Source organism: Phodopus roborovskii, unplaced genomic scaffold (genome assembly GCF_943737965.1).
Source record: "Phodopus roborovskii unplaced genomic scaffold, PHOROB, whole genome shotgun sequence".
Classification (NCBI taxonomy): domain Eukaryota; kingdom Metazoa; phylum Chordata; class Mammalia; order Rodentia; family Cricetidae; genus Phodopus; species Phodopus roborovskii.
This window is the reverse complement of record NW_026126560.1, coordinates 484,119-556,207: the sequence shown is the minus strand read 5'-3', so window position 1 is coordinate 556,207 and position 72,089 is coordinate 484,119. Positions and strand designations below refer to the sequence as shown.

The 72,089-nt window shown below is 43.2% G+C and overlaps 2 protein-coding genes across 3 annotated transcripts; both read right to left on the bottom strand.

Moving 5' to 3' along the window:
• Nucleotides 1–6,762: 6,762 nt before the first annotated feature.
• Cfap20 (cilia and flagella associated protein 20) lies at nt 6,763–20,282 on the bottom strand. The gene is made up of 6 exons (XM_051201903.1): nt 19,946–20,282; nt 10,366–10,445; nt 9,215–9,326; nt 8,486–8,674; nt 7,612–7,722; nt 6,763–7,193 (listed from the first exon to the last, which is right to left on the bottom strand). Exons 1-6 carry the CDS (start codon nt 20,027–20,029, stop codon nt 7,188–7,190), a joined length of 582 nt encoding a protein of 193 aa, XP_051057860.1. The 5' UTR covers nt 20,030–20,282; the 3' UTR covers nt 6,763–7,187.
• An 8,932-nt stretch (nt 20,283–29,214) lies between these two features.
• Csnk2a2 (casein kinase 2 alpha 2) lies at nt 29,215–66,732 on the bottom strand. 2 transcript variants are annotated; one of them, XM_051201933.1, is made up of 12 exons: nt 66,531–66,730; nt 65,752–65,863; nt 56,467–56,568; nt 53,072–53,122; nt 45,087–45,146; nt 40,670–40,753; nt 39,854–39,964; nt 39,233–39,334; nt 38,679–38,779; nt 37,120–37,268; nt 35,000–35,093; nt 29,215–29,658 (listed from the first exon to the last, which is right to left on the bottom strand). In XM_051201933.1, exons 1-11 carry the CDS (start codon nt 66,632–66,634, stop codon nt 35,017–35,019), a joined length of 1,053 nt encoding a protein of 350 aa, XP_051057890.1. In that variant the 5' UTR covers nt 66,635–66,730; the 3' UTR covers nt 29,215–29,658; nt 35,000–35,016. The 2 variants fall into 2 exon arrangements, with proteins under 2 accessions (XP_051057890.1, XP_051057891.1); XM_051201934.1 differs by lacking the exon at nt 53,072–53,122 and having other exon boundaries at nt 66,531–66,732.
• Between the last annotated feature and the right edge of the window lie 5,357 nt (nt 66,733–72,089).

Sequence of the window (72,089 nt, the reverse complement as noted above, 5' to 3'; positions counted from 1 at the left end):
GGAAGATGGAGCCCATCTTAAGCTCTGTCTTGTCCTGTTCCTCCCACCGACCCTGCCATCAGTTCAGACTGTCCTGGGAACTCCAGACCCTCTTCTGAAACCCTCTTCTTGTCTGCTTCCTGCATGGCTCCACTCTTTCCTCCACAGCCTGGACCACCTCTGCTGAACCTGGCTCCGGCCCGTTTGCCTGCTCCATTGCCAGTCCTTGACTCAGTCAGTCATATTTCCAGATTGGAAGCCAGTGGCCCACTCAAAATAACTAGTCTCTTTCCCTGGGGGCAGAGAGCAGCTGCAAGGAATTAGGGTAGGGACCGGAACAAGAAAACCCCCACCCACAGAGCTGCAGCAGGTGGCAGGGGCCTGTGGTAAGGAGGCTGCCCTCTCCCTGAGTCCGGAAGAGCCTTGTTCACCAAACAAGGCCCTCTCCTACTGGGGTAGAGAAGACAGAAGGAGACTATGAAGGCTGGCCTCCTACTCCCAGCACTCAGGATTGCCCACCTGTGACTCCAACTGGGCCGCTTCATGCCTGGGGCTGCAGCTCAGAAATCTGATATCAAGGAATAGTCTGTTTTTGCCAGACGAAGATGTCTCTGCACTCTTGGTCTCTTTGCTCTTGCTGTCCCATCTACCATCTCCACAGCCCGGGTTTGCATTGCCTAGGTCCTCAGAGGCCTCCTTCACAAAGCCTTCCTCCTTCCTGTAACCTTTGGCCTAACACACGCCATCTCTAGCCATAGTTTGTGAGGAAGCAAACGGTCCTGCTGTCTCAGCTGCATCCCTGAATCCTTTCCCTCCGCACCACAAGAACTCACAGGCACCCCACACTGATTTGAGGCAAGCAGCACGTCCACACAGACCTGCAAACAGCTGGGGACCTAGCCTTCCTGCCTTTCTTGAGCTTTTTCCCTCCCTCCCTTTTTGCTCCTTGAAGATACTCTTCCATCATGTGTTTTAGCTAAGCTACCTCATATCCTTTTTGGGACTGAGATGGGCTACCTGCTAATATGTAAACATTTCAGGCTTTCTCCTAACCAGGATCTCTGATGCTGGCATGATCTGGGAACTTACAGGAAAACGCAGACTCTAGTTTTTGAGCCAGTGACTTGCATTTTAACAAAATCCCTAGGTGGTTTATGTACATGCACAGTGAGACTCATGCCAGGTCAGCTTACTAAACACACGATTATACAGTAGTGGACATTTTTTTGGTGGTGACAAAGTTTTATTTTGTTCTGTGAAAGCATTTATAGTAGCTTCACTGTCCTATGGAAAGTTCAGTATGGCTGCTGTGAGCCACTCTAGGGAGACCGGGCAGGCCATTTTGCATGCTGAAAGCTGAACATGGTAGCTAAGAGTTGTGCAAAAGTGCATTTATTCATTTATTTGTGAGAGAGCCCTGTGTGCAAACGGAGAGCTGTCTAGATCCCACCGCCCAGGACAGCTGCTTTGTGGAAATGTGACTGGAGTTTACAAGGCAGCAGTCGATGGTCTGCGTGTACACAATCAAGCTTTCCCAGACGCCATCACAACTCACAGGTCAAAGGTATTGTCTGTTCTCTAAGACATTTTTAAATTTAATTGTTTATTTAATTTTTGAGACAGGGTCTCACTGGGTAGACTAGGCTGGCCTTGAACTCACAGAGATCTGCATGCTTCTGACTTCTAACTAATGGGATTAAAGGTATGTACCATCACACTTAGTTTATTTTTTAAAAAAATTGCTGGGTGGTGGTGTACGTCTTTAATCCCAGCACTAGAGAGGCCAGCCTGGTCTGCAAAATGAGTTCCAGGACAGTCAGGGCTGTTACATAGAAGCCTTGTCTCAAAAAACAAAATGAAACCAAAGAGAAAGTGCTTGCTACACAAACCATGAGGACATGAGTTCAAATTTCCATTATCCAAGTTTTCAAAAATGAGCCTGACCATGCTCTATAATCCCATAAGCCTAGATTCCAGTCATTGTAGAGGGTGGAGACAAGAGGGTTACTGGTGTTTCTGGCCACCAGCCCAGTTCCAGGTTCAATGAGAGACCCCTGACTCAAAGGAATGAGGCCGAGAATGATAGAGCAGTACGGCCAACATCCTCTGGCCTGTATTTTCACAGGCAGGTGCCTCTGCATATATGTGTGCATACATACATATACTCACAAATATCAAATTCCTTGGCCCTAGCTTATAAAATACAGACTTTCTGGGGCCCAGCTTGTTCAAATGAAGATTAACTGCCCTATCTCAAGAGATACATATTTAGATTTTCTTTCTCTCTCCTTCTCTCCCTCCCTCTGTCCCTTCCTTTCTCCCCCACTCCCTTCTCTGGTGTCGAGGGTTCTGTCCTATGTCTGATCCAGCCTGGAAGAAGCCAGTTGATGTGGTTCTTGGGAATGTAGAGGAAGAAGCAGAGGTCACTCAGAAAACAGAGGAGTGCAGAGCTTTTGCTCCCAGGCCCCGTAAGTTCCCTTCACATCTAGCTTACTCCACTGTGCATCTTCTATGACCTGGAGGCACAGGGCATTGGGAAGCAGCCAGCTCGTGCCTCTGAGCTGTGATGGAGGCTCAAAATTATAAATCCATTAGGCACTGAACATCTGGACGGAACATGAGCTGTGGAAAAACCATGCCTGTTGGTATCCATGGTGTCTGAAGTTAAGCAAAACAGTGCAAGGGGTAGGATATGGAACAGATGAACAGAATCCCTTATAAAATGTCACATTGTCTCACTGCGTGAGTTAGCTATGTTTGAAAGCACCTTCTAGGTCCCCCATCATCCAGGGTTTCTCCACTCTTGCTTCCACAAACTGAAGCTATAGACTCACTCCAAGAGGGGGTAAGCCCCGTCTGTGCTCAAAAAGCTTGAGGAGGATTGTGAGTTGGAGACCAACCTGGGCTACACAGTGAGACCTCATCTCAAGAGACAGAAGACAATCCATAAAAACAATAGCCTTCGGGTTCCAAGGCTCACTCCACAGTCCTCTAAAGCTACCCTGTGTTCACTTGAACCAAAGTATCCTATGAGCCAGGGACATTTTTTCTTACAGTTAGAAGCCTCCCGGAGCCTCTGGCCCTACACAAGGGAAAGTTGGAGTCCTTCTTCAAAAATTGATAAGCACCATGCTACATTAGAAGTTAAAATTCCCTGATGGATGTGCGAACAGCTGTCACCAAAGCCCCAAGCAGGTCCCCTTGTTACTCCTGGGGTACTTCTGTGGCAGATCTGGGCTGTGGGTGCCAAGGATCCAAGGGAGAAAGCAGGTTAAGTGGAAACCTAATGGGGTAGTCTTCAGGTCCTACAGCAGAGACATCCCAAATTGTCTAGTATAGCAATGGCCCTGGAATGAATGTGACTACGATTCAGTCTATTCATGTTCCTGAAGGAAAGAAACAGGTACTTTCTACTGTGGTTCCCCTATGTCTATTCTAGACACTGTGAGCAGGTACCTGAAGTGGTTTATGGTATAGTCTCGTCTTCCAGCAGGAAGCCTACAGCCTTACTTCTGCCCTAGCCAGGAAGTCACACAGCCTTGCCATCAAGGCTTCTATATAGGTCTGTGGATTGGGGTAGTCCCAACCTTTGTCCTTTCAGACAGTCCTGAAGGTGCCTCACAAAGAGCTATGAAAATACGTTACAGTGGGGGCTGGAGAGAGAGCTTCGCAGTTAAGTGCATGGGCAGCTCTCCATCCCAGTACTCGTGACAGTTCACAACCATCTGCAACTGCGGTTAGTTCCAGGCGATGTAATGCCTTTAGACACATGCACAGGGAAAACACCTAACAAGTCAAATAGATAAAACTTTTAAAGCTATGCTGAGGTGGAAGGCTGTGCCCAATGTACTGTGCTATTTATGCTGCTTTGGGATGGGGGTTTGTCGCATCCTAGGTGAGCCTCAATTGTGCTTCACAGCTGAGTGTGACCTGGGGTGTCTAGTCCTCGGGCCTCCACCTCTAGAGGGCTGGGATGAGTAGGCATTCACCACGTGGCTTGGCTTTATGAGGTGCTGTGGGTCAAACTCAAGGCTTCATGCGAGTTAGCCAGACTCTACCAACTGAGCTGTATATTCCCAGCCCTTGTTCTTAGAAATGCCCCAGCTCCAGGCCTCCCAGACTCTAGGGAGAAGGAATGACAGTGGGAATCTGAGCAGACTGTTGAGGCTGTCAGGCCAGGTGTGGAGTGGGCATCTACCTTATGTGTCTGAATACAAGAATCGGGACCCAGTCTGCATGGTACTGTACTTCTGGTTTGAGCTTGCCATGGCATATACTCTCTTTATGATCCATCTGTGAAACACAGATCTCTATGCCTCAGCTTTCTACCTTCAGCCTCAGAGAGTTCAGGTAGTATGCAGCCATGTGGTAACTGACAAGAGCCGTCACTGCCAAGGCCAAGTCTAGTACTTGAGGCAGGGGGATGCCAACACAAGACCAAGAGTGGCACAGGACTTCCATTAAGTGAACTGGGTCCTCACACCTCTCTGTCACTATCAGAATGGCTTCAATGTCTTCATCGGTACAACTGGAGTGTAGCTCTTTTTTTCTGTGACATCAAGAGTTTTTGGCTAAAGCTGCTGCATAGTTGGGAAACTGTTCGAATCCCTGGAAGTGCTTCAGGAAGTCTGGTCTTGTGCCAGCCAGCTTGTAAGCTGGTTACAAATGAAGCAGTCATTGAGCTAGTGGCTAATGAGGGCCATGATAGATCTCCAGTTCCCAGAATGAGCCACTGGGACAGCTGCATGACAATAAATGGACTGTCATTTAGAAAGCCGCCTCTATTAAAACATGATTTCCTAGGAGCTCCACAATGCAGCCCTGCCTACCCTGGTGACCCCAGACTTTATCCCCAAGGTCTGCCCTTCCCCCAGCTTCTCAATTAGTAATTGCCTGTCTGTCATCTTCCTTCTGAGTTGAAAATCAAAGCCAAGGGCTATGTTGTGGCTGATGCCACTGTTCCGCTGGCCTGGCTCCAGCCTAGATAATATCTGTCTTCCTCAGCACCCCGTCACTTCCTCTCAGATGGGTATGCAGAGCATCAGAGAAGTCAGCAGCTGCCACCAACCACCCTTTAGAGGCTGGTGAGGTAATCCCCAATGCAGGCTGACAAGAGCCTCAGGGTGAAAGGGGCTCTGTGTGGAGGAGAGAGTGTGACTGTGTCTCCACGAGAGCTTCACCGGACTTCCTTGCCTCCACAAAAGCATCATTCACTCTACAGCAGACACAGACTGCAGCGAAGATTTCAGCACAGTGGCGGGCAGGAAGCCCTGTTGAGGTCACTGACCATCCCACTCCCACCTTATTTCAGGGATTCCTTTTATAGAGGGGCCAGGCACATGGGGGAAAAATCCCCCAAAATATGAATGCTGGCTATCTCAGCTTATACCTAGGCTTAGGGTTGCTAGATGCTCAACTGCCAGGAGTCTCAGGACAGGGTAACAACTATGGAAAGTGGCTCTGGTTGGCTCAGTGGTGCAAAGAGGAAGGTCTGAGAGTCAGGTGAATGCATCTGCACCTGACAACTGTTAGGAGAAAAGGACAGGGATGGCCATTGTACCCTTGTTCCCTGCCCCCCTCAGAGACTTGGTAGTACTTGCTCAGAGCATTTGAGGCCAATGTTGAAGAAGGGTGTTCCCTAATGTTTAATTTCTCAGAAAGCAGAAACTTTCTGAGGTATCTCAGAATCTGTTTTCATCTTCAACCAAAATCAAAATGACTCTATGAATGAAACCAAACCTATAGGAGTGGAGAACAGTGTCTAGGGTGGCTCTTTGACCTTTTTAGAGGCAAGTAACTCTGCCCCCCATCATCCAGGAGGTCGCCAACACACGTCTGCACATTGATGTCCCAGTAGGTGACAGCTCAGCACAAGCCCTACAACCTGAGTTCCATCCCCAGGACTCATGGTGGAAGGAAAACCAACTCCCCAAATGGTCCCGAGGTCCACATGCATGCTATGCCATACACACACATCACATGCAACAATACTAATTTTTTTTTTTTTTTTAAGTACAGGTTCTAGGAGATGGTTCAGCAGTAGACACTTGCTACCAGGCCAAACTATATGAATTCAGTCTCCAAAACCCACACTGAGGAAGGGAAAATTGACTCCTGAAAGTTATTCTCAGACTTCCATATGTAGACACCCTCCCATAAATAATAAATGTAATTTTTTTGGGGGGAGTAGTGGGACAGGCCTTTAATCCTAGTACTGGGGAGACAGAAGGATTTCTGAGAGTTCCATGGTAGCCAGGGCTATACAAGGAGACCTTTTTCTCAAAAAAAAAAAAAAAAAAAAAAAAAAAAAAGTCTTTTGCAAACTTAACAAATGAAAACGATGTGACCTCAGGGCCACTACACTGGTTGTAGGAATGCAGAAGTGATCTGTAAGTCCTTATCTGGTGACCTGCTCCAGTGCAGGACAACCCAACTGAGAACTGCTAAGGGCTGTACGGGGACCTTCAAAGGTGACTCTCCCTGTGACATCCTGGCTGTAACTCTATTAGCTCATCTAGGAGTTGCTCCAGTCAGTACATACAGGCCTGTCTTACACTGCATGCAAATAGTTCTATTGTCATAGCAAAATGGAAAGAGAAAGCCAGGCATTGGTGGTACACACTTTTAATCCCAGCACTCGGGAGGCAGAGGCAGGTAGATTTATAAGAGCTAGTTCCAGGACAGCCTCCAAAGCCACAGAGAAATCCTGTCTCGAAAAACCAAATAAATACATAAAAGAAAGAAGGAAAGAGAAACATAACCATAAAAGAAGCAGAAAACAACTTTACAAACCAAGAATATAGCATTTTATTCATTTCCAGATTATGTGTATTACACAACATATACATATATTTAGATAATATATAAAAGAAAGAATAAATTGTAGAAAGAAATATTGGTCTGAATCTGCCTTGTAGGACATCTTTAAATCCGTGCATTTGTTGTGCGTGTGTCTCTCACATGCCAGGGCAGGCAGCACAGGAAACCCCAGCAGTTGTGTGTCACTCAAAGCTCTGCTTTCCCCACTGAACTTAGAATGCAAGTAACAGAACTGTGGCATGGTCACCAGTGTCCATGACAAAGACATGAAGTAGTAAATGAGCCACAGCACAGTGGATTATAGAAATGTTTTTGCAATGTCTCTATGTAGTTTTTTTTTTTAAACTAAGAGTCATGTCCAGAGTCTGTCCTCCTTAGATGCCATCCAGTTATTGCTGAAGGAGAAAAACAGAAAAGAGCAATCAGTTTCAGCTATTAGAAAACTGAAGTTTAATGCCACCAATCCCCTTATTTCTGGTGATAACCGAGTGGACACTGGGCCATGGGGACACAAGTGAAGCTGCAATAGGAATGCATGCAAAGTGTTCACAATTGTACACTGCTTGCTCTTTGAGGCTGACAAAGAATCAGCTGGACCCGTGAACAGGAAACAGAAAGGACGAGAGGGGAAGGAGAGATGCACTGTGGTGGGAGGAAGCAACAGAACAGGCCACAGTTCATCCTCAGCTCGGTGCTACTATGCCAGAAGGAGAACTAAGAGGTGCCGGGAAGCCTCCAGTGCCAACTCAGTCAAGGAATGTCCTAGGCCATGGCTCCCCATCCCCCTGGCTTCCTTAAGGAAGGTTGTCTTACTTTGGCCTTGTTCTGAACTGGGAGATACAGTTTGAACTCTGCTGGGAGCTCATCTTCTGAGTAGAGTCTGTCTGAGAAGTAAACCCTTCGGATACGACAATTTGCATGGATCTGTAGAAACAAGACTCATTGTGACAGGCTACATACAACTGCTTGCTCTGTGCCCGATTCTCCCAGAAGTCCTCTCATGGTACTCCCAAAAATTCATCTCTATTAGCAAATTGGCTTTGCTTTGGGGTAGACTTCAACAAGAGGGGGACTCAGGAGCTGGAGAGATGGTTCACTGGTTAAGATAACTTACTGTTCTTGCAGAAAGAAGACCTGGGTTCAATTCCCAGTACCCATACCATGGCTCACATCTATCTGTAACTCCAGTTCTAGAGGATCTGATACTCTCTTCTGACCTCCTCAGACAAACATGTAGTGCACATACATGCAGGCAAAATATTCATATACATAAAACAATCTAAAAAAAATTCAAGGGGGTTAGAGAGTTGGCTCAATGGTAACACTTGTTGCTCTTGCAAGGCACCCAAGATTCAGTTCCTAGCACCCACAAAACATAGCTCACAACCATCCCTACCTCTAGTTTATGAAACCCAATAACCTCTTCTGGCCTTCTAGGGCACCAAGCATGGACATGGTACACAGATGTACTTGCAGGCAAAGCACACATACACATAAATGTAAAAATTTTTAGAAAAAAAAAAAAGGATTTTGATTGTTGAATTTATCTTATTTGAGTAGACCTCAGTGCCTTTGGGAACTTTCGTTAGAAGCCCAACATTGCTCTACCACAAGTGTCATAAGCCAGCCAGCCAGAGTGTGTCCTAAAACCCCTAGTGTGAAACGGCATGTGTGGAAGGTGAAGTACCTGCACTCTCAGGGTCTCGATGTAGTTTGTGCCATACGCCCGCCGGGTGAAATCAGACAAGTTGAACTGAATCTGGTTCCAGCCATCATCCAGCCGCATGGGCATGGTACAGATGAAAGGTTTGACACGGGTGGTGCTCTGGTAGTTACTTGCTCGAAACCGCCGACGAACATTTTTGTCATCTAGTACCTGCGGCACCCAGAGGAGGCCCACACTAGTTCCATGTTCTCAGGCTCAGACAAGCATTAAGACAAGAATCTGAGCCTCCACAGTCTGGTTCCCAAGGCCAAACCCCAGGGAGAATAAACAGGCCAGAGACAGGCCACAACTGGTCACAGATGGCCTGCAAGTAGTAAGTTTATCTTATTTGTTGTCAAGACAACAGCAGCTATGATGACATATGACACAGTTAGCAAGCTCTGAGACCATAGGATGATTTCATATTTCTTCCCTCTAAAAGCTCAAAAATATTAAAACAGAAACAGTAACTCAATATTAAATATTTACTCCCTGAATGGACATGTTAATCTTTAAGCTTTGAACTCTTGTAGCCATTGATTAGACTTTCTGGGTACTGCTTCTTTTGAAACCTCACATTAAAACTTTGGTTTGGAACACCAAATTTACAGCCTCATGAAAGCTGCACTGAGCTTTAGCAGAGAGAGGCAGGGAAGAGCACAGACCAAAGGATAATAAGCATTCCGCTGCCTGGTTCTCCTGCACACTTACCTGTACTTCAAATGTAAAATACTTCTTCAGGTTTTTGATGATCATGACGAGGAAAGGCAGTTTGATTCCCAGCGTCTTCTTGGGGTCTGCAGGGCATGTGATGTATGTGGTGCTGTCAGCAGAAACACAAGGGAATGGGTTACTCTTTCTTTCCTTTGTGGTGCATGTAATACCACATGATCCAAAAGTAAAAATCAGAAACAGGATCTAAAGGTTTGTCACCTAATGAACCCTTCAACAGTTCAGTTAGTGAACATTTTTTAAAATGCCAGGACTGGCAAGACACACCAGTGGGTAAAGGCACTTGTGGTCAAACCTGATGACTAGTTTGATTCCTGGGACCCACATGGTAGAAGGAGAAAACTCTGACCCCCAAATGAACACCATGGCATGAGCACCATCCTCCCTTCCCTATATACACATACAAAATAAGCAAAATAAAATGTTAAATGTCAAGTGTAGTTATCTGCAACACTGTTGGAGGCCAGAAGACCAAGGCCAGTTTGGGAAACATAAAAAGACCGTATCTTTAAAAACCAACCCCAGCCAGGTGGTGGTAATGCACACCTTTAATCCCAGCAATTGGCAGGCAGATCTCTGTGAGTTTGAGGCCAGCCTGGACTACATAGTGAGTTCCAGGATAGCCAGGGCTACATAGTGAGACCCTGACTTGAAACTTCCATGCAGGGAAAAACAAACAAATCAGAACAAAACAAACAAAAGACCTGACTCAAACAACTTGAGACCAACAATAAAAGTATCTGAAAAACAAAGTCTGGAAAGTTCTTCCAGTAAAAAAAGACTTCAATTCTAAGGTAACTATGAAATGATAGGAAATTTAAAAACTGGGGTATTGAAAACCTTAAGAGCTGCAGGGTGATCGGAGCATTCTTCCATAATCTGGGTGAACAGTAATAACAGCTAACTGATCTCTGTGCTAGGCATGGGTCTGAGTGTCGTAGTTAATCTTCATACTAACCCTACAGGAAAACACCCCCCATTTTGCAGATGAGGAAACTAAAGCTGAGATCAAGCAAATAGCCTGAGATAAGCTGTAAGCAGTGCAGGGGATCCACAGACAGCAGGTCCTGTTGGCACTGAAGCACAATGCCCTCCTGATGCAGCACTTGAGGACAGAGCTGGCAACCTACCTGACATTTGTCCCTTCAATCTCTAGCACCAGGGACTGGATGTCATTGTCAGTGATTCTTTTGATATGGCCATTCCGTACCTATAAAGGAGGAAATTTGTCAGCGTTGCAGTGTTTGACAACAGCCTTATAAAAATTTTGAAGGTTAAATGAGCCCATCAGAGGAAAAGTGGCCCAAGACACATGATACACAAGTTGGCAACAGCATGTCAAAGCCTATGTACAAAGCGGTGTGATATTCCCTCTACATACCATTTGGAATAAATTCCTTTCTGATTCAGACTCAGCTAACATTTATTTACTCTTTACTCTGTAACAGCAAAGTTCATGTATATTCTTATTCAACTCCTACAGAAGCAATAAAAACTAAGTTAAAGTGATAAGAGTCCCATTCTCAGACATGAATGTAGCATCCAAGGACTGTAAATAGGAGGTCCTAAGTAGGAGACCAGGTTTCCTAGACCTTCCCCTAACCATAGCTTCTTCGTCCACAAAGATTAATAAACTACTGTCAGCCAAGCATGGTGGTGCACCTCTTTAATCCCAGCACTTCAGACACAGAGACAGGTAGATCTCTGTGAGTTCAGGACAGCCTGGTCTAGATAGTAAATTCCAAGACAGCCAGAGCTATGTAAAGAGTCTCTGTCTTAAAAACAACAAAAAGGTCACTAAGAAGGAAGGTAGCAGGTGAAGAGAGAGTGAAAGCAGTATTTCCAGCTTTGCTTGCTCATACACACCTCAAATCTAACTACTAAAAAGCTAAGGCAGGCAATTATGCTGAATTACAGGCCAGCCTGGGCTACATCGAGACCTTGTCTCAAAGAAAATGTGTGTTTATGTGTGTGTGTGTCCCTTGAGCTTACTCCTATTTTTCCTTTACCTTCTTTTATATAATTTTATACTTTTCTCAAGTATGAGTTCAGATCCTTTCAATACCATGTACAGAAATCTTCATGTTCAGTCAAGTGATCTCTCTTTTCTGATTTTCTTTCCTGGCTCATGTTATCTAGATGACAAAATTTAGCAGTATACATACATACATACATACATACATACATACATACATACATACGTATTCATACTACATATTACACAGACTATGAGGAACCCATATTAAATATTAATTTCTCTTCTCAAAATAATTAGGAACAAGCATTTCTGGGCACCTAACCCAGAAGCAGCTAATATGCACAGGAGACATAGAGCTCAACATTCTAACATGGAAAAGATCAATAGGTGTAGAAGAAGCTATAGGAAAAAGAAAAACGTTTCTTCTGGTTATGACAAAAATGACTTCATAATCAATGACTCAATCTCACTGAATATCTCCTTGTCCATTAATCAGCATGCCGATGACAATTTTACTTCCCATTATATTTGCACATAGGGAGAAAGCATCATGGGTCTTTTGGGATATTTGTACACTGTGTGAAGATATACTGCTATGATTGATTTAATAAAGAACTGAACAGCCAATAGCTACGCAGGAAGTATAGGTGGGACTTCAGGCAGAGAAAGGAAGTAGAAGATAACTGAGGCAGAGAGTAGTCACCAGAGAGGGTGGTGCAGGTATGGACAAACAAAATAAAAGAGAAGTAAAAAGCTACAAGGTAAAACATAGATTAATATAAATGGGTTAATTTAAGTTATAAGAGCTAGCTAAGGGGGCCTAAGCTAAGGGGGCCAAGCCTAAGCTAAGGCCGAGCTTTCATAATTAAGTCTCCATGTCAATTTTTATGAGCTGGCAGTGGACAACAAAGCTTTTCCACAATACTCTTCTACACAGCTCTGCTTCCCCATCAGTTTTTGTGTGCTGTGTCACGGAGTTTGATCTGTTCTCATTGTATGTGGTGTTCCCCAGGTGACGTCCAGAACCACCACCCACCTTGTTCTACAACTGCAGTGGACCTGTCTGTGAAGTTCAGCCAAGAGTAGGATCAAATACCATGCAGCCTTAGGATCTGATCTTCATCGCTCAGTTCTGTGTGAGATATAAGCTAAGCATCAAATATGTGCTGACTCTGGAATCTGTCACCCTAAGAGTTGGCACATCTGAATAGGTTCAAGGAGGGCTTTAAACATTCCTGGATAACGTATCGACCATGGACTATTATAGGAAACTGGAAATCACGGGAGTGTCACACACAAAGCACGTGAAGCTAGTGGTGTGAAGAATGTCTCTTACAAAACACCCTTTGGTGCCATTTTCAGGCACAGAATGCTGGGCTAGATGGGTCTCTCAGCTCTGCCAATGGAACAGTTCTTGGGTTGTCAAGACACAAATGTCACATTGAAAAGCTTCTCAAACAAAGCTGGCCACATTCAATGCCCTCCTGCTTTGAATTCTGGGCCACTTTCCAACACAGATTAAGAACACAAAGGCTCAAGTCTGTGTAGAGCATGCCAGCACTGCCCACCTCCTTCACCAATGCTCCCAACAAAAGTAGCAATATTTCTCCTCTATGTTTTGTGGAAAATTAGGCAATTTCTTGAAGGAACAACCTGTCAAGAAATTATTTACAAATAATGTGCTATAGCTTTACTGTTAGAACTGGGAGCATTCCAATAAGATGCCATATTAGTTTTACAACATAACACTAGTTATTCTCAATAACATAAACACATAAACATTCCTTCTTTAAAAGGTAGGTAACACAAGGGCAGGGGACTTCAAGAGACTAGTATGTAATTAGGGACTCAAGTCTACTACTATTGCTAAAAGGCAACATGTTGCTATTTATCCAACATTGTTTCAAATCATGGAGTTAATCTTCACATTTCCGAAAAGTTCTCAGTCCAGAGTCAACAAGAAGTCTCCCCTGGCTCAGAAAGCAGCCAGATCTCACAGGGAGGAACTGTGAGGAAATTGGCCTTCTGCCCTTCTCCAAGTTTACAGTTTGCAGACCCACTCAAGTCCTTAGAAAGGGAACAATGCCTTCTAAAGCATGCAGAGGGCAACAGAGGAGCTAGAATGGACTCTAGAATCCCTGGGCTTCTCCTCAACCAGAGGCAACTCAACCTAATTTGTTAGTAAAGCATAATTTCCCCCCTTATAAGGGCCCTTTCAAAGGGCTGCAAATACAAACTCCCTGGAAAAAAAAGAGTGGCGTGCCAATGATTGGGGATATGAGAGTTCAAGGACAGGAGACTGCAAAGTCCCTTCCCTAAGGCTCTTAAACAAGGGAGAGGTTCTTAGAGCAAGGTTTCCACCCTCTGCCCTCTAGAAATGACTACATTAAATTACAGGCTAAGCTGGGGTGTGGTAATGCAATGCCTGTAAACCTAGCACTTGGAAAGTAGGAAGATCTCAGTAAGTTCTGAGGCTAGCTTGGTGTACACAGCAAATTTCATGCTAGCCAGGGCTATACAGTAAAACTCTGTCTCCAACAAAAACAAAGCAAAACAAAGACACAGGCTGTCACCGCCTTCAATTGTCCAGGCCTTCCAGGAAGTCAGCCCGTCCTCTGAGCAGCTCCTCATAAACACATGTGGTAAGATGTATGTCTCTGAAAGTCTCAACTTCCTCTCATTAACTCAGAGTTCACTGGGCCTGGCCTTCAGAGGATCATAAAATATATGTGCTGATATTTAGTGCTCAAGATGGAAGCAGACTTACTTAACTTCTTCCTCTAATTAGTGTGCACTGCTTCTGACATTAATCCTTTGATCCAAGATATCCACAATCAGTGTGGCCTATGAGTATTTCTTATTTTGCTTTACTATCCTGTGGTGATATATTATTTATGATTTATTAAAGCTTGCCTGAGAATTCAGAAAAGCAAAGTCAGCCTCAAGCCATAGAAGCCAGGCGCGCGCGCGCACACACACACACACACACACACACACACACACACACACACACACCAATCTTGAAAGTTAGAGTGATGGAGATGCACCTCTGGATGTTCACTAGGGTGCTTCCAGAGAAGTTTAAATGAGGAGTGAAGACCCACTCTGAAAGTGGGTGGCACCCATCCATCTTCTGCTCTTATTCCATCAATGAACAAAAAGGCAAAAAGATGTATGCAAGATTACTGTCAAAATTCCTGGTCTGATTCCTGGTCTTCACAGGTGTGAAGTCCTAGTTGCATGTCCCAGCTACCATGAACTTAGCCATGCCTTTCTCCCTACTATGAGCTAGCTCCTCCTTGAACCAAGAGCCAAAAAATAACTTACTTACCTTAAGTAGTTGTTACAGCAACAAGAAAACAGCATGCAAAGAAACAGGTTTAACAGGCACACTGGTTGATGCCTATAATCTTAGCACTTAGGAGACTGAAGCAGGAGGATTGCCACTCCTTTATGGCTACCTTAGGCTTTGTAACTCCAGGACAGCCTGGGCTACATTGTGACGACCTTGTCTTGTATGAAGACTTGGATCCCCAGCACCCACATAAAAGTAGGGCACAGCCAGCCTTGGTGGGGCATGCCTTTAATCCCAGCACCTGGGAGACAGAGGCAGGTGGATCTCTGTGAGTTTCAGGCCAACCTGGTCTACAGAGCATGTTCCAGGACAGCCAGAACTGTAACACAGAGAAAGCCTGTCTAAAAATAAAAAAAAAGGGGGGGGGAAGCTGGGTGTGGCAATGCACTGCTATAATCCCAGCACTGGGAGAGGTGGGTAGACAGGCAGAGCGCTAGTTCACTGGTTAGTCAGCTCAAAAGACATCAAGTGTCCACTTGTACCTCAAATAAACATAAATATACTCCACACATGTGCATGTACACATATACTACCCATCAACACTCAAAAAAGAAAAAAAAATGAATGGATTTCTTAACGACATACACAAATGTGATTATATTTCATTCTTAATTCATTCCTGTGAACCCTCACTACTCCCAGCCCCTCTTATCTGACACATGAAGTACGTGGGGGCTTTTGAACCCAAGTTACTGGCAATTACAGGGGAATGATCTTCAGTACTACAGACACCAAAGGAACAAACCTTGAGTTTATCTCCCAGTTCTTCTCCCAGGCTTTTCATGGTTGCTGAGCAACTAATAAAGAAGACTGATTTTTTTTTCCCCCTTTCTCAGTGTAAGCCCCAGGGAGGAGGGTCAAGATGAAAGAAACATAATACTACAGGGATAGGGAGGAAGCTGGCCAATGTCCACAATTCTACAGAGTGATTCAAAAATAACATATTAGCTGTACCATTACCATCCCCTCCCCCCACTTTCATTTTCTGGTTCCACTCACTCATCCTGGCAGGCAGCTGAACCCTCACCATCTGGCATGTCCTCTTAATGACACATGTCCCAATTTACATTAAGCCCTTACAGCAGGCCACTGCAGCAGGAAAGTATCTGCCCAGGGCCAGGGGCCTGGTTCCAAGTCAGAAAGCAGGCAGAGGGAGCCCTCTGTGGGAAACTGTGGTCATAGCTCAGGCTCATGGGACCTTGGGCCACTCTCCATTTGCTGTACTTTTTAGGACTACTTACACAGCAGACAGGCTGTAGGTCACTCTGTAGATCAGGCTGGCTTTAAACTCACAGATATCTCTCTGCCTTTGCCTCCCAAGTGCTGGGATTAAAGGCGTGCACCACCACCTGACTCATAGTGTTTTTTGAAAGTGCACAAGTAACCAGAACTCATGTTTTCATCCAGTTACAGTAAAAGCTATTAATCATTAAAATAAAGACTGACCTTGGGAAAGTGAAAATCATCCAAAGGCACTCAGTTCCATCCACAGAATGATAAAAGTTAGGGTCTAGGGTCAGCAAAGTGGCGCAGCAGATAATCACCTGCAGCCCAGCCTGATGTCCCAGTTAAATTCTTGGACCCGTGTGGTGATAGGAGAGAACCAACTCCTACAAGTTGTCCTTCCATGGGCACAATCGTGATCATAAGTGATGATAATCATACACTCATACAAATACACACACACGTAATTATTTATTTCTAATTCTGGAGAAAGACTTTGTTCATCCTTAAAATGAGGAATGTGGACCCAGTCACCACAACTATTCAACACCACCATCAAAAGACTCTGATAGTCTGATTCCACGTGGAAACAGAAACAGCAGCAGCTAAAAGGAAGAGAAAGTAGAAGGAAGGAAGGGACGGAAGCTGGGAGGGAGGGAGGGGGGAGGAAGGAAGAGAGAGCAGGACATGTAAACCAATCCCACGGGATTCTGGTGAGCAGCAAAGAAGACTGGGCATGCAGTACTGTGCAGGATGAGGAACACTTCCTTTTATTTTTGTTTTTTGCGACAAGACCTCAGATCTCACCCTGCCTGGCCTCAAACTCAGAGATTCACCTGCCTCTGCCACCTGAATAAAGTTGTGCTCAGCAAGCTCTAACATCTTGAATAAATTTCAATAAATTGAAAGATTTGATGGAAACTAGTGTAGCCAAATCTTAACTAAATTCAAGTGTGATAAGAAGGAAGCTGAGGCTGGACAGTGGTGGTGCATGCCTTTAATCTCAGCATTCATGAGGCAGAGGCAGGTGGATCTTTGTGAGTTAGAGACCAGCCTGGCTTACAGAATGACTTCCAGGACCAGTTCAAACAAGGAAGGAAGCTGAGGTTCTGAGTTAATAAACACCTCAGGCTGCAGGGTCAAGACAAGCATCAGAGGTACTGCCTCCTCTGAAATGAACTGTGACCCAAAGACTAAGGAAGGCGTGGTAAACTTGGGGCGAAGGCAGGGGAGCAACAAGTGCAGAGGTTGTCAATTGAAGAGAGTGAACTAAGTGCAGCAGGACCCTGTCTCTAAGGGGGGGGAGCTTGAAAACTAGTTAAGTGGGTGGCAGACCACCTGCCTGGGCCTCAGATCGCCAGTGCCACTCTAGAGATTTGGGAATGGAAAAGCCAAAGGCCCACTGTTGTGGAATATTATTTTAAGGTGTGTTATATTTGTTTATGCTCTGGAACATTTGTTTAACGACGTAAAGATATGTTGTTTGTGTTTATGCTGCATTTGTTAAACTCTGAAGCTGTGATTCTTTGCCTGTCTAAAACACCTGACTAGCAAATAAAGAGGTGGGGCTGGCAGGCAGACAGAATAAATAGGAGAAATCTGAGGAGCCAGAGTAAGAGAGAATAAGCAGAGGAGGACACTAGGGGCCAGCCACCCAGCCACTGAATAATAGTGAAAGAAAGATATACAGAAGAAAAGATAAAGAAAGATATACAGAAGGCAAGAAACAAACCAAGCTAAGGCCAGGTGTTCATAAGTAAGAATAAGCCTCTCTGTGTGTGAATTATTTGGTAGCTGTGCAGTGCGCTCCCCAAAAGAGCCTAAAAGAGTAAAAAGTAAAACAAAAAACAGACCATGACTACATTATTTTAACTCAGAAGCCTAAGCAGATACTATACTTAATCTTCCAATATTGCTTTTTTCATAGAAACCAAGTAGGCATTCTCTCTGTGCACAAACTCCAAAGTCAGAATAGTAAATATCTGTGATATCAAAACAAGGATTCAAAATAGTCATTACAGAAAATACGTACTATCTACTGGCAAAGGAACAAGCTGTATGTAATATAGACAGCCCGACTTGCCTCCACCCCACAATCAGACTTTGCCCTTATTACAACTCTGCATTATCTGGGGGGGGGGGAGGTGGAGGATGGAGGAATTGAGGGCATATGATGGATATTTTCACAATTCTGTTTCTTCCAAACTCTATACAATGCCAGTCACTCCGATGATGCTCAGGAAACATTGCTCAGTGATGCTCAGTGATAAACATTTCAATTCCCAGTATTTCTTTGGCTGGACTCGATTCCTGCTTACTAAGAACCTTATAACTTAACTGAGGAAAAGCCCAATTACAACAAAGCTAATTCAGATAGGCCCAAACTTTCCCTTTCCTCTCTCACTTCTCCTCTCAGATGGAGAAAACCTCCCCACTAAACACTATTGTATTTAATCCAAATAAAGAGCTGGAAACATGTAATTATTTTGTATCGTGAAGATTTGGCTCAAAAACAGATGTTCTGGAGTTTGCCAAAATGTCTGTTTAATTTGCTCTAACAATGTTCATATGTGTTTATGTCATCAGGGTACCATCGGACCTCTAGTGGCATTGTTAAGGGACACAACGCACCATGGTTACTCTGCTTTCATAGCCATGTGTAAACATGTTGACTAGTCAAAAAGCCATGCTTGAAATGAAAACAAAATACTTGACAGATCAAAACCAGGGTGTCATCAAGTAGATGTTTCTTAGAAAAGCTTCACCACTACCCTCCCACCACAACCCAGCATGTTCTCTGGACCTGTTCTCACTGCTTTAGACCAACACTTCATACATCTCAGTTTCCAAGTTCAAGTGGCACACAAGCCCACACTCTCCATACCTTCTGTTCATAATAGTCAAGATACCAAGGCTGGTGAACCATCATCCTCCCAACACTGCCAGGGGAACCCCCTCTGGGTTCTCTCAGCAGAGCGGCAGAGCTCTAATTTAAGAGCTCCTGCTGCTCCATTTCAAAATGAACAAAAGCTTAGGAGCATGGTGGTGGTGGTGGGGGAGTTAAGGGTCTGCTTCCTATGCAATACTCTTGATGTAAATCTAGCTATGGACAGAATCATTGGAAAGAGAAGGTTTGGTCTGACTACTCATGGATCACAGGCCGGATCCTGTGGAGCTCTCAACTGTCTTAACCAAAGGACATGATACTCCAAACAAGCTTCTCTCAAAGCTGCCCTCAGAACACAAAACTGCCCAGCAGTGACAAGCAGAAGGCAGTGCAGGTGCTCTCTCAACCACTGTGTGACCTAAAGCTTTGAATAAGCAAAGACACTGTATTATTCTAGTTCCACTACCAATAAACTTGGCTTACTTTGCCCATTCTACATACACCTCTATAAACACTCCACTAGGCACACCACCTCTCTCCATCCTCCCCTGAAGAGGGAAGAACTAAAGATATTCTCTAAATCGCCTGCCTGGCTTACGCATTAGAGTGCCCACTTTATATTAAAACAAAACGACCCAGCTGACTGCCCCGGGAATCTTCCTGAGAAAGGGAACACAAAGATAATAAATGCAGACCAACTCACATCCAGCTAGATCTTATAACATCTCCAAAAGTGGCTAGGGAGAGCCACCATCTCATGTTGTAGGTGAAAATATCCAGGCCTCCTCTAGAGGAGGCCTGGATAAAAATAACGGAGGTCTGAATTTAGGGCTCCCGAGAAGCTGATGACAGTCACCATTTTGCAGTTTTCCCAATGGAGAGAAAGCCAGGAGGGGAGGAACAGTACAGACTCCAAGGCACAGAGAGCTTGCGACAAGTTCCAAAGGTTAGCCTGTCAGCGGTCAGAAACGGAGGGAGCTACTGAATGAGACCTGACTGAACACGTCTGGTTTGGGCCATGCAGTTGTGACCGCGCCTATGTTCAGGATGTCGGGGACAAAGGCCCTCCGTCTACAGAGCAGCACAGTGCCTGGCACCAGAGAGCACGCGCATGCCTTTCATCTCAGGGATATGCATCTCAAGTTAGGCGGTGGGCACTCTGCACCCATTCCACTGACCGGGAAGCCGAGGCTAAGCAGCCACACCATCACGTGGGCGGCGAGGGCTGTCGGGCTGGCCCCGCCTCCTCCCCGCCCCGCCGCTCACCTTTTTGTCCCAGATCTGCAGGGGCTTGCTGCCGATGCTGTAGAGGATGGAGAGGAAGCCGCTCTGAAACGTGTTCTTGAACATCTCGCCAGCCGCGGCCCCGCAGCCGCCCTAGGCCGGGACTCAAAGTCGGCACCGAGCGGCGAAGGAGAGAGGGAGCCGTTGGTCCGAAGGAAGGACGCTGAGCTGCAGCCACTGACGGCGGGAAGCTGCAGCGCGACGCGGATCCGCAAGCCTAGGCGCACACAGGGCCACCTCAGCACCGAAACCACAGCAACTGCCGCCTGCGCCGCTAAGTCAGCCTGAGAGGAGGCGGAGCGCCTCCGCGGCCCGCCACGGATCCCTCCGCACTCCTGAGCCCGCCTCCCGGAGGAGCATCGCCCAGTCCGGCCGCAGGAAGAGCAGCTTCCGGTTTCTTCCGCCCTTAGGCCCGCCTTTTCCTGCCTTCTCGGGAGCAGTACTCGGTTGCCAAGGGACTATTGCTCTCCTCTCTCCACCGCGGCCCAGAATTGGTTCATAACAGCGGAAGGAGACATTGAGTTTTTCTCACGTGTTGACAGTATCTGCGTGGTGTCATGGGAACCCGGCGGGCTGTAGAGGGGTGGGGTCATGACAGGTCCCGCCCCGAGGGGCGGGGCGAGTAAGGAAGGCGGCTTTCTGTGAATGACAGAAAAATGTTCCTTGGCGTGGTGGCGCCGCCATTTAATCCTAGCACGGTATTTAATCCCATAGAGGCAGATAGATCTCTGAATTCGAGGACAGCCTGGTCTACCTAACGAGCTCTTGGACTGCCAGGACTCATACAGAGACCCTGTCTCAAAACATAGATGTTCTGGGTTTGCCCAGAACAGAAGAACGTGTGAGCGAGTGAACCAGTATTGAGCATCTTATTTATAACATCACCTTTAATTATCAGGTCCCACAAGATGTTGGGGAAAGCAATATCCTGGGGAAAACATACCGCCTTAAATGCATTGGCTAGAAAACAAGAAAGCCTGAACATTAAAAGCAGAAATTAATAAAATTAAGCAAAATTGGACTGGTTGACTTGAACCAACAACTTTTTTTTTTTTTTAATGCGCCAATGCCTGTAACATTTTAGGAAAGACATAAGCTGTGGTGTTTCAAGTAGAAGGAAATCTCAAATGTGGGAGATGTCCCCTGTCGTTGAACATCTTCCTCAATGGCATATTGTGCATCCAGGCTTCTATTGGGTACTCTGGCACACAGAAAAGAGTTTGCAGCAAAGGCAATTGTTTAGCCATTTTTTGGCATCATAGTTGCAGATTACTATGTGACAAAATATGAAATGCCTTACCCTGTATTAACTCACTCAATCCTCACACCAAAACTTTGGGTACTCCAGTCAGAATTTTTAGATACAGTCAGAATTTTTAGATACAGTGAAAAAAATATATGAATTTTATTACTGTATAAAAATAAAACTTATATGTAATTTATTTTTGCACGGTATCTGTATATCTGCCCAGCCTGTTTAAAGTTCTTTCACACACACAAAAAAAAAAAACAAAAAAAAAAAAAAAAAAAAAACAGGTGCACACCTTTAATCTCATCACTCAGTAGGCAGAGGCAGGTGAATCTCTGTGAATTCAGGGCCAGCCTGGTCTACATAGTGAATTCCAGGACAGTCAAGGCTGCTACAGAGAGAAATTCTGTCTTGAAAAAGAAAGCAAAATGTCTGAAGTCTTTTGAGTTGGAAATGAACTGGTCTAATGTTAAATTTTGAAAAATTATTGCTTATGTCGAGATTTCTATATAGATGACATTTGCATGAAGAACTGCATTTCTTTCCTCCCATTGCTCAGACCTCTTTTTTTGTCTGAGTGAATCCACATGCAAATGCCCTATTCTTTCCTGTGAAGGTGTGAATGGCAACTTCCATCCTAAGTTGTTCAGGACAGTTTACAGTCACTTCCCACCTGCTCCCTGTAGGCTTGTCTAACTTGACTCCTTGTGCAAACCAAACTGGTGAAGTCAGCCTCAGCTCCCTTTTTCTAACTGTAGGTATTTTTGCCAAATATATCCCCAGTTTATTGAAACCCTGAGCTATGGGTACCATCCTGGTCCAGGCTGTCGGTCACTCCTCATGAACCCCTCTGCTCGTGTCACCTAGCACCTCAGTCATCTTGCATTCCTTTGTCTCTACCTAGGCTGCTCTAGCTGGGCTGACTGGCTAGTCCTTACTCCATCTAGAATGCCACTTTCAACTGGGTGGTAGTGACATGTGCCTTTAATCCCAGCACTCAGGAGGTAGAGGCAGGTGTATCTCTGAGTTGGTGGCCAGTCTGGTTTACAGAGCAAGTTCCAGGACAGCCAGGATTGTCTCAAAAGAAGGAATTTTTTTTTTTTTTTTAACTTCCATGCTCCAATATGTGCTTCCTACGGCTGCCATGATAACACATGCTTAGTGCTCAAAATCTCAGTGACTCAAAACAATAGAACTTTCTACTTTTGCAGCTCTGGAGGTGGGATATCCAACAGGAGAGTTGTTAGAGCCACCGTCCTTTGAAGGCGATAGGAAAACAAAACAAAACCAAAAAAGAAACAAAACCCTTCCTGGCATTTCTTGGCCAGGTAGCAACAGGATATAAATTCTATGTCCATTTTCATGTGGCTGTCTTCTCTACTTCTGAGTCCTCTCCCCCTCTAATAAGGTTACTAGTCATCAGATTCAAGGCCCACTAGTAAAGATCAATATGGACCATGTTTGGTCCTCCTTATATTGGGCTTGAAGGTTATTATGTGGACTGGATAGTTTATGTCAACTTGACACAGCTAGAGTCATCAGAGAGGAGGGAGCCTCATCATCCATATGGAAGGAAAGGGTTTATTTATTCAAAGTTCCATGTAACCACTCATCATCAAAAGCAGTGAGGACAGGAATTCAAGCAGGCCAGGAACTTGGAGGCAGGAGCTCATGCAGAGGTCATGGAAGAGTGCTGCTTACTGGCTTGTTCCACTCAGCTTGCTCAGACTGCTTTCTTATAGAACCCAGAACCACTAGCCCAAGGAGGGCACCACCCAAAATAGGCTGGACCCTCCTCCATTAATCATTAATTTAATGATTGGTTTCCTTTTTAAAATTTTATTTATCTTATGTATATGAGTCCTCTATCTGCATTATGACTTTATGCCCAAAGAGGGCATCAGATCCCATTATAAATGGTTGTGAGCCACCATGTGGTTGCTGGGAATTGAACTCAGGACTTCTGGAAGAGCAGTCAGTGTTCTTAATGGCGGAGTCATCTTTCCAACCCCTTAATGATCACACACACACACACACACACACACACTTTATGGAGGCTAGAGAGACATTTGATCCTCTGGAGCTGGTGTTACAGGTGGTTGTGAGCCACATGATGTGGGTGCTGGGAATTGAACTCAGGTCCTCTGGGAGATGTATGTGGGGCTTTTTTGTTTTTGTTTTTCAAAACAGGATTTTGAGTGAATAAAGTCCTGAGTGAATGTGTGCTGTGGACATAGGCACAGCCATGCCAATGATCCCAGAGCCTCAACTCCATGAAAGAATGGTGAAGCCTTCTTCTGGTCCCAGAGTGGATACTGACAATGTGTGCAGAAAATGTCTACCATAGCTCCCTGTCCCAACCAATATTTATAGCCTTTAGATTGCTCCCTCCTAGAGATCATTCCTACCAACATTAGCCATGTAGCTGTATACCATAAACCCTTCCTCCTTTTCTCTAATAACTTCTAGCTTCACCAGTTGTATGCAATAACCCCACCTCCCTATTCAATTGTATGTAGTAAACATGCAGAGCTTCAGGTCACTGTGGTTTCTCCAGCAGAGAACCTGGTCCACCCATCTCAGCTTTCTGTCTATGCCTATCATTTCTTCATTCCCGCAACACCTTAGCCAGGTCCAAGCCCCCGAAGCCATGAATAGACATGGCAGCTGATTAACCTACTAAAGGTTTATTTGTTGTTTATTTCTTAGAACAGGGTCTCACTATACCCCAGGCTGGCCTCAAACTCTCAATCTTCCTGAATCAGCCTCCTGAGTGCTAGAACTATAACTGTATACCAACATGCTCTACATTGCCCATTAAGTTTTTATTTTATTTGTGGGTTTTTTTTTCTTTCTTTTTTTCTTTTCTTTTTCTTTTTCTTTTTTTTTTTTTGGACAGGGTCTTTCAGGCCTGTCATGGTGTTGCACACCTCCCAGCATTCAGGAGGCAGAGGCAGGAAAACCTCTAAGTTTGAGGCCAGCCTGACCTACATTGTTCCAGAACAGCCATAGGCTGTTACACAGAGAAACCCTGTCTCAAAAAACCAAACCAAAAAAAAAATTTTTTTTCCCCTTACATAGCCCTGGCTGTCCTGGAACCTGTTCTGAACTCACTCTGTAGACCAGGCTTGCCTCAAACTCACAGAGATCCACCTGCCTCTGCCCCTGAGTACTGGGATCAAAGGTGTGTGCTACCACCACATCTGACACCCATTAAGTTTTTAATGTATTGACCCATGAAGAGTTTAAACAAGGGTGTCAGTTTCAGTTGGTTTGTCACTGTAAAACAAGGATCATACTTGATCATAAAGACACAACTTTGAGGCCTGGGGGGATGGCTGAGTTGGTAGTGCTTTCCAGGCATGTATAAGGGCCTGAGTTTGGTCCCCAGAAAACACATTTAAAAATAGTTGGGTTTTAGTGGGGCACACATGTAATTCCAGCAGGGTGGTGAAGACAGGAGGGTCCCTGGGGATTGCTGGCCAAATAAGAGGGCTCTAGGTTCAGTGAGAGAACCTGTGCCAAAAAATAAGGTGGAGAGTACTCAGTGAAGACCCTATGTATAGACCTCCATACATGCACACACACATACATGTGTGCACATACCTATACACATGACACAAACTGGATTTTAAATGTACAGGTTTAATAACCAAGGCATCATTTCAGGCATCAGTGACGGTAAGCATCTCTTTCAGTGCAAAAGGCCCTGATCATCAGCTCACACCCAGGGAACAGTAGGTTCCCAGGCCAACGTAACCTAGAAATTCACCCAGAACACCTGTCCCTGGGACACAAAGGGAGGCGCTACCCAGTGACATGCATCTCTCTCTGCTGCTGGGGTGATGGTCTGGCACAGCAGTGACATGAGCAGGTATGCACTTTAGTCAGAGCAGAACAAGGAGAGCGCCCTAAACTCTGAAAGCCTAAAGGACATGGGCCTGGGCTACTGCCAAAGCTCCTGCTGTCCTTCAAGGGAAGGCCACATAAGTCTCCGTTGGGCCCCTGAATGTGACCATTTTTATCGAAGATTCAGGCAGGAGGCTTACAGCAGGTGGGTTGGGGTTGGCTAAAAAGGTATGAGGGTCAATGAATCAGTTCACACACATGTTCCTCTCATGGCTCTTTATTCTTCGAGAAATATTCTTTCTGTCTGGGCTATGGTGGCGCACACCTTTTATCCCAGCACTTGGGAGGCAGAGATAGAGACAGGCGGATTTCTGTGATTTCAAGGCCAGCCTGGTCTACAAGAGCTGGTTCCAGGACAGCCTCCAAAGCCACAGAGAAACCCTGTCTCAAAAAAAAAAAAAAAAAAAAAAAAAAAGAAAAGAAAGAAAGAAATATTCTTTCTGAAAGTTCTCTCAAAAAGCTCTCTTTAAGATTTCTCCTAAACAAGACCATGCGGTAGAAGTACATAGAGACAGCTTACCTGAACAAGGAGGAGCTAAGGGCCACTAGACTGATAGCTGGGAAGCCAACAGGGGACTGACTCGGACCCCCCTGAATATGGGTCTCAGCCAGAAGGTCTGAGCAGTCTAAGAGACCTCAGACAGTGGAGCCAGGATGTATCCCTGGTGCACAAAAGGACTTTGCAAACATATCCCCCATGGAGGGATAACTGCCTTAACCTAGAGACAGGAGAGAAGACCTAGTCCCTACCTCCCAGGACTTGTCAGATCTACATGACCCCAACTGGATGGCATTCCCCTACATATGGAATTGTGGTGGGGGGTTGGGAGGGGAGGGTGTTTAGAGTGCATGGGAGAGGGCAGAGAGGGCAAAAGGGAGGGAAAGAGGGAGGGAGGGCTGGAGGGGAGGGAGGGAGGGAGGGAGAGGGAACTGGGATCGACATGTAAAATAATAAATTAAAAAAAAAAAAAAAAAAAAAAAACGCTTTGACTCCAAAATTTAAGTTGAAGAACAAATTACTGGGGAAAAGTATTTCTATTTTTGTTTCCACAGAAAATGAAAAGATGTGGATTCCTTCCAGACTAATGTGGTTTGATCACACCAGACCGCCTGAAACAGAGTACAAGCTGATCCTACATTCCAAACAGCTGGACAAAACAGCCCTACAGACTACAGCTAGGATATCTGAATCTTCTTCGAATCCCCCAAGACAGCGCCCCTTACCAGCAGGAAGTAGTTTGGAAAGAACGACACCCAAATTCCCAAATACTGTGTATAAATGTTTGTTTTCATTTAATTGGACTTTGTTATATAAAATTAAATAAAAAAATAAATTAAAAAAAAAAGATTTCTCCTAAAAAGTTCTCTCCTCAAAAGTTCTTTCTAAAAATTCCTTCTAAAAATTCTCCAAAAAGTCTTTGTCATCCCATCAGTCTTCTAGTTTTATATCCACAGACACATTTAACAACTCTCTGACAATAGGGCATGCATATCTCTCTGAGCCAGGAGAGCAAATAAAATCTTGACAAAAGCAGCAGGGCACTTCATGTCTCAAGAAGGGACATGACTTGTAAAACATGCTGTTAACTGATTAAAGGGGACTTCTCGGCACTCTATCAAAGGGAAAAAACTAAGGCTAGGTAGTGTGAGATCCAGAGGCTGCAATACAGTAAGCAGCGGGGCACTTACCAAAATATATTCTATATACAGCCAAATTCATAGTAACAAATATTCTGGAGTTGATATCTAGAAAATTAATTGCTACTTCTGTAAAAAAATGATAAAGGCTTCCAGCAGATTTTTAAAAATGCTTACAAGTTTATCATCAGGCAGATGGATGGTGGGTAATTTTGAGAAAAGATGCCATGTATATCCTCACATCTACGTTACAGCATTCCCCAAAGAACATCATGCTAAACCCCTGGAGCCATACTTCATTCAGACAATGGTGATCTGCTCTCAATCCTTAAATGGCATTGTTCAGAATGCAGTCTTTTAATGCATGTGAGAGGCACCTTGTGTTAAGAGCCTGAGAAAGAGAAACTGCACTCTGGAAAGATTAGCCCATCCTCTCCATCCCCTGGCCCCTCTAGCCATGCTCCCCACCTCCACCCCATCCCCCTACCACACTCCATCCCATCATGCACACACACACACACAATAAAATTTCTGAAAGTTGAACTATACCCCTTTAAAAAGTAGTTTTTATCCTACACACACTCCCATCTACAAATTGCTCATTCAGCAATTCTGAAAACAAAACAAAACAAACAAACAAACAAAAAACTAGGAACAGCCCACAGTTTCTGAAGGAATTGCTTTAGCTGTGGCACATTCCATGGAAGAACACCACGAAGTATGGAGAGAGATGAAGCAGTTATATACATGCTATCTCAGAGTTTGCCTATAGAATGGAAACATTTTACAAAAAGAATGTATCCTTTTCTTACATTTGCATCATCATGAAAGTCACCATAAGTTTTAGATGATAGTAAGGGTGTATGGAAACATGAAAAAACAGGCCAAACTGAGTAACAGTTAATATGGCTTAGAGGGGATTTAACAATTAACTTTTAATAACATTTGAATTGCTTACTACAAGCATAGTAATTTGTCATAGAAAAGACATACAGGACTACTCATGATGTAAGGGTTCTCTGACTGCACGTGTGCTGTGGTTGGGCTACATGGGTTCTCAGGTAAATAGGCTCCATATTTTCTCAAAGTTAAAAACAAAGTGAAACTCATCTTTCCCTTTCCTCTCCAGACACCCAAAAACTCAAGATCTGATAGGCCTGGCATTTCTGAAAAGCAAGACTTCTACACTTTGAAGTGAAGGAGAGCTGAGGTTAAGAAGTGGGGAAAACCAACAAGTAAGCTAGCCTTCCCAGTTCTTCATGAACGTTAATGGATGCCCTTGTCCCTCCTGCCTCTGGATCTGTCTGTCCAGCAGTACCACTCTACATCTGCACAGGGCCTGAACTGCAGACAGGTCTTGGAGACAGCACACACCAACTGTGTTCATCACAAGAGCATGTGAATGAGCTACTGATGCTGGAATACCAATGGAATTTCTAGAGCCTTGAATTGGAAAGGGCTCGAGGAGACAGCTTGAGGACATTAGGCCACTGGTGGGATGAGAAACCAAGGCAAGGTGTGTATAGCTTAGTGGCCTGGAAGGTACTTGCTGGCATCCAGTGGTGGGGTGGAATAGGGTATGTTAAGCTCTCATACCTGGAGAACTGACTGAATCTGAGTTAAGTGGGTCCAAAGAATACTGACACCATGGTGGCCCTGTAGGGGACTGTTACATTCTTCCCACATAATCACTTTACTACTGTGAATGTTCACACTTGGATTCATACGGCCCTTCAAAACAAGAGGAGCTGAGCAAGTGGCACTTGTGAAGAGCAAGCCTGCCCACCTCCCTGCTTCAAACCTGCCCATGTCTGTGTGTTCTACAGGCAGTGTGAGTATTAGTGGCCAGAGGCTGGTCACAAACCCCAGCTGTGTTTACTTCCCCTACACAGCTGTTCTGGGATCCGTGGACTGAGGACATTGAAAGAGCACTATAAACTGGCTCTGTTTCCCATTAACAATGGCTTCTTCCACTGGTTTGTATGCCTGTGTGCATGCTTTGCACATACGTGCATGAATGATCTCACCTTATCTTTCCGGGGGGGGGGGCAGGACTTGATCCCTTCCCTCCCACTGGGTAGCAGATTCAACCTGCCTGGAGAATTAAAGCATTTCCTCAGAGTGGAATGAGTCTGACTAAGTGACAGAATAAGATATTGAGGCATGAGCAAAGAAACAGCAAAGGGTGGCTTCCAGCATCTTCTTGAAGTTATTACCGGGACATTTAAACCCCTCAATGCTGAGCCACTGCTCATTTGGGAGAAGCAAGGGTGAATAAATGATGGGGATGCCTCAAGCCAAGGAATGCCCAGCTCTCCCCTCTTATACAATGGCCCGGCTATTCATTACATTCTGCCTGATACATGCCATCCTAGCCCTGTTTCTCTCTGGTCATTCAGTCCTCTCTGGCCTCTCTGGTCAATGGCCCCTTCCATACCAAAAACTCTCCATCCACTTCTTTTAAAACATTTTATTCAATAATATATACTTTTAAAATAATATGTAACTGCCCATCATGCCATACAATGCCCCCATCCAGTCTGTGGAGTCTGTGGTCAGCTAGTCCTTGGGATTTGCTGGAGCAACAGGCAGCCATGGAACAGATCAAGGGCACAGGGGGCAACAGTAACCAACAACCATTTTTGCATACCCTTCACATTTCCCATGCTTTCTGGGTCGGGAGGAAGTCAACAGGAAGCCAAAGGCATGTGAACCTTTTACATTCGGAAGTGAGGTCTGATTTACGGTGGTGGGCTGCCCTTCAGGTGGTCTAGTTCATGCTCGCCAAGCCTGCCACCATTTTGTGTCTGCTCTCAGGACGTGATCTCGCTACGAGCGTTAAGACGTTTGATTTGGTTCTTGTTCTGCTTATGGAAAAGTATGAGGAACCGCAACAGACCTGGGGAGAGATGGGAGGAGGGGAAAGAGGGCATTAATCAATCTGAGTCAGAGTGAGCAGACCACCTGGGATAGGGCACAAGCTTGTCTTCTCCACACCACTGGATGGGACACTGGCTGTATGAGCACAGGCCTTCAAGTGTCCTCTTCCTGCTCTCTGACCCCAACAGAGGCAGCCATCAGCCTGCCTTCTGGAGAGGAACTCTGGCAAGATCATATTACAATCTTGCCCTGTCCTTCTAGTTCAAGTGCTGATGCAAATGCCTTGTGACCATCCTGCAAGTCAGACAATAGGTCCAGCTCCGGGGTCTCAGACCTGACACACTGAATGAGGGTGCCCTGAGTCTAAGAATCTGATTAACTTGGTATTACTCAAGGAAAGGGTCGAATCCACTAATCCACTAATCATTGAAGGGCATGGCTCAAATTATTTCCAACCTGCCCCTGCAATAGGTAGCTGTGTGGCATAGCCTCCTTCCATACCCATCATGGTAAAGCAGATCGTGATAGGCCAATGACTAGATTATAGAGACTACAATGATGGAAAGCACTTGGCATGCAGTAAGCTGTCTCAGTCACTTTGTGGAAACTTCCCTTGGGGAAAGGGTTATTTCTAGTGCTTCTAGATGAGAAAAGCTGCTCAGGCATGCTAAGAATTACATTGCATCCAAGCTCTTTAGCTGTTGTCCAAGGGTGCAATCCAAAGGGACCAGTGAGGGATAAAAGCACATGCATGCAAGACCAATACTATCGGCCAAATGATGGCACAGGCCTACATTCCCCTGCGTGTGCTGCAAGGAATAGTGGGGTGAGATTTCTACAAATGGCCAAGCCTGGGTCCCAAGGTTAAAGTCATATAACAAAACAAGCCAGTCCCAAGAAACAGGGGTCTTGAGTGATGCCACTCAGAAACAGGTAGCAAACAAATTACCATGACACTCCAGTCCCACTCCTAAAGAAGTCTTCTCATCAAGTGATGGCCTCAGCCACCACATAGGTCTTCAAAGATGGAGGTTTATGCCTATGCCCCTCTCCCATTCCCCAGGCCAGGACAGGAATGCAAGCTAGGGTCCCCAGCAACTGTTTGTCTCCTAGTTGGGAAGGTCAGGCATTGTTGTCATGGCAGCTCATGTCAGTCATCCAGGGCTACACCGTGGAACTGGGTCTGTAGTGTTCATTTGGGAAGGATCACAACACAGGCAGTGTTGTTTTCTGGCAACAGAAGGCTCATTGGTTCTTGAAGATTATCCAAGCTTGCCTCTGGATATCAAGATTTTTGTCCCAAACTTAGTCACCATTTACAGCAAGAAGAGCCAGCAGGTGAAAAATTTAAATTTATTGATTCAAAGTTTGATTTTTTTAAAAAAAATCCCCAATACATGCAGTCCAGGGTTAAGTGTCACATTTGTAGCACATTGTTGAGTATTGACACAAAAGTATGCACCAGCTGCATAATCCAACCTTGCCAGCTTCTACAAAGAAGACCCTCCCCCGCTGAGCACAAAAGCAAGTGCTCCTAGCCACCTCCCTTCCCCATCATCCACATGCTGGGACTTACTTTTTTAACCACAGGTCAGTTTTAATTTATTAAACTCCCTGACAAACTCAGGTTCTGTGTGCTCACAAGATCTGCTTGCTTTTGCTTTCAGAAGAGCTGACATTCTGCAACCACTTCTCCCCAGCACTTATCCACTAACTCATCTGAAGAGCTCTGGAGACTGCCCTTCCCTGCGCATGTCTGGGAATCTAAACTGGCATTAAAGGAACAGTTAATTGGCTCCTACATTTATCTCAATGCACATAGACACTCTTCCCATTGTTCTTGTCCTCACGCTCTGCTGACACAGCAGCATGCTCTGAGAGAACCTAGGTTGTTTCCCTGAGTAGGCAGACCCTGAGGCCCTTGGCAACTCTCTCTCAAGGGGCAGAGGATCCAAGCCAGGGGCAGTGTCCTCTCCAAACACACTTGTGACAGGAGCACAGTGTCCCCTAGCTTCATTCTCAGGAAGTACAAGCTCTCCAAGGCCTACATTTGTAACATTTTCTTTTTGGATACCTGCCCCTCCCCAGCCACTTTCTTTTAAGCCTCTAGGAATCCCAGTTCCTTTCTCTCTACAGTCAGCCTGAGAATACTTTCCTCTCCCTAAGAGGAGCCATGTGCCCTATGCCAGGTGGGCAAGGACATGTTAGGGGAAGGCCAATGTGGAGGCCTGGCTGGGTACTGTACTCCATAGCATGCTCGAATTACACAGGCAATGGCTTCTAGGCAGCCACCCACAACAGGGGCAGGAGCAGGGTCGCTGACTGAAGAACAAACTGTCACCAATACCCTTCTTAGTAGTGTTCTCAGCATGGCTTAGCCCAGGCAACTGTGCTTGTAGATACCAAGGAGACACTGATCTGGTGTCAGCCATGGGGCCTCAGCTCAGCACACCAGGTGCCCATTCTTGAACACAGGCAGTACCTGAGATGACAGTGTAACACTACCCTGTACCCCACCATTGGTTTGTAGGGTTTATTTTTTTATTTTTTACTTTTTTTTTTTTTTTTTTTTTTTTTTTGCTTTTCATTAAGAAATAAGTCCTTGTCATAGGCACTTTTAACTTTTGAGAATGAAGCAAACAAATGATGAGTCTAAGAAGTATATATTCACTGTAAAGGATACTAAGTGGGTCAATTTACCAGGTTAGTCTGAATAAGACTAGACTCACCCCTACTCACATGTTCACGCAAGCACACAGACATACACATGCACACACACAAACAAACACACTTTAAAACTCTCCAAATCCAGATAAAATATCCAGGGGGTTGGATCCAGCACACCTGGACCCAAGGTAGATTTGGAGACAGGTAAAAGAGGTCTATGAGATTCACTGCAACTTGGTAAAGACCAGCCCAGGTAGAGTCCCAATCCAGAGGGAGCAAGCATTAAGCCCAAAATATGCTCCACAGCTAAGGCAGAAGAGAGGTAAAATACAGGCACTGCTGCATACAAAGGACATGTCCTGCTGAGCTTTCACTCAAGGACCCATCTCCTATAGCATGCCGAAGGGGTCAGGAGAACATGACCAACTTTTCTCCCACAAGTTTTCACTGTCTCTGGAGGGCCCAGGGCAGAGATGGAGTCACTGCTCAACTAAGACCCCCGGCACCTCCCGACAGGCTCTTGAACAACTTAAAGATAAAAAGAAAGCATGGGTGATCAAGGAGATGAGCTAGAAAACAGGAAGGACATATGGTGACAGCACATTCTGACAACCAAGGGCAATGGGAAGGCCCATGGTAATCCCCAACACTTGAGGTTTGCTACTTGACATGCTAACACAGGGTCAGTAGCATCCATGTCACGTTTCTGATTATCAGGAAGAACAAAAGTATACATTGATCTACACAAGGTAGGATGCAAGGAGGCAGGATCTGTATGAAAACCTTAACTGGATGTTAATATTCTGGCTTTATAAAGGATCTTAAAGAAGATTTTTAAAACTTTATTTATTGTGTTTGTGTTTACATGCCACAGTGCACGTGTAGAAAGAGGACAACTCATGGGAGTAGGCTCTCCCCTCACCATGTAGATTTTGGGGACTGAACTCTTTGCAGCAAATGCCTTTACCTGCCATGTCACTGGCCCAAGATCTTACTTTTTAACCTATGAACTCAACTTCATACTATCAAGAGAATTACATTTGTCTTTTAAGTTTACACAGACCAAACAACAAAATAGAATCTGCATTTAGAGATGGACCTGCTACCAATACCAATACAAGTTTATTGGAATTTGGAATGTAAACAGATGTTTCAAACAAACAATCTAACCTTATAAAAATGTATGGCATTATTAAATAGTTAATAAAGAAACCCTAAGTGTGATGTGGTAGATACCCCAAGCATGTTAGGTCCCCAGAGCTGAAGCATGGCTCTGCAGCCAAGGAGAGGGGACTAGCTGGCAAACCATGTCAGTGACCAGTCCCCCAAATGAAATTAGCTCTATAAAAAAAAAAAAAAACAAAAAAAACAAAAAACCCCAAACAAAATCTAGCTCTCTGCTAACATGAAGATTAGCACAGCGGATCTATACAGCTGTGACACTTGCTCCAGGAGCCCCACTTCCTCTCCCAGACCCTGGCCAGACCCTGGCCATCTCTCTTCAGCCAGCTGCAGAAGTCACAGGATGGCTTTGCCCACAAGCTAGCTAGCGCCTGCATGTCAGAGACTTCACTGTATATGACCTATCAGAGCAGTAAATGCCCATATCACCCTGATTGTAGCCAGACCTGTTATCACTGGGCGAAAAAGAGGGAGGATGTAGGTGTTATGCCTTATGCATGTGAGGTCTTTCCTAAATACATCTAATAGACCACTTCCCTCCCCCTTTGACCTGCTGGAAGACCAACTTTCCAGCTGCAGCTATGGTTGTGAACAATAGTCTTTGTTTTAGAGTGGTACATTAAAGTACGTGCCCACACAAAGATGTGCTGAGAAATGGTGAAGTTTTCCTTGGGGGTGGGGGCAAAAAAAAAAAAAAAAAGCAACAAGATTCAATAGTTAGGCAAATCAATAAAGGTGAGCCCCAAGTTATGCACACAGCATGAAACTTATAATGAACCTGGGGTCTGTTCATGGCATCTCAAGATTTACAGTGCCATCTTCTGACACTAAAGAGGACATGGTGAGAGTGACTGCAGTTAGCTTCCAAATGAATATACTTAGAGGAAAACTGCAGGAATGAGGTACATTTCCTGGAGAGCTCATGTCATAAAAAAATACATAACACATGAATTTGTAAAAGAGCTTAAAAAAAATACTGTCACTGCTTTAATCTTTTTTTCTTTTCTTTTTCTCTTTTTCTTTGTTTTTTTATTTTTTGTTTTTTTTTGTTTTTTTATTTTTTTTTTTTTTTTTGTAAATGAGGCTGGTGTGTCAGAATAGACTACTGACTTTTGCTAAAACTTGAGCCTGAATTCTCACAGAAGAAAACCAGACACCACAATGGAATAGATAGGAAGTCAGATATTCAGAGCTTGTTGACCGAACAGGTTAATTCAACAGTGGTATCCTGTTAAACGCAGGTACGTGTACAACAACTCCGAGCTTCTCATCTCCCATGCATTCCAAAGGGAGAGTGCCCTCAGATCCTGAACTATGTGCACTGCCACACTGTACAGCGCAGCTCCCTGCAGACTAGTACTGGGGAGTTTCTTGCTTTTGACAGGCTTTAGGTCTTTACTCTTCTTTGCCTTTAGAAGGAATGATTAGAATTTCTTTTTATCACACTGTAGTTTCCTTCAAGTTTTTGTTTGGTTGGTTGGTTTTATTGGCAAGCATCAGTGCCGCATTACCGTCGATTCCCCAGGCTTCATCGTGCGGCGGTGAGGCCACTGGAAAGCACAGTGTTCTCTGCGCAAGGTTGGGACTGCTCCTTTACCACAGGATCTGCAAGAGAGGAGCATAGATTTCCATGTCAGCACCAGCACTGAGGGTGTAGTGGGAATGCCATGGCCAACCTGCCTCTTCTATATGCACCAACACAGACATTTATGTGGAACTCAGGCCACACAAGAACCAGGAACCAAGACGTGATCAGGAAAGAACTCCTTTTCTTTTTGCCCTCAAGGCAGTGAATAGAACCCAGTCCCAAACCTGCTAGGCAATCAACTAAGACACATCCTCAACTCCTGAAAATTTTATTTTGTTGTTCAGACTAGCACTGAACTCTCATTCTTCTTTAGTCTTAGCCTCCAGCTCAGCCAGAGCAACCATCATGCCCACTGGGGAATTATATAGAGTTGATTTCTACATCCTTAGAATACAGACCCAGCTGCTGAATGAAAGGCAGAGACCCTAAATTATTGCTGTTCAAAATTCACAACTATTTATGATTTCTCTTTAAGTACCAACATCATACCTAGCCCCTAAATTCTTTAAAGCATGTTATAAAAGGGGTGAATAAAAGAGCCATCGAATCTATCAATTTTAAGCAACAATGAAATGTGCAGTTTATTTAGGAAAGCATATAAACAATGAATTATCTAAACTATCCATCAGGTTGTTTTTATTATTATTCCTGAGACAGGGTCTAAGTACATTCCTTAGATGGCCTCACATTTGCAGCCCTTATACATTTGCCTCATGAGTTTACGCCAATACTGCTTTTTAGTGTATTGGTTTTGTTTGCTTGCTTGCTTGATTTTTGAGACTGGGTTTCTATGTGTAGCTCAGGCTATCTATCATGGAATTCACTCTGCCTCTGCCTTCCCAATCCTGGGATTACAGGTGTGCGTTGCCATAGCTGGCTATTTTTATTGTTGTTGTTTTTAAGATAGAGTCTTACTATGGATCCCAAACTGGCCTTGGACTCACAAAGATTTGAGTAACTCTGCCTCTCTGAGCGCTTTGTTTAAAGGAGTGAACCACCACTCAGGGCAACACCAATATTTTAAAGAGGCCTAACTCAAAGGGTAAAGGCATCTTTTTGTGTTGGAAATTAGAAAGCAGAAAATGAATGTCAGCTGTGGGCCCAGAAGGCTAAAAAAGAAGACCCTTTACATTTTTTGTTGCCTTAAACTTCTGCCTAAGGTATAAGATCATGGCAATAAGTCCTTCATTTGTTAATGTTATTAAGAATTAGTAAACTCCAAAGGAAAAAGGGAAAGAGCACACAGTGGTCAAACAACAGACAAAATCTTTAAGGGACAGAGTTCATCATGACTTAGAGTGAAATGAGGTTAAGTCAGTACTCAACTTCTTACATGACTAGACTAAGCCAACCTCTTCTGACAACGATACAGGTGAATGTCTGGGAGACTTTTAATGGGAAGAACTGCATGCATTCAAAGCACAAGCAAGTGCAGAAGGAACACATATGCTCTGGGAGATGTCACAGGTCAGAACCCAGCTGCCATACCTGCCTGCTTACCCCAGATTCCTCTTGGTCACATATTGCTTTCTTTAGAAACAAATTACTAAAAAAGCAGTGATCTTACAACTTTGGTTTTTTAACAGGGTTTCTCTCTGCAGCCCTGGCTGTCCTGGAACTCACTCTGTAGACTAGTCTGACCTCAAACTCACAGAGATCTTCCAGTTTCTGCCTCCCTAGTGCTGGGATTAAAGGTGTATACCACCACCACTCAGCCTGATTTTACTAGTTTTAACTAATTTTTTCTAATAATCTTTGATTAGGTTTTTGCACTTGAAAAACAAAAAACAAAATCTTAGATACCTTCAGTATAAAAGCCCAGGGTGATGAGAATGGGTAGAGAGCCTGGCCTCAGAGATACTACTAACAGTGAACAGCAAACACCTTTGAGAACTAGCAAATCACCTGTAAAGTTGCCTCAGTGGTCCAGAATAATGAATAAAATTTGAAGCCAAAGTCCTAGGTTGATCTAATCCAAATAACCTAGTTTTCTGTCTGACCCCAAAGACAAAGGGTGACACTTTTTGCCATTTAATAACTCACAGAAGTACGGGTGCTCCATGGCCTCTTTGGCAGTCAGTCTCTGTTGATGGTCGTACCGCAGGAGCTTGTCAAGAAGATCTAGGGCCTCAGGACTGACAAGGTGTCTGTTTTCACTATGGATAAAGTTTTCCCAGCGCTTCCGTGAATGTCTAAAAAACAAAGGAAGTGAATATTAGTATTCCGAGACTAATCAAACCAGGAAAACCCTCCTTTAATAGACCTAACATAAGCAAACCCTTAGGATATTGCACTTCATGCAGCCGAAGCTTCTTGTTGGTACCTACTATAATTCAGTATACCCTCATCCTTGTAGCCTGCAGTTATAACCATGATGTAAAACTGCTCAATCTGTAGATGAGTAGAATCTATTGAAAACATCTACATCTGAGGAAGAATTTATTCAATCTTTCAGGATTACTGCCTGTCTTTACATCAACTGTGAGAATGGCCTGGTGGTAACTTAAGTGATGCACTGGTCAGTAAACATATTTAGAAGATTGGCTTTTGAAACAAGCAATTTCATAAAATAAGTTTTGAAGATCACCAGCCAAGTATTTACTTTTAATGTACTGCACTGAAGCTGGGCATGGTGGTACATACCTATAATCCTAGCACTCAGGTTGAAGACAGGCAGGTTACACAGTAAACAAACAAGACCACCCCTCCAAAATAATACCTCAATCATTAAACTAGGTATAATACCTGAAAATTTAGCATGCCTTAATATTTATTATAAAACTTCAGAAAATAAGCTATTCACTTTTTATTTGCAGAAGCCTAGTTTTCTAAGATTTGCCATCAAAATAAGCATATGCAGTGCTAGGGAGATGGCTCAGTCATTAAGCGTACTGGCTGCTCTTCCAGTGAACCCAGATTCAGTTCCCAGCACCCACTTGGTGGCTCTTAACTATCTGTAACTCCAGTTCCCGAGAACCCATTTTTTGGCTCTATAGACACCAAGCATACACACATACATACATACATACACACACACAGGCAAAACATGCTTACATTTAAAAAGAAAGAATTTCTTTTAAAAAAGCACAAGCTTTGACCAAATAAACATTTTTTTCTATAACATTATGATTTTAATTTTTCCATTTGTTCCCATAGAATCTCAGGTGAGATGATCCTCCCAAATGTTGTGATTAGAAGAAACATGCACATCTACACATGGCTTCTTTTCCATTTTCTATTGATAAATAGCTGTTCTAGCACTTGGGAGGACAAGACAGGTGCACCTCTTAGAGTTCAAAACTAGCCCTGATCTACATAGCCAGTGAGACCCTGGTTTATTCAATAAATAAGTAAGTAAATAAATATCAATATTGATGCTAGAAAAGGGAACTCTCTGTGAGTTCGAGACCAGCTTGGTCTACAAGAACTAGTTCAGCACAGCCTCCAAAGCCACAGAGAAACCCTCCCTGTCTCAAAAAACAAAACAAAACAAACAAACAAACAAAAAAAGGGAAAAAGGGAAACTGGATGTTGTCTAACTTTACCACTTCCAAAATAGAGCAAAGTGCTTCCTTCTTTCCTCCCTCCCCTTTCTTACTTACTGTCCCAAGATATCATTGAAGTGTGGATCTAGGTCTATGTGGTACTTCTTCAGATATCCATACAGCTCATCTGTCCCCAGAACCTTGGCAATTCGAACAAGCTGAAACACAGAACAAAACTGAACAAACCACCAAACACAGAGCTTCCTGTGAGCTTTTGAGGACACTGTGCTGGACCGGGAACTAGGAAATTCCAGATCACTAAAATCCCAAATGACTTAACAGAGACCTGAGTCTAGGATAAACAGAGACTTTAAGGACACAACACTCACATGAATGCAAAGTTTCTAAACTGCTTTTAAAGGGTTAACATAACTTAGATGCTAACATCTTTGGGGGACACTGATCAAATGACTATAGTATAATGTTAGACAAAGAGGTGCCTTACTTCTTAGACCCATCTTGAAAGTTCACCAGGCAACACTGTCTGTCTCTGCATGCTTGGGACCCTCATGCGTATATATACAATTCTGAACAATACTTTAGTTTATATAGCCCCCAGAGGCTATTTCCCTAGCATTCATGACAAATAAGCAATGGCTCAATCTGCTCACCTGGTCATAGTTGTCCTGCCCATGGAAGAATGGCTCCTTTCGGAATATCATGCTTGCTAACATGCAGCCCAAGCTCCACATGTCCAAACTGTAATCATACATCTGAATACAGGAAGGATGGTCCATCAGTCAAGGATGGTTAGACACTATTTGTATTGATTAAAATTTCTTGTATTCACCTGATGTCTAGCCCTGACTTGAGGAATGAGGCAAACATTAGGCAAACATCTATTACCAAACTCCATCCTCAGCCTTTCTGCAGTCATTTTAGAACTAAGTCACTCCTTTCTCTTAAAAAAAAAAAAAAAAAAAAAAAAAAAAAAAGCAAGAGACTCAGCTGATAAAGGCTGTCAAGCCTACTAACCTACTAAGTTTGGTAACAAGAACCAATACGGTGGAGAGAACAAAAATACCTGCAGTTGTCTTCTGACCCTTCCCATGTGGGCTGTGGCACAAGTATACTCATACATATACATACATGCATAAAAATAATGAATTTTTAAAAATGTTGCTGAGAAAAACCTTTGGGTTTTGAATGCATCCAAACTGACTACACAGTAACCAGGAAAATTCCCATGGAAATATAAAAACATCTCTGAGCAGCTTCACCAAGATGTTCACCTGATAGTCCACAAGGAGCTCTGGTCCCTTGAAGTACCTCGAGGCCACCCGAACATTGTACTCCTGAGCAGGATGATAGAACTCCGCCAGACCCCAATCAATCAGTCGGAGCTATGAGAAAGACAAGACCCAACAGGATTTGAAAAGTGCACTTTGAGATGTCCTGTGACAAGGCCACACTGCATTTCTACAACATGTATTTGTCCAAACACAGTGTACTCAGGAAAAACTTTACTCCAGAAACTGCAGATGAGGTCATTTATGGAGCACGGTACTTGGAATATATCTGAGATTTTTCCCTTTTAAATTATCCTAGTTTTTTACTCTCCAGATCAAAAGTGCTCAACCTTTATTTGGTCTCCATGCTACTTACATATGGAACACACTACCCCCTCATTCATGGCTCTTAATATAAGCTACAGGTACTAATGAAGGACTTACATGTATGACCCACTCCAGGACAGAAGCACTACGCTAGCTGGTCATTAAGCTAATACTGTCTATGACAACAAGACTAGAAAAGACCCAAGTGTCCTTTTTTAGGGCTTGTCAAAGTGGTCTAATGGTCATGAAGCAAAGCCGAAACCACTAATGTAGTTTTTCCCTGAGGTTCTTTGAACACTAAAACCAAAATAAAACCAGTGACCATAGTGAATGAAGGTCTCCGTGTACTTCCTGGAGGCTAGAGAAGTCAAAGTGACGCACTCTACTGAAGAAATCAGTGTAGTCTACAGATAGCACAATGCTATTGGACAATGTTTAGGTTTTTCCCTAAACCTTCAGTAAAGATTTGGTGCTGCCTGGCTGGATTGGTACCTTTTTTTGTTGGTGATCTATCATGACATTGTGAGGTTTCACATCCCTGTGCATGATTCCCTTGCTGTGGCAGTAATCCAGAGCCTAGTAGGTAAGAAAGCACAGAGAAAAGTAAGCAAACCCTTTACCACCCACAATGCAAACACAGTTTTATTATTTGTGACACTTTAACTTGAATACTCTCAAAAAGGGGCAGCTTACTGCCTTTAAAGAGAGAGACAAAAGATGCTCTCTGTGAACACTACAGCTGGCAGCCAGTAGAAGGGGGCTGTAGATGATCATGCTGGAGGTTATTTTAAAAAAGAGGTGATGAGAGGCCCAGGGTGTGGGACCTCAGAATCCATGTGGGCATGAAGAATGACACCTTAATGTATCTTTCAACAAGACAGACTTAAGATATGTGGGTCATGAGTTTTCCAGAACAAGAAGCATTTATGTTTTCCTTAAAACATAAAAACCTGAGCCAGCAATTAAGAATTATCATTACTATTCTGAGAAAACTACTTCCTGTAATAGAATTAAAAGGCTATGACGTGTTAAGAGCCAAGGATTTTTGGTAAACTGACAGCTGTATGTATAACCGCTGCCACCATGCTTCAGAGTCTTTCAGCACTCCAGTTCCCTGGAGTTTCAGATAATGCCCACACCAAGTTTCCCCAGGCTACTGGTGGATCTGGCATCTGTTCTTGGTATTTCTTTCTGTCAGACATTCCTAAAGGTACAGCACTAATCTATCTTTCTCACTGAGCCTATTTAATTTTGAGACTGAATCATTTATGAACTTATAAGTTTACTGATTTGGGTTGTTTCTACTTCTGGCTGTTGAGAACAATGCTGTAATGAACAACCATGTGTAAGTTCTTTGGGGAGTATGCAAACTATGTGTTTTTTTTTTTTTTTTGGGGCAGAAGTGCCTTGTTGTATGTTAGCTTTACAATTTTTCTAAGGAACTGCCTGTTTTCTCAAGTCCAACATACAATGGTTCCAGTCTTTCTACAATCTTGACAACACCTGGCACTGGTTTTTTATTTTGTTTCTCAAGACTTGGTTTCTCTATGTAACTCACTCTGTAGATTAGGCTGGCCCTGACTTGGAGAGATCTGCCTGTCTCTTCCTCCTGCCTGAGTGCTGGGATTAAAGGCATGCACCACCTTGAGATGGGATTTCTGTCTAAATTTGAAGCCTGTCCTGGAACTTGCTCTGGAAACTGGGCTGGCATCAAATTCACAAACTGCCTCTCTCTGCCTCCCAGGTGGTGGAATTAAAGTCGAGCACCACCATTGCCTGGTTCCTTTTTAAATATAGCTATTCAGATAGGTTAAAGTGGTATCTCAATGTGCTTCTGATTTGTATTTCCTTATTAGTGATGAAACAAATTATCATTACATGTTTAATTAATAAGCCTTTTCCTTTTGACTGTTAAAACAGATCAGTCAGGCTGCCCTCTACTCTCTGCACACAGACTGACCTCAAAGTTGATATCCTCCTGTCTCAGACTCCTGAGTGTTGAGATTGAAGGCATGCTCACTACATCCAGATTTTTAAAATCTAATATACCACCTGCCACCATTCACACACACATCTCAAGTCTTTTCTAAACATACCGTATGCCATCTTTGTGAACTCCAAAGTTATACCTTTCGGATTAAAAAGCACAGGAAAGCTTCAAGAGGCCAGAAAATTCTTCATGCAGGGCTATCCTGCATTTAAAAATGTTCAACAGAATATGTGGCATCTAATCTACTTAGTCTAGGTGTTGGCTGTGCTACTCAAGGTGTAACAGCCAAAAATAATTCTAGATACCAAGTACCTCCTGGCTGGGGAACACCAGGCATCTTTATGCTGGATATATATTTAAACAGAGGATGACCAGCACACCAAAATTATGTATGGTCCCAGGGAAAGCCTTACCCTCTCCGAGGAGAGGGTGGGGAAGCAGGAGGAGAGGAGGGAGAGCGAACTGGGATTAGAATATTAAATAAAAAAATAGTTCCCTGGTCTGTAGCAACAGTAACAAGCTATGATGCTTTTAATTTTAATTTTGGAGAGTGGGCAATACAAAACCTGGGGACAGAGGTGAGAAATAATCTTCAAAGAAAGGAATACTAGAGGGAAGGGGCCTAAGAGCATTTTCTGGACATCCATAATTTCTCCACCAGCCTTGTCTACCATTTTTTGCAGCAATGATGGCAATCTATAGCTGTGGTGTGTAGTGGAGTAGCCACCAGCTACGCAAGGCCACTAAGCACTTAGCACGTGACTAGTATCACATGGGTAGAGAACAGAATTCTTAAGCTTGTTTAAACGCCTACCATAGATCTAAGACTATAACTGGTATTCTGTTTAAGCAACACTTCATAATTCCCACCCAAACTGGCAGTTTTCTTATGAAATTAGGGTCCATGAGGGCATATCCCCCTGAATCTGAATGAGATTCAGGGGGTGGTCACACATCATAGCTGTCAGCCTTACTTTCCTCTACATTGGCTGTGATGTTAAATATTTCCTGGTACTTACTTCTATCCTTTTCTAAAAGGGAAATATGTCAATTTCGTTATTTTACCTAGTCTATGTCAAAGATCTAATCAAGATAATACCTGGGATGTGAAAAATACACATAAGCAAACGCTGAGGGGAAAAAGGGCAGCAGTGATTAAGTCTCGGCTGTGTTCACTGGCCAGACACGCTGTGGGGCTCCTAATAGGCCTTTAAATTCCAAGGAGACTTCAGTCTTAAAAATACTACAGCTTCTGAGCATTCATTACCAGGGAGTGAGGGCTAGAGTGCTGCTATCACCAGACAGAAGCTTGGCCCCCAGCACCGAAGACAGGTTCTGTCTTTATCTAGCTGGTGCTGGCCAAAATCTACAAAACCTGAACACTGACATTACTGAGCTCTTGTGAGAAATGGACAGTGGCTCTCAAGGGTGTTGTGAGGGGCTTTCTGGGAAGACATCTAGGAAATATAGTTTGCTGTTCCCAACACTGTAAACCTCTTCCTACTGGATTTCTTCTACTCTGGAGAAGACACAGATAAGGTGGACCAGGTCAAGCTCTAGTCTATCCTTACCAACAAAAAGGAAGCTCAATAGACATGGCATGAATGCCACAACTTGGCATATCATTCAAGTACAATTCTAAGGAAAAACACTCATTTCATGGGGCCAGTTCTTCAAACTTCCACTCCCTGGTATTTTGTTCAAGCAATGTTTCACAGTTCCCCCACAAACCCAATCTTGGCAATTTACTTAATTGAAATCCATAACCACTAACCCTTACCACCAAGTTTTTGCAATATCTGTATTTAGTATTATTATTATTATTACTGGAGACAGAGGTTTCACTTTGTAGCTCTGGCTTGGAATCCACTATGTAGACTACGCTTGTCTTGAACTCAAGAGACCCACTCACCTCTATCTCCCCAGTGCTAGGATTAAAGTCATATATCATCATACCTAGACAAGTCTGTATTTATAAAGCACTTCTAGGAAAAGGGGAGTTCATAGTTCTAAGTTCTTAGTGGTTCATTAACCTAAAAGATACATGTAGCCTTTTCAAAATGCTTTACTCAAGTGTTTCACCTACATTCCTCTGTTAATTAATAATGCTTCATTTTTTTTTTTTTTTTTTAAATAGTACTTGGTATTTTTAAGTCATTTAGAAGGTCCACACATCATTTCTCCCTAGATCAGGGGCTAGTCAGTGCTTGGGGTTAGGGATAAATATTCTCATAAAAGAAAGGAATGTTAAGACAGATTGGAGTGCGGGGAAAGGCTGCCAATTCTGTATATCTCTCTTCATGACTTTCCCATCAAGAAATAATAACCATTTTATACTCTTTGAAGACAAGGACTGGCCACAGGATTGACTTTGGCCAACAGGGTATTAGCAAACCAGCAAGACCAGGTTGAAGTGCTTACTTACACATTGAGGTCTCCATTGTTATTGCTACTTGAAAGACAGGAGCTTAACTATTCCACTAGCAACGACAGCCTACTTCACAGATGCATGAATGAGACCAACCCAGACCATTTTGTCTCAGTCAGGCAGACTTGAATCTAAAACAGAAGTTACTAGGCTAACTCATGTTATTTAAGTTGGATGTGACTTTCTACACAGAGAAGGTTAGGATTAATTAACTGTCGAACAAAACAAGGCAAAACAAAAATAAATAAATAAATTCAACTGCCAACAAGAGCCACAGGGAATTGTGTGTGAGCTTTGTATAATGACCCTGTAGCCTTCTTGGCCAGTCTTCTGAGTTTTTGGTTTTTTAAATCTGTGAGGTCCAACAACAAAATTCTCATCAGAAATTAAGATTCACTCTTTTACTAGATTCTCTGGGTATCAGGAAATATTCTTCTTGAATTATTTTTAAAAACTTCTTAAAGGAATAAGGATAAAAAAATGCTACTTACTTTAAGTAGTTCATACATGTAAAACCGGATATCAAAGTCAGTCAGGATCTGGTAGAGTTGCTGAAACAGATTTCAGAAAACAGAAAGTCAATTCAGTGTGATAATGTGATTGTATTTGCAATTCTAAATGCTGGCCATCCTTTGCAAACTGAGTTACAATAGATACCCTCAACTTCACTGCCTGACCTGGAATGGTGAAGATGAAGAGTCAGAACTCTACCTTCAGTAGAGCAGGGAAAAAGAAACACTTCAGCCAAGTTGATCTTTGCTACTTACTATTCCACAATTCTAGTAACCATACCCACACTGCTGTGAAGTCTAGTTGTCTACATCAAGCTAAGTTCACCTAGCATATAGCACACCAGGAGAACTTCCTCAGCTGATGTGGACTGATGTTAGGGGAATAAGTGGTTTGTAAAAGAAACAAGGGAAGTTTGGGACATTTGGAGATGCTCTCTGTCTCCTACCAAACTATTGCTGGCTGAAAAAGATTTCACAGGCAGGCAATATGGGCATTAAAAAAAAAAAAGAATAAGGCATTAAAAATAAAAAGGCAACAGTGTCAAACACCGTAAGACAAGCTAATACACTCATAGAAACATTCACTACTCATAATCCAGAGAGCCAATTCACGGAGTCTGAAATAAATGTCAACTTCTTGGAGCAGAGTACTAGGATAATTAAAGTACCACATGCAAAGTCAGACACTATGCATTGCTGTTCATAGACAATTTCAAGTAAATCTTTACCTGTCAATCTAGGCAACACTTTCTATAAATAAAGTTAACTGAAAAGACTAAACTTTTCCACTACTAGAAAAGAGAATCACACATCACAGGGATGCTCCAAGAAGCAAAGATTAACTACACTGTTGTTTTTTGTTTTTTTCTCTTCAAGACAGGGTTTCTCTGTGTAGCTTTGTAGACCAGGCTGACCTACACTGTAATTCACTGAATCATTCATTTCCGGTTTTTCCAGACAAAAGTTCTCTATATTGCTTTGGAGTCTGTCCTGGAACTAGCTCTGTAGACCAGGCTGGCCTGGAGCTCAGAAATCTGCCTGCCTGCCTCTGCCTCCTGAGTGCTGGGATTAAATGTGTACACCACCAATGCCCAGGCCCTACATTGTGATTCTATAAGAGGAAAATAAAAATCACTTATCTGCAAATATGACAAAGAAACTAATAAAAAGCACAGGTGTAGAAAAGAAGAGGCCACTACTCCCTTCCCCCTTTAGAGAAGAGTAACTTGCCTTTCCAATTTAGTAGGACTATGTAGCTCTATCAACTCCAGACAGCCCACAAACTGCTGAGTTGCTAGGGGCTTGCCCTTGGGCTGGGGACAAGCCAAGAGGAGGGTGGGGGGGAAGCTGTGCTGTACTCACATTTACTCACCATTTATTTCTACCATGTAGGTTTAGCTTCCTAAGGACCAAATTCCAGGTTTCTGTCTTCCCAGCCCTGCTTGCTTCAAGGCAGGTTTCTTAGCTAGCCTAGTACTTGGTTACAACTGACAACCAGGATATTCAGGTCTAAGCTTTGATACCAACTTGGGTGTGAGAGAGATCGACTACACAGGTTGTACTATACTGAACCAGGAGGTCAATAAATAGCCCAGAAAAGAGAAAAGATCAAATTCTCAAACCCTCAGAGTGCTAAGATATTTTTAAAAAATTTTTAGAAATCCAATATGGGCTATTTTATTTGAATCTTTATCTGCAAAAGACTTTTCCTCTTGTATCATGTACTATCTATATCTATCATCCTGTAAAGGCCGAACAGTATAAAAATAAATGTCCTTGGCCTGTCAACAAAGTACTTCTGACTGACTATTCCAACCAGTACCAATTTCACTGAACATGAAAAACATTACCTATGCAACAGTGTGTGGCTGGCCATCAGTTAGCCTGACCTCCTTTTTTTGTGGTGTTCTTGGTGGGTAAGATTAAACTATATCTGGACCAAGAAATCTCCTGGGCTCATGATTCAGGCATCTCTAGGGACCAACTTGGCCTCCTCTGTTGTTGCTCGATTCTCCACTGCAGACTTCAGGAATCACTTTCTCTGAAGACAACATGTATCTGCTCCTCTGTTGTCCCTTTCCACTGCTCGTCTCCAAACTATCCCATCAGCGTTCTACACACAAACAGTGGTCTCTTCTTTAAACTCTAGGCCATGCTCTCCCTCTAAGGCAGTGATCCTCAACTTTCCTAATGCTGAAACCCTTACATATATAGTTCATGTTGTGGTGACTCCTAACCATAAAATTATTCTGCTGCTACTTCATAACTGTAATTTTGCTACTGTTATGAATAGTAATGTAAATATCTGATATTAAGGATATCTGATATGGGATGCCAGAGGGGTCCTAACCCACAGTTTGAGAGCCACTACTCTAAAGTGTTAAATGCAGTGACACTCTCAGTGATCCTAGAATTAGCACCTTGTACTGGCAGTGATCTGGAGTTCTGAAGGTAAATCCTCGATGTTGTAAACATGAACCTGCTACCTGCCTGAGTAGCTGGCTATATACATATGAGGGAAACAGCTGCCCCCAGCAGATGGCCACTGTTGTAGTGATTCATAACCTCTGAACTCTCCCCACTTTCCCAAGTGTTATGTATGAACCCACTGCACAGCTGTACCCTAAACCCATTTTATCCACCAAACTCTCAAACTCAAGCCCTCATTACATCAGGACAGCAAGTTCCTCCACTTGCTTTTATAATGCTCGCCAGTTAGTGGAACAAAACAGAACCTATCTTCGGACTAGCAAGTTCATGTGACATTAGAAAGAGAACCACACTTTCACTCCACCTATGTAGACAATATTATTAACCAAGAAACTACAGAATGTTACAGGAAGTAAGCTTTGCTTACATTTGCATAAGAGACTTATCAAAAATAAACCAAGCCCAGAAGATTATGGGCTCACAAGTAAAGGTACTTATTACCACACCCAATGGCCTGAGTTAGATCCCTAGGGCCCACAAGGAACAAAAAGGAACTGACTCCCACAAGTCTGATTTACATTTACACACACACACACACACACACACACACACACAAACACACACACACTATAAAAGGTTATGAAGGTAGTAAGGAAGAGACCACTTACCTATTCCAGTTCAGCTGCAATGCCTCAAACACATTTGTGTTTCCCCAGAAATCAGTTTTACTACAGGAGTAAACTAAAGAGCCTGGTTGAATATGTCTTTGATTTTTAAAAATAAACAAGGAGCCTGGTTGAATATGTCTTTGATTTTTAAAAATAAACCCTGCAATATCTGAAGAGGAAAATACAACTTGATAATCAGGCTTGAAGTCTGTGCAAAGTCAGACACCCAAGGAATGGCCACAGTGGGCCTCAAAGACGCTGGGGACAGAGCAGTGCATCACAGCCAGTCATGTCCCATACACAGTCTTTGCCTCAATGGCTACAATTCAAGTTCTATGGACTCTGACCCAGTAACAGAAGAGCATATGTATGAGAACAGAGTGTGCATACACAGGTCAGTCTACATGAAGAAATCTCAGGGCCCAAATGGAGGAAATATAAAGTGAGAGACATGTGTTATTTCATGTTGTAGTCACCAATTTAGATACTGCTAATATATAATGTCAAGACAGACCAACCCTCCCCAAAAACAAAACAACAAATAAAACTTTCGGAAATTTAAAGAACTAGAACACATTTTTTAATCTAGTAAATAAACTTTACAATCTGAAAATTTCAGTCTTGAGGAAATGATAAAATGTTAATGACCCCTAAATGTAGTCTACTGATTCCTGATGAGGAAACCATCCAGTCTATAAGCCCCACAGGACCAGCTAGTACAGAGCCATCATGGTACACCGTCACAAAATGAAGCTCAATTAAATCTTACCAATTTTCAATGCTAAAACTTGGTAGTGACATGTCTGAACAGATGCCTTTTCCTTTAGACTTGTTCTGAGACATGGTCTTCCTATGCAACTCAAGCTGTCCTATGCAACTCAAGCTGACCTAGAACTCACTATGTAGCCCAGATTGACCTTGAATGTAGATAGAATTCTATCTTGGTCTCCCAAGCACTGGGTTTACAGGTGTGTGTCACCATGTCCAACTCTCACTAGAGACACTTTCCAGTTGAGGAGTATGCTGTTAAGTGGTCACTCTTAACAGCATACTCCTTAACACCTCTGAGAAATGACCCTTTTTAAGTTTAAGATGTCTTCTTAAGGGCACGGTGTTTCTTCTACTGTTTAACTTTGACATACAGAAAACCAGTGGTTTTAAGGGGAAGTGACCAAACTAGCACCTCTACCATGAAGTGAAACACTAGGGGAAATGAGTAACCATCATGGCTTAAAACATGAGCAACTTTAGAATCACAAAGCAAACATCAACAGGCTCCAAATAACAAGCACTAACACTGGTTATCTGCAGTGCTTGGGACAACAAGTGTTTGTTTTTTGAGACAGGGTTTTAGTGTGTATCCCTGGCTGTCCTGGTACTCACTCTGTAGACCAGGCTATCCTTGAACTCAGAGACCTGCCTAATTCTGCCTCTTGAGTGCTGGGACCAGCCTGGTCTACAAGAACTAGTTCCAGGACAGCCTTCAAAAGTACAAAGAAACCCCATCTTGAAAAACCAAAAAAAGACATGGGGACAATAGTTAATGAGAAAGTTCTGGGAAAGGTCATGATAGTAGATCAGTGTAAATAACTAAATTTCTTGGATACTCGGATACTAACGCAGGAAAATGCTCAGGTTCCATTAGCAGCACATTCAGGAACCTAGTATGATAATGTCCAACTAACTGCAAGATGGCTTAGCACAAAGATGAAGCGAGCAATAGGAGGGAAGGACAGAAGTAACAGTAAGGGCATGAAAACACCAACTGAACAATCAACAGGCTGATAGTTGGCCACTGTGCACAAAGTCTGGGAGAAAAACCCTTAATCCACAAGTTCAAAATATGCATTTCTAATTTAGAAACCATCATCTAACATTAACAAATAAGAATTTAGGAGGACAGCTGCCTAGATTACACACTGTATATATACTTTTAGTGACTCCAATGAGGAAAAGCTGCCTAACTTCATTTACAAATGTAATATAACGTAGATACCAAAATGAGATGTCTGCATAATGAAAGAGAATTTACAGATCAAAGTTATCACCTGCACCCCCATCACTAAACAATATGTGACCACTGCACTGCTGCTTTTGTTTGTTTTTGTGTAGTACTATGAATAGAACCCAAGGCCCTATGCACTCTAGGGATACATCAATGCCACAACAAGCCACAACATAAGCTAGTCACTGCAATCTCACCCTGACATTTAACCAGACAAACTTTGGATAGTACCTGAAAGCCAGCTATTATTGCACTTCACATTAAAAGGGAAAAAGATGAACAGGAAAAGCAAACCTTCCCATTCAGGCAGACACTGGACAGATTTAAGGACACAAAGACCAACAAATTGCCCATTTGTGACCTGTCATCCAAACTAGGAGAAAAACTAATTATCCAAATGCCATCATTCACCATTCCAAAACACACTTGCTACCTGGTATTCAGTGTTCTTTTAGGATGACCAAAATAGCATGGTTCAGTTTTCAAAGGGGATCCCCATCCCTCTGCTTCATCTGGAAGTCCTCTAAAGTAAAGCAGTTACAGGCCTGGGAGGGATGAACTCCAGAACTGAGAGTGAGAGAGACAACAGTTTGAAGCCAGAAAACATGTTCATGGACTTAACAGATTCAAAAAGCTGAAAATTCAGTCAACAGTGAGTGAGGAACCCCTAAGCCCAGAGCTTCAAACTAAGAAGCACAGAAAGGCCCAGATATGAACAGAACCAGCTCAGAGAGAGCAAACAGCAAGCTGCAACAGCAGCTGTGAGCTAGCACACCAACACCACTAAGATCTGCATAGTACTCAACTAGAGATCCCAATTGCCAACAGTGTCCTCAAGACAGGGGCCTGCCCTTCCACCAACAGGAGCAGCAACTTAACAGCCAAACAACAAAATGATGAAGAAAAACAGATGAAAGGCATGGAAAGAAACTGCAATCATCTCTATGAGAAAATGGATGATATTACATAAAGCATAAGAGAATAGGACACTATTTTTAAAAATTCAGAGGCCAAAAGAGACTTCGAAAATACAAAGTCTAACATTTGAATTATATTCTAGATAGTGGGAACAAGAAAAGGGTGTGAAATCAAAGAATGCTGACACTATGGGAGCCATGAGCTTTCAGATGGAAAAGGCAGCAAGAATGCATAACAAAGGATGAAAGGATCCCACAGGAAGGCACACATCTGATCATTCAGAAGACTGAGAATGAAGAGAAATTCCTAAACACTTCTAGAAAAAGAAAAGAAAAATCTGTAGATCAAACAGCAGGGGCTGGCTCTAGTGCTGACACTGGAACAAAAGCTTCGAAACAATCAAGAATCCCAAAGCAGAATTATACCCAGTGAAGACTAAGTAAGGCTAAAAGATGTTCTCAAATGTCCAAGTCCCAAAAACCACTGATTTCCACAACCCCTTTATAAAAGCACCCATTAGAATGTCCATGTCTTCAGAACACCTCCTTTAAGGATTTCCCAGGATGTCAGAATTCCTGTCAACTCCCCACAGAAACCTAATACAGCACCTGGCAGACACCATCTTTGAGAAACACAAAATGCTGAAGCCACACTGATTTTACCTGTAAGGGAGTTATAATAACAAGGTATTTGTTACACACATCAAAGACTGTATTAGGTACAAAACTTACTACTTATATTAAGTAAATGCATCTTTCCCCCTCAGATACCCTTGAGATTAGATTCCCTAACAAAATTAGATGTGCAAATAAGGCACTTCTTTCATTTTACCTGCAGCTGGACAGCCACCAGCAAAGCTGGCTTTATCTCTCTAGCTTCTAGCTCAACAAACTCACAAGTTGCCAGAGAATTATAAGCACCCTCAAATCCTCTCACATCACTATTTTGTTTTTTATATTGTTTTCAAATTGTGTTTGTTCTTATAAAAAAAAAAAGTTTTCTTTTTGCGCATCTTAACACCAGAAATCTCACTAGTAGGTTCATGTTTTTAGTTATACCTAAATCCATGAACCAAGTTAAAGCTGCACATAGCTGCTTATTTCTGCAATCCCAGCATTCAGGAGACTGAGGCACAAAGGCAAACCTGGGATAGAGTGTCTCTCAAAAAAATAAATCAGACAATGTTTAAAATATTCTTTTTAAAGAATGCTTCAGTTGGGAACACTGGCAGACACTTGTAATCTTAGTACTTAGGAGCCTGAGGTAGGAAGATTAAGTTTGAGGCCAACCAGAATTAAATGAGAGACTATATTAAAACTTAATGTATAGCTGGGCGGTGTTGACAGACACACACCTTTAATCCCAGCACTGAGGAAGATAGGGGCAGGCAGATCTCTGCATTCAAGCCAGTCTGGTCTACAGAGTTCCAGGACAGTCAGGGATATACAGAGAAATCCTGTCTCTTAAAAACCAAACATACAAAGAAAGTAACTTCAGTATACAATAGTACATCCTAATCAAAATAAGATGATGTAAGTACTCCAGGACAGGTTCTTTGACAACAGGGACTCCAAGTAGGTTTGATATTAGCACCTTCAATCCAATGGGTCACAGAAGTTCTATATCCATTTATCTTTTCCTATTGGCAATGGCAGATCTTATGAAAATCAAAATTAATGTCCACTAAAACTGTGTTGCATAAAACAGGTGTTACAGATCCTATTACAGATGAGAGGACCCCACGGTGCAGCCAAATCCTTAAGAAAGCAAGTCAAAGAGCAATGAGTAACTCTTCCAAATTCAAGAACCCCTAACATGATCTGTACCATTTGGGATCAAACCTGCTATCTGACTTACTCTGACTGCTTTGAGATGAAGTTCAGGCAGTACCCACTCCACTCCCTCCCACCCATTAGCCCCATGTCAGAAAGAAGCATACACACCTTAAAATCTGTATTATTGATATATTCAAATACCAAAGCTGGTGTCTTTGACTGAAAGAGAGAGAACAATGATTCTTTTTAGATACTCAGACAGTAATAATGCAATTATTAATGGCCCACTCTCAAACCTCACAGAAGAAAAATAGGATTTCCTCATAGGGACAATCTGGGGATTTTGTGTCGTTGTCCCCCCCAGATTGATTGATTGATTGATTGTGTGTGTGTGTGTGTGTATGAGAGAGAGAGAGAGAGACTTTATCTCTAGAGACTAGAAGAGGGTATCAGACCCCCTGGAGCTGGAGTACTAGGCAGTTGTGAAATGAGTGTTGGGATCTGAGTTCAGGCCCTCTGGCCGAGCAGCAAGCACCCTCATCTGCTGAGGATCTCTCCAGCCCTAAACGCCTGTTTTGTTGTTTTATTCTGAAGTATTTATGATGTCTGGATTGCTTCAGAATAACTGGGAAAGTGGGAGAAGGGAAAGAGGCAGCTATAGGTGGCATGAATACTGCTCAGTCAGGCACAGGAAGCTCAGGGTGTATCCTTCACTTTTGTGTATATGTAAAATTTTAGAAAGGACAGTATTCCCAGAATGACCCAGCAGCAGCCCTGAGAAACACACCAGTGATTCTATTGAGATATACACTCAGCAATATCCCAAGTGTATCAGGAGCTGCACACTATCATCTTGGTTTTAGCAAGATACATCTTGACAGTTTTCATAATCTGTCAAGTCTTTTTAGGGTCCTAAAAGATCATCTGGACTCAGAGGTGAATGTCTATAATCCAACTTTAAAATCACTATAGCTGGAGAGACTGCTCAGTGGGTAAGCATTTGCTATGAAAGCAAGAGGACCTGGACCTGAGTCCAAATTACCAGCACCCATGCAAAAGCTGGATATTGTAATCCCCAGAAGATGGAGGAAAGACGATCCCAGAAGCTCAGTCCAATCAGTCTAACAGACTCTAGCCTCTAAATACCCCCCACTCATATGTACAAAGTACATAGCACATAAGACATATGCTACACATAAAACTTAGTAGTCACCATAGTCTTTAATGAAATTAGTTCAGTACTTCCTTGTAGGAATCTAGACCTTCAAATGTCAGGTTTACTTAGGAGAAATAAAAACATGCTAATTGGCAGAAATAATGTTTCAAAACTGGGAGAAAATCATAGGTTTTAATGGTTATTGAAATAAAAGCTCATCTCAAAATTCTTCGGGGAACTTTAGCTCAAGGACAAAACATAGGTTCTTAGGTAATGGACCACAGTATATTTGTGTGTGTGTGTGGGGGGGGGCACACACACACATCTTTACCTGGGCAATAGAGTCCTGGGAGCACCAAGGACAAATGGGTCTAACAGTCTAACACTGTCATCAAGAACCTGACCTTTCTATAGACTCATATAAACCTGATCATCTCAAATCCAAGGCCTAACCAGGTATTGGTGGCTCATGCCTTTAATACCAGCACTCAGGAGGCAGAGTGAGTTAGGGGCCAGCCTGGTCTACAGAGCTAGTTTCAGGACAGGTTCCAAAAGAATACAGAGGAACCCTGTCTCAAAAACACCCCCCCCCCCCGCCAAGAGAAAGAGAATTCAAGGGCTAAAGGGCCCCTTTCTATTTCTACTTACATTATTATATTAAAATGGGTTTATTAGGAAAATATGTATCTGCTATGTGCATTAGTACAGTTATTCAGAGGCCAAGTGTCTGATCTTTCTGGAGATGGAATTACAGGTGACTGTTCGTACTTGACAAGGGTGCTGGGAATATAACTCAGGTTCTCTAGAAAGTAACATGAGCATTTAACCCCTGAAACAACTCTCAAGCCCTATTCAAGTTTTTTCCTCAAATGTATAAAGTATCAAGTCAGGTATGAGTAAGGTCAGCTAACAGACAAGGAGGGCAGAAGGGGAATGCGGTGAAAGAAGGGGGGGCACATACACCACTTGTCTTCCATGTGCGAGGCCCTTTGGTTTAGTCCCTAGTACCATCTTATCCCACCAGGGTCTCTAGCTCAGGTCAGCCTCAAATATCAAATAGTTCAGGCCTAGTCACCAATCTGAAGTAGGATGGGATATTATTTAATGAAATCAGGTATAAACTGGCATATAATCACTCCTTCTAAGTCTTGGTCAGGGTCCACAAGAAAAATCTTTTCTCATCCTATGTCACTATGCAGCTGGGCAAATTACTTAGCCTTTGGAGATTTTTGTTTTTTGAGACAGAGTTTCTCTGGGTAACAGCCCTTGCTGTCCTGGAACTTACTTTGTAGATTTGACTACCATCGAACTGGGAAGAGATCCAATGGCCTCTCTGCCTGGGATTAAAGGCATGCATCCCCTACCCCACATAAATGACTTGTTTCCTTACAGTACAAGGTCAACAGTAGCAGTACCGATGCCCTGTATCACTGTGAGGATTAAATGGGGCAATAAATACAGCAAAAAAAAAAAAAAAAAAAAAAAAAAAAAAAAAAAAACTCAGCAGTGCCTAGCCTACAGCAGGCACTCAGGCCAGCTTCTTAAACAAGCTTATATAAAACTGTCATAGAGAACAAGGAAAAAAAAAAAAAATTTCAGATAAAGCAGGTGGACAACAGAAACAGGATATTAGTGCCACCAAAAGGGTTTTGCAAGGATGGTTTAGCAAACCAAAATACTGTCATTTTTCCCTAGGGAAAGGAAACAAAAGTAAACAGCACTCCTAGAAGAGGTCAAAACTAAGCATTTTTTTTTTTAAATTAAAAAAAGTATTGTGTATATGTATGTGTGTATGACAGCACATATGCCATGGCACACACATGGAAGTCAGGCCATCTTTGTGGAGTAGGTTCTCTATCTACTCCAACATAGTTTCTATGGATCAAACCAATCCATCATGCCCCAAATTAATCATTTTAGTTGTAAAAATATGCATATATTTTTAGTTGTACATATACAGGTGAGGCTCTTTGTAGTGGATGCAGAACTAAAGACTAGCAGCGTATGAACATCAAGGCTTCTTTTTTAAAGGACTGGCGGGCGGTATAGAGCCTGCTTAGTTCTCTATACTGGAATCACAGAGATTTCCAATTATCAGGCTTACTACATAGTAAGGTAAGATAATACCAACTGGCAGTGAGAAGTTTCAGGGGGTCAAACAAAAACAACAACAAAAAACAGGCAATAACATGTAACAAATCAGGATAGGTTTTTCTCTGTACATAGATTGCATTTAGTGGTGGTAACTAGCTCATCACTGGGCCATCACAGTTGTATGGTTTTTAAACCCACTTAGCAGTAAATACAAGTGCCATTAGTCCATTATGCAGCACCAAACAAGGCCCTGGGTGTTAAACAAAACCCCACCCCAATCCACTAGTACACTCCCCAAATACCAGGCACCTACCACAGGGTCCTTTACGGTATCAATCAGCTTAATGATATTTGTTCCACCACGAAGGTTCTCCAAAATCTTAACCTCTCGTTTTATCTTCTTTTTCTTCACTGGCTTAAATACACAAGAGTAATCAGAAATGAGATTTCTTTTGAAGTTAAAATAATAAATACAGCTTTAAATAATGTTAAGGCAACAGCAGAGATCATTTGCTGTGTACTATGTTGTATTAAAGAATATGCTTAAATTAGAAGAGAAAAAGTGAGCTTACCCATTGTAATCCTTTAGGTGAAACAATTTATATAGTTTATAGCTTATATGGCAAGAACTTTAAGTAGTTATATCTAAAGCATTTAGCAAACTTAAACATCCGTGTAGTATTTTAAAAATAAATGTATGCTTTCTGGAGGACTGCCAAATAATGTTATAGCTTTGAACAGCTGTAGATCATGGACAAATGGAAAAACTGAAACAAAATGGCCAGACACTTGCTCTTCCAATGAGTTACATGTAATTGTGTCTTGGGGCAAGAGCCAGTTCACTGACATCAAGTTACAAATTTGTTTCCAAGCTGTTGGCTCTCATTTCCTGTTGCCACCCCCACTTCCTTAATATTTAGAATGAAATCAGCTCAGAGCCAGTAACTCTCCCAACAGATCTCATTCCTAGAGAGAGAAAGCTGTTGGATCAGCACAGGAGAAAGGCGATCTCATCCAGCAGTGACTATTAACTGCTAAGCCACCAACCTACAAGATGGAAAATTAAAGGCCTTCTTAGAAATACTCCCATTATTTGTATCATTTCCTGTCTGAAATAGGATCTAAAGTCAAAAATAAAAGCAGTTTTGAAAAGACAAGTGTGTCATAATCAATGATTTGCAAGTCACTCAGGACAGCGACAGACACACATTAACTCTCTGGCCCAAGTCCACTAACTCTCAGGGAACCTCTAAGCAGGAAGGTCAGCCCCATCACACAAGGTCACGGCTAACAGGTGAAGAAGCAAGAGTCAGGCCTGGCAATCTGACTGCCCAGCACTCTCTTCACCTCTGTGAAGGAAAAGGATTACTTTATTGTTAAGACACTGCATGGACTTTTCATGAAATGATAAAACATCTAAAAAGCCTTGGGCTGTCAAGTCTGATTACCTGCATTCAATCCCTAGAACCCACTCTCACAATTTGTCCCCTGACCATCACATGGTGTATAATCTTCCTCAATCCAACACACAGTATATATAAATAAAATTTGTTTGTTTTTGAAACAGGGTTTCTCTGTGTAACAGCTCTGGCTATCCTGGAACTAGCTCTGTAGACCAAGCTGACCTTGAGATCAACCTGACTGAGATTAAAGGCATAAGCCACCAATGCCCGCTATACATTTGGTGTATGTATAGATATGTGACATGTTTGGTATATTTATGGGGGAAAAACAAAGGGAAGGATGAAGCCGATGTCAGCACTTCAGGAATCTGGTGAAAGAGGTTTGAAGTTTTGTTGTTATAACATATATTATTTTGAGACAGGGTCTCTCTATGTTGTCTTGGAACTCACTATGTACACCAGGCTGGCTTCCAAACCAGACCCCCACCTGATTCTGCTCCCCAGTGTTAGAGACTATACAGTTGACTCTTAACAACACTTTTATAATTCTCAAGTTATGTTAAAAGACAAAAGCTGGCTATCTTCTATACATTTAAACTCAGGTAATGCCACTCCATTATCTTTTTTAAAAAAGCCTGCAGCCAGAGCCTTGTACAATCAAGACAGCTCTTCTGTTCCTGACAGTACCCACTCTCAGAGGGATGGCCAATACACAAGATGCTTTTATGCCACTTTCTCCAGGCTTGTTGCTCCTCAGATCCCCACAGGAATACAAAACACAGAAAGACTGAGCTATTTTTCATCTTAGCTAAGGGGAACGTACAGCTAAAGCATGTTCTGATACCCCAAGACTCCCCAGAGCACAGACTGGAACAGCTGAGCAACTCTGAAATGATCCTAGAGTCCTCAGATGCTGCCAGATACCAAGAAGACTCAAAAAAGAAAGGGACCTGTCACAACCTGGGACACACCTTCCAAAGCACTAAGCACCAGGCAGCAAACAGATCCATCAACCTCCATGTACTGAACCTGAGGAAGACTCCATTTGGTAACTACTTGGAGAGTAAAAGAAATCTTTTAATTATACAAATGGAACCAGGGACATTTTTCAGGGAGGATCAATGACACCTTTAAAAGCCTTACAGGTTTTATAGAAATAGATGCTTTAATTCTTCTATAGAGCATATTCTCACTGGCCACCACTTAAGTTACACAGCATTTAGAAATCATCTCGAGCGTGCCACAAGGCTCAAACTCATTTATCTAATTCAGATGATATCTGTTTCAAAGATTCAAATGGCACTGGCTTAGCTGTTCTCCAAGTTGATTTTTTTTTTTAAACTCAAAATAGATAAAGCAGCAAAAAAGTTAACTTGCCATTCTCTCATTGCAGTCCCTAGAGCACTGGGATCACAGGTATATACATACATACTACCACATATAGAGAAAATATTTAAAGGAAAGAAAAACATTAAAAAGTGTTAACTACAAAAGCTTGTTTAACATTTAAAATGTTTTAGATGTATGCTCAGAAGATGAAAATGAGGGCAAAGTGCCTGTTTCAAGTTTTCCACACATGAACAACACTGTTGGCTATCTGGAAGACCCTCGTGTTCAAAGTGGCCCTAGGGTAAAGAATGTCTTGTCTACCTACCCAGATCTAAAAAATTTGTGAGGGCTGGAGAGATGGCTCAGAGGTTAAGAACACTAGCTGCTCTTCCAGAGGTCCTGAGTTCAATTCTCAGCAACCACATGGTGTCTCACAACCATCTACAATGAGATCTGGTGCCCTCTTCTGGCCTGCAGGTAATGCAGGTAGAATACTGTACGTATAATAAATACAAGTTTGTGACACAATGCAGAAAAGGAGAAGTTGACAAAACCCATTACCTTCCTACTTATCCCAGAGCTGCATTCCTTTAGAACCAGTGCTGAGGACAATGACAGTATTAATTGCAATATAGTATTTATTAACTGCAATTCAGCTTGTCAACATTTGCTTACTAAGGGTGTAGGAATCAGGGCCTCAATCCATTCTAGCAAGTATTAAAGGCAAAGACCCTTTTAAATTTCTTTCCAAGTTCAACTAGACTGATAAATTCAAGAGAGACAGTAATACAGCCACAACTTCCATCCCACTATCAAACCAATAACCAACAAACTAAGGTATTAATTAATTCATCATTTACAAGGGAAAATTATAATCAACAATGGGTGTCAAGAATGAAGAATGATGGAGAATGGGGAAAAAACTTAGCCAGGTTGACATTTATTTTCAGAAGTCTTTGAAAACCACTGCACTTGACCTAAATAAAAATATTAGCTAAACAATGTTATTCACAACAATTTTTCCTCTATCTTTCAAGTCTCATCATTCTAATTACACTACCAATTCCTCAAGGGAAATTATTATCAGAACTAAAGAAGATAAAAAGGCAAAGTATAAAATCCAAATGACAAGATATCATTAAAGGAAGGAAGGAAGAGGGAGGGAAGAAGGGAGAGAGAAAATTAGCTAGAATGATGGTAAATACCTGCAATCCTGGCACTTGGGAGGCTGGCACATGGGAAATTACAAGTTCAAGGCCAGTCTGGGCTAGCTAGTGAGATCTTGTCTCAAAAAAGAAAGCAACAAAACAGAAAACATGTTAATGGGGACGTAGATAGACAAAGAACACTCACATACTGCTGTTGGCATTATAAAATGTCAACCTCGGAAAGTTCCTCAAAAGAAAAAAACCAGTCAGGCATAGTGGCAACAAGCATATAATTCTAGCAATCAGGAGGCTGAGGCAGAACAATCAGTTCAAGGCCAGCCTGAACAAATTATAGACGCCATCTACATATAAATAAGGGGGTAAATTACCATACAAACCACCAAATTGCACTTCGGAATATACACCAAAAAGGCAGCAAGGTATAAGCTCAAAGAGGCATTTGTACACCCATGTTCAAAGCAGCTCTGGTCACAACAGTGAACACATGGAAGCAGCTTAGTGTCGGCCATGAAGGAATGGATAAAGTCTACTATCCTCTAAAAAGGAATTTTTTTTCTATTTTTAGTTTTCTTTGAAACAGACTTTTTATACTGAAGCCCAGGCTTGCCTTGAATTTAAGGTAATTCCCCTATTTCAGTTTCCCCAAGTACTGGGATTATAGGCATAAACCATCATGCCTAGCAAAAAGTAAAATGTATTACATGTATAAATACATTTGTAGGCTGCATGTTAAGTCAAATAAGCCAGTCATAAGACAAGACTTTATGATTTCACTTATGAGATACCCGAGTAGTCCCAACAATGATGAGTACTGGTTGCTAGGAGCTGGGAAGACAAGAGAATTGGGGAGCCATCACTTAATGGGTAGTTTTAATTTTACAAGATGAAAAGAACTACACAGACAGATGGTTGTAATGGTCCTAACAGCATTATGAATGCATTTAATGGTATGAACTGCATGCTTAAAAAATGCTTATGATGGTAAGTTCTATTCTATATATGCCTTATACAGAATAAAGGGGGGGGGAACCTTTTAATCTCATCAAGTTAATATTATAACCCCTTTGATTATTGACTCTTTCTAAAATTGTTCAATTAGTCCAACTGTAACACTGTTATGACTGTTTCATATTGCTCTCTCAACACCAAGTTTATTAAGTACATTTAATCTTCTGAGATGAATTAATTATCTTCCTGCAGTTTACCCAAACCATCCAATGTCATAGAGCTAAATATTGGACCTGACATTTAAATTCAGGAAGTCTACTTTCTGGGTACACTCTGGAAAGAAAAACACTGGATTATGGCACTGCTATCACCTACATATGCTTCTGTCTTTGTTCCACATTAATTATACTTCAAAAGATAAGAAAAAACGTCAGAGGTTATAAATGAGCAATCCAGAAAGTACTCCAGTCTCCTGCCCTCTTTTTTACATAGCCAACAGTCTACCACTTAAATTATGAGGTGGTAGATCCAGAAATTAGGTTGTAAACGCCACATGGAGCCTTGAGCCATACATAAGGATGGGTACTTTCTATCATTGTATTTTCCACATACAGTTCACACTTAGATTACCCCTAATATATGAAAGGAATTAACCCCCCCCACACATACCCTCACCCTCAAGTCTGAGGAGTAATTGTTATAAAATTTAAAGGAACTATATAGGTGAAAAAGGTCAATCTGTAGGTTGTGACCCTTTTGGGGCTGCATATTTATATTACAATTCATAACAGCAGCAAAATTAGTTATAAAGCAGCAACAATATAACTTTATGGTTGTCGACCACTACAAACATGAGGAACTATATTAAAGGGTCACAGCATTAGGAAGATTGAGAACCACGGTCTAAAGTACTTGATAAGGGGGTGTCGAGATATCACAGCAGGTAAAAGTATTTGCTGTTCAATCCTGGGGACCATATTGTGGAATAGAAAGAACCAACACCTGCAAGCCATCCTCTGACTCCACACATAACCGACGTGCACCTCCCCACACATAAATGTGGTTTTAAAATAAAAAAAAAAAAACAAACAAACAAACACAACAAAAGCACTAACAAAAATAACGCCAAGCTTCAAAGCAAGCAGCAAAGCTGTATGTGTGAGCATGCTCTGCAGGCACTAACACAGAACCTACTCAAACTCCAGGTCTGCATCTAGTCCAACTTCTGAGCCACTCCCTTCAGGAGAGTAACTCCACACATTGGAAGTAATTCCCTGCTAGATGGTGTTGGTGGGCATTTTTAATCCCAGCACTCGGGAGGCAGAGGCAGGCAGATCTCTGTGAGTTCCAGGACAGTCACAGATACACAGAGAAAAAGAATTCCCTTTACTTCCAATGAGTGCCTGCCCTTCCTCTCTTCCACTTCAGTATTACTGAGAAGTCAATCACCCCACAAATCTCAATTTCCCGTGACACACAATTCCTATAGTGTTTGCACTAACTCTGACCCAAAGAAACAGCATTCTTTCTCTGGGTGCTCCTTCTAATAGATCCTAGTACATTTTGTGATTCTGCTTTACACATGTTAAAATCACACTCTACCTATGTCCCTATAATGTCAATATTACCAACAGTTCTGGCCAGTTTACACATAATTTCTAACAATTTACAATGTTACATATATTCCAATACTGTTTTCATAACTACTCTTTATACTACAAGACATTTGATAAAACAATTCAACAACAAAACAAACAAACAAACAAACCAAAAAACCCACCACTAATGTGCTGCTTTAGGAAGATTGGCATAAAAGCCTAACTGAAGGGTGAGACCTACGTCAGACAAAAGAATTATTTTATCACATGGAAGACTCCATTGGGATATAACAAAGGTCATCAGCTGACCACTAAATCTCAGGTATGCCTGTGTAAGGGCATCAGATCCGCTGAACAGAAGTTATAGTTGTGACCTGCCATGTGTGGCTGGGAATTGAACCCGGGTTCTCTGGAAGAGCAGCCATGCTTTTAACTACTGAGCATCTCTCCAGCCCCCTTTTAAAGCTACCTTTTAAGAACCCCAAATAAGGAGCCGGGCATTGGTAGCTCTCACACCCTTAATTCCAGCACTGGGGAGACAGAGGCAGGCAGATCTCCGTGACTTCAAGGCCAGTCTGGTCCACAGAGCTAGTATTAGCACAGGCTCCAATGCAATACAGAGAAACCCTGTCTCGAAAAACAAAAACAAACAAAAAACCCAAAATATTGCCAGGCAGTGGAGGCACATGCCTACAAACCCAGCTCTCAGGAGGCAGAGCCAAGTGGATTGGAGTTCAAGGCCAGTCTAGTCTACAGATCGTGTTCTGAGAGAACCCCAATATCTATTTTGTTTTGATATGAGGGAGAGGTGGTGAGGATCCAGGACCTCTGATTTGCTAGGCTAATGCTCTATGTCTGAGCAACCACCCCATCCCAACAATACATTTTCAAAACAATCCTACAAATATGTTAAACACATTTAAGAAGACAAATTTTAATAGCATCATTGCCTTAGTCAAGAAAAAGAATTAATTTTGAGGGAGAGCAATGGGTAACCAATTTATAATGCAATGGGTTGCTATTTATAATACAAATAATGCTAGTCTCAGGAAGCCTTATGAGGATTTCTAAGCCACTGCAGCACTAGTTCAAAATGCTTTGGATGTTTTAAAAACAGTATTGCTCTTGACATCTACTCAGGAAACAGTAGTTTAATTGAAAGCTCTCAAGGACCCCAGGAAGTGCTGGGATCCACATACAGGCAGTGTTCACTAATGCTTTTATTTCACTTGTGCACACCTTTCTAAGTGCTATCAGAGAGCTGAAGAATCGACTGCTTATGATTAAGATGAAATTTTTGACACTGAAGTACTTTCTGCCTTGTAGCATAAACCTTTAAAAAAAATTTCCCCTTTCTCCTTAGTATAATTTCTGACACCACCACCTGCCCCTGAAGAGGAAAAAAAAAAAAAAGGAATAAAAATATGACTTCTTGAGCCAGACAGTGGTGTCGGGTGGCGCATACCTTTAATCCCAGCACTCGGTCGGGAGGCAGAGGCAGGCAAATCTTTGTGAAGCTTCTTTAGAGCAAAAACCATCAAGTAACCAACCTGAAATTCTTCACAGGAACAACTGAAGAGCAGTAGTACTATGCTTCCCTAAACAGACACTGGGATTCATACACATACCCCAGTGCTGCTCTCTTTAAAGCACACCACAGGAAACTGCACTTCTAAAAATGCTATTGCACAGGCATTTAGACATTTCTCTGGAATTGTCTTAGATTTGGCAATTCAATCCTCCAAATGTACACCAAGGAATTCAGATATTCCTAACTACAATTTGTCTTGTTTAGTCCTTAAAATTAAAATGAAGTAACTTTTATTTAAAAACACTTATGTTTATGTACATAATGAAATTGTATGGTTTCCAGCAAGTTCCTTGAAGGAAATATTTCTCTACCCACCCCCCAATAAACTACAGACCTTCATGTACAACTCATTTAGTGGGGCCAAGCTGCTGACCTTAACAGTACCCCTTACTTCTCACCCAGTGTTTTAGCAGCAGAGAAAGTATCACCTGTCTCTGCAGTAGTAATTCTGCTCCTTTATCCTTACGCTAGGATGCAAAAGCACCAGTCACTTTTCTCAAAGATGATTTACAAAATGCTAAAACTGACATAACAATTAAATAAGGACCACGTCAAGGCACAAGCTTTTCATTTCAACCCTAAATTTTTGTTCCACAGAACCTGCACTGGGCCACTGTGAAAATCAGGCTCACAGCTAAGCAGTGTTCTGTCTTTCACTACTAGCACACACATGTGATGTAACATAAAGAACTGTCCAGATTCTAAGGTGGCACTCATGAATAGTAAATGATCTGACAACATAAAAGAACAGCACAGGTCCTACTGACTACCTTCTGGAGTATCTACTGGGGGAGTTGCTCTGGATTCTAGGCTTTAAACTTATCCCTGAATTACACTCGTTTTTTGACAACTGTCTTTCTAGCCGAGAATATCAAACTCAAGGATGCCAGGTGGTGGTACATGCCATTAATCCCAGCACTGGGGAGAGGCAGATGGGTCTCTGGCCAGCCTGATCTACAAATGGAGTTACAGGACAACCAGGGCTGTTACACAGAGAAACCCTGTCTCAAAAAATAAATAAATAAATAAATAAATAAAATAAAAAAAAAAACAAACAAACATACAAAACAAGTTCAGCTGGGTATTAATGGAGCACACCTTTAACCCCAGCACTCTGAAGAGTCAGGCAGATCTCTGAGTTGAGGCCATCCTGGTTTATAGAGCTGGTTCCAGGACAAGTTCCAAAGCAATACACAGAAACCCTGCCTTGAAAAACTAAAACAACAACAAAAAAACCAAGTTTAATAATGAAGGTGCTCTATATTAGCAGATTCTCCACACAAAGTCTTTTCTTTGTAAATACCTATTTATTCTGTATCAAATACAGCCCCTCTCACACATGAAAAGTCCAAATTTTACACTTTAAATGTTCCTGGCCTATCAAACTCGAGAGTTCAGACCAGTCTGCACATTTCCTCAAAGGTTTAGAGGAAAATGTGATAGGAGTGCTGCAGGGCCATCCTCCAGGAGATACACTAGAGCTTGAATTGCTCATTCTGGAATAGCTGGTCCTTTTGCCCTGTGGGAGAAAATGTTTCATACCACTCATAGGACACTCACCTTCAGAATTTTTACAACCACCCTCTCATTGTTGGTGATGTTAATGGCCTCAAATACTTCACTATACTTGCCCCGACCAAGTTTTCGAACCAGTTGGTAATCATCTTGATTACTGTGAAAGGCAAGAGACACACATAATGTCAAGATTTGGGATTAAGCAAGCCTATGTCCACTATACATCCGTCCAGCCACTTCCATTAGTCAAGCACTTGGAGGTGTCCCTAAGTTAGGCATCAACTCGTTCCCTAAAGGAAAGCCATACAGAAGCTTGGCTCCCTTCACTCTGCAGAGCTCCTATCCTAATTGGCTCCTCCTAACCTGTAGAGAAAAGGCAGCCACCGGGCCCTGTGGTGCACGTTAGAGGGACGGAGCAAAGCATCCTCCTTGGTGGTACTAGTGTGGACCCCTAGCCGCGGCTCAACAGCACTTGCCTCCCATTTCACACCCGCCGGGGAGCCACTGAATCTGCACATCTTCAAAAATCTTCCTCCCACCCAGCCACATTTCAGAAAATTAAAAAGGTAGAGATTTTAACAGCTCAAGAGGACAGACAGCCCTGGACTCCCCATCCCATAGGATCGAGAGGAGGAAGGGCTGCCCCCACCCCGACCCCACGATTCTTCCCATCGGCTGCTGAGCCGGAGGCCGGGGGTCGGGGACCGGGCGGACAGGGGAGGCCGGGGACACGTGCGGTCGGGGCCGGGCCTCCCCGCCAGCCCCGAGGCCGAGCGGCCGGCCGGGTGCGGTTCGCGCGAGGGGGCGGCTGGCGGCGGCTTTACCCCCAGCTCGGGACGTGGGCTTCGTAGTCCCAGTACTCGCGGCTCCTCAGACTGTTCACCTCGGCGTAGACCCGGGCCCGACTGCCCGCGGCCGGGCCGGGCATGGCGGGCGGAACCGGGGGGCGCCGCGGGGCGCCGAGGGCGGCGGCGCGGCACGGGGCGCCGGGTGGCAGGCGCGGTAGGTGGTGGGCCGCGGGCCGCCCGAACAGCAAAAGGAGCGCGGCGGCGGGCGTCCGCGCCAGGCCGGGCCCGCGGGGGCGGGCGGACGGACGCTCGGATTGGGGGGCGCGGGGGGCGCCGGCCGAGCCGGCCCGGGGCCTGCGGCGGCCGGCGGTACAACGGGGCTCGTGCTCCGCGGCGGCCTCCGCTCGGCTCGCGGCCCCTAGAGGCAGCGGCAGCGGCAGCGGCAGCCACCGGCCGGGAGAGGGGCAGCGGCGGCGACGGCGCCGAAGAGGGAGGAGGAGGAGGCGGAGGAAACCCGGAAAAGGGGCCGTGCTCGCCAGGAGCGGCCGCCGCCCAGTCGCGGCCCGCCCCGGCCCACAGCGCCCCCTGCAGTGCTGGGGGACCGTGGCCGTCTCCCGCTCCCGCAGCTACCGCGCCACCCGCCAAGCAGTGTGATCGTCTGCTGGTCCACCTGTAGGTCACCGCCCAGGAGCCTTCGTCCCCGACTGGCGGCCCTTTCAGCACAGCCAGATAGTCCAGCCACCTCATGTCCACCCTCCACGACCTCCCATACTGGCCCTGGTCTGACCTTGCTGTCACCTAGCTGTTCCCACTCCTCGGTGACTTGCTTATAAACCTAAGACCCCTCACCTCATGATGTTATTAGACTCTATCACCTTCCCTTCCCTTCGACCAGCACATGTCCATCTTTCAATTCTTTCTTCCCTTCAAGCGTGGCAGGTGGCAGGGGGGTACCTCTCCTTCCCACAACTGGCTTGGTTTTCCTTTTCAAGTCTTACTGAAAGGTTACTTTCTCTGAAGTAGATACTTCTCTCCATGTCCTTCATAAAACTTCAGCTTGACATGAGTTATCTCCTGGTTCACCATCTGTCCCCTTCCTGTGAAAACAAGTGAAAGCATGTCTGGGGCTGGGTGTTCACCATCAGATCACTTAGTGTCTGCCTTATCTGGAGGCCTGTTGGTTAAAAAGAAGACCCTGAAGGTCACCACATTACTCATGGACCAACTGACCCTCTGTGTGATACACTGAGAAAGGACACATCACTCATAACAGTACTCCTGTAAAAAAAAAAAAAAAAAAAAAAAAAAAAAAAAAGGTTCAACCTGTGTCCAACCAGACACAGTCAAACTGAGGGGCTATTTGGAAAAGCATCTAATCTGAACTGCCTAAAATATCAGTGTCACAGCAAAAAGAAAACATGGGATGCTACTCTAAATTAAAGGAGACTGAGGGCCATCCATGAGATACTATAATCTTACCTGAGGAGTAGACTGCAGGTTCAAAGCCAGTCTGAGCTACATAGTAAGATCTTGGTTTTTTGTTTGTTTGTTTGTTTGTTTGTTTTTGTTTGTATGCAGGGGATATGGCCAGGTGTGGTAATACATGTCTGTTACCCCAGTACTTGGGTGGTTAAGGCAGGAATATCAGGATGCTTTGAAGCTATTCTACCTCTGAGACCTATCCAAAAAACAAAAATAAACTACACACATTTTATTGCTCAGAAGCCTGGGAAGATAGACACAGCATTTCTACTGTCCTTATCACTCAGAATCAGCAGAGAAAGAGCATCCACAATAAATAAATGGATTGAGCCAGGTTGGTAGTGTATGCCTGTTATCCTAGCACTTGGGGGGGCTAAGGCAGGAGGGTAGCTTAGTTCTACAATGTGTTCCAGTCCAGTGCAGGCTACCTAAACCCTAGTTCAAAATCAAGAAACAACAAAAAAGCAAAAAAGCAGGAACATGTATGCGTGTGTGATGGACAAAGGGCTAAGAATACAGCTAGCTAATAGAAGCACTCTCACTGGGGCAATTGTAATGTGGGGTGATTATTGTATAATACTAACATTTTGATGTTAAATTTTGGAGTATGAGCTTTATATTGGAGTTAAGCAAGAAAAGCCCTTTGATTTTTAAGAATTTCAAATGTTGAGAGATTGAACTTCTTATAGGCATTAGCTGCAGCAAAAGAACAACACAACAACAAAATCCATGGGCTCTCAAGAACATGAGCATCCATGGAAAGAAGAACCCACTGGTTGACAATGAATGAATGAAATAAGCAAAATACCCGAAAATGTGTGTGGTGATTCCAGCTTTGTAACTATGGCACCCTGGAGGTGGAAAGGCAAGAGAACCAAGAGTTTGAGGTCCACCTAGGTTTCGTAGCAAGACCTTGTCACAAAACAAAAAACTCTCAGAAAGCCCACAAGTTTGGAACTTTGCACTAATTCAAGCACTTTCAGGAACAAAAATGGAAAGAAAGTAAAACATTTAGAGAATCCATGGTCTTTGGCTGTTGATTTCAGACCTGTTGGCCCACCTAGTCTCTGATTTAGCACATGCTCAAGTTCTTAAAGATGCTTTACGATTTCTTTGTTCATTTTTTTTTCTCAGAATTCCCTAAGACCTTGTCCAGACCAACAAGGCATACTTCTAACCCTTGGATAGGCCTTTCTTAGTTCTAGAATGCCCTCAGTACTGTGCAGAAATTGTAGCTGCTTAAAGCATGTGTGCTTTCTTTCCTCGGCTTGCATCAGATTCTCAAAGGAGGCTATAGCCTGTAGAGGATTCTAAACCACTGCCACTGATCTGAGGACTGTGTCCAAACCCAGCCAGGGCCCCATTCTTTGCCTCCTTCTCCCTTGCCCACCTCTGGCCCCACCCACACTCCCTGTTCCTGCCTCTCATCCTTCACCACCTAGCCCACACCCATGTCTCAGAACCTGATCCCACACCTGTGGCTGCCGGAGAATTCTCCCACACATGGCTCTGGTGAAACACACTCTAGATTTGACTGATATTCATTGGCTCAGCCCTGAAACCTGCAGTTAGTCCTCCCACAGCCAAAATGGAAGGTGTTTTTATGGCTTGTTGCAAGGTAGGGATGGGTGCCCCACAGAATTGGCAAAGGCACACTTTTTTTTTTTTTTTTTTTTTTTTCTTTATATGGCTAGCTTGGCAAGAGTTGCCATGAGGTGGTACTCTGGCAGCCTAAGCTGAAGGTTTGGGAAGAACCAAGCAGGTAGAAGGGCAGGGAGAGCCCAGTGTTGATTTGTTTACTGTGTACCATTTTACAAGTGTGATCAGTCATGAAAAAGAAGATAAAGTGAATCAAATCACCCAGCTTTATCTCACCAACTCCTCCTCTAGACCCCAATTCTATCTAAACACTATAATGCTTTCTGTAAGGATTCAGGCATTATGCTGGCCTGTCCCTGTCACCTGGCAGAATGCACTCAGCAGTAGTACCTTGGTCAGCCCAGGGTTCCATGACTACTACTCTGCATGCAGGTGCAAAGGACCCCTTTAAAAGACAGACCCCCCTCTTTCCTGGTGTTCCCCAGGGGCAAACAGGACTTTTCTCTTCTGTCCTCTCTGTCTCTCTTTACCTCTTTTATCCCCCCTCCCTTTCTAATAAAATTTTTTACTAAGCTTTATCTGCCTGGCATGCTTGTCCCCAGCCTTGGTCACCCTGGCCTGCCAAGGAATCTGCCAAGGTCCCCATTCACTTTTTCATAACAAGTTCCCCAAACAAACCAAATACATCTGGGCGGTGGCCAGGACTGGGGAGGCAGAGACAAGCAGGTCTCTGTAAGTTCCAGGTCAGCCTGGTCTACTGAGCAAGTTACCAGACATCCTCTAAAGCTAAAGAAAAACCCAAATAAATTTTGAAGATCTTATCAAATTTTCTGTATTTTTTCCTAGTACTGGGGATAAAACCTAGAGCCCCTATTCACGTGTCTTGATAAGGTCTGTTTTCAAGACATTTGAGGTCTACAGGATTTTACTTTGCATTGTTTCTTCTTAAAAAGCTACCTCACAGCTGGGTGTTGGTGGCGCACACCTTTAATCCCAGTACTGGGGAGGCAGAGGCAGGTGGATCTCTGTGAGTTCCGAGGCCAGTCTGGTCTACAGAGCGAGTTCCAAGACAGTCTCCAAAAACAATACAGAGAAACCCTGTCTTGAAAAACAAAAACAAAAACAAAAAAAGCTACCTTATGAGTTGGATGGAAGTTGTGTACCTGTGTCTACCTGTGATTCTCCATAGTCTTGAGGCTAAGGCAAGACCCCCTTGAGCTAAGGAGGTCAAGACCAGCTATGTAATATAGAACATTTCATCTCAAAAACAAGACTAGACAAACAGAAACCTAGCCAAAAAGAACATGAAGATTATGAATAATAGTTTCTGCATTCTACATAGTTGAATTTTAAAAAACCCTCACAGAGCTAAAAACATTGAGTTTCTGCTTTAGATGAGTAGACTATTATGATGTGTGAATTATATCTCAATGAAGCTGTTTTAAAAAACTATAGCTTAGCCAGTGTGACACATGCCTTTAATCCCAACAGTCAGGATCTTTATGAATTCCAGGCTAGCCAAGGCTACTTAAGTAGTAAGACCCTATATAAAAACAAAACAAAGCCAGGCAGTGATGGTGCATGCCTTTGCTCCCAGCACTTGGGAGGCAGAAGCAAGCAGATCTCTGTGAGTTCAAGACCAGCCTGGTTTACAAAGCCAGTTCCAAGATAGCTCAGACTGTTACACAGAGAAACCTTGTCTCAAACACACACACACACACACACACACACACACACACACACACACACACACACACACAAAACCCACCACAACAAAGAAAGGGAAAAAAATATGGTTCAGAGATGCAGACAATATACCTTTTCTTTCATATGTAGAAACTGAAATCTGCTTATGTGTCTAAATACATGTGTTTGTAGAACACAGAACCAGAAAGGGGATAGCAAGAGGGGAAGAAGGGATTTTTCTTTTTTCTTTTTGTATATTGGGGTGGGGTAGGACACATGCCACAGTGTTCATGTTGTAGGTCAGAAGAGAGCTTTACAGGAGACTCCCTGTCACCAGGTTTGGTAAGTGCCTATCCCCACTGAGTGCACAGCCCCAAAGAGGACATTAGGGGCAGTGGGAAGTAGAGAGTAATAGAATATGCGTACTGGGAAAGCACAGAGAAGGAAGAAAGGATCAGCTGGAGGGAACACTTTGTTGGGGAGGGGACAGGACAAAATGAGAGCCAAAAAGAGTGACAAGTGTATGGAGATGCCATGATGAAATCCATACTTTATATTCTAATCTAAAGAAATAAAAAGTAAAATTCAAGGGCTGGGAGACAGCCCAGTGAGTAAAAATGCCTGCTGTGTATGCTTGAAGACCTGAGTTCGAATCCCCATGCCTACATGCTGTGGGAGCCTGTAGTTCCAGTGTGTATGGTAGGATTACTGGGGCTTTCTGGCTGCCAGCTTAGCTCCAGGTTTAGTGAGAGACTGGCTCTGTCTCAAGATAATAAGGTAGAGAGTGATAGAGCAGGACACTGGACATATATGTGCACACACATCACA

Coding starts and splice junctions, on each gene's coding strand:
- Cfap20 (XM_051201903.1), bottom strand. CDS start 20,029: ATGTTCAAGAACACGTTTCAGAGCGGCTTCCTCTCCATCCTCTACAGC. Junction 8,675..9,214: donor ATTTTACATTTGAAGTACAG/GTAAGTGTGCAG, acceptor TGGGTGCCGCAG/GTACTAGATGACAAAAATGT. Junction 7,723..8,485: donor TCGAGACCCTGAGAGTGCAG/GTACTTCACCTT, acceptor TTGTTTCTACAG/ATCCATGCAAATTGTCGTAT.
- Csnk2a2 (XM_051201933.1), bottom strand. CDS start 66,634: ATGCCCGGCCCGGCCGCGGGCAGTCGGGCCCGGGTCTACGCCGAGGTG. Junction 56,569..65,751: donor TGGTTGTAAAAATTCTGAAG/GTGAGTGTCCTA, acceptor TGTGTATTTAAG/CCAGTGAAGAAAAAGAAGAT. Junction 35,094..37,119: donor CATGGAGCACCCGTACTTCT/GTGAGTTATTAA, acceptor CCTCTCTTGCAG/ATCCTGTGGTAAAGGAGCAG.